Source organism: Chiloscyllium punctatum, chromosome 9 (assembly GCF_047496795.1).
Source record: "Chiloscyllium punctatum isolate Juve2018m chromosome 9, sChiPun1.3, whole genome shotgun sequence".
Taxonomy (NCBI): Eukaryota; Metazoa; Chordata; class Chondrichthyes; order Orectolobiformes; family Hemiscylliidae; genus Chiloscyllium; species Chiloscyllium punctatum.
The window spans coordinates 107,156,921-107,229,009 of record NC_092747.1 but is presented as its reverse complement, the minus strand read 5'-3'; the positions used below and the strand labels follow the sequence as shown (position 1 = coordinate 107,229,009).

Here is a 72,089-nt window from a genome sequence, read left to right as displayed (position 1 = left end):
CCATTACAATGGTTGCTGGATCTTTGATCGCTGAATTTTAAATATTGTTTTAACAACATTCTGGATAAACCAAAAATTTGGAAATTAATTCAGTTTTAGAATCCTGAGGTGAGACTGAGTTAATGGAGAATGCTTCTTTACCTGGAATCAGAAAAGATAAAGGGTAAGCTAAGCATAATCAGTGTTCTTAGGATAAGCACAGGTCTTTCAAAAAGATTTCCGTTAGCATGCCTATATTATGAATTCCTATTATATAAGAAAGACTTGCACTTAGATGATATTTTTCAAGCCCTCAGGCCAACGTGCTTTAAAGCCAATGAAATAGCCATTAAGCTGAATTGTAGTCACTGCTGCAATTTAAGAAATGTGGCTGTGAATGGAAGCTCCCACAAAAATAACGCAAGAATGATCAAATAATCTGTTTCTTTTTGGTGATGTTAATTGTAGGATTATGTACTCACCATGTATATTTCAATGGTCCTGCTGCCTTAGTCAATCGACTCCTGCAAAGCTGTGAGGAGCAATTTCAGTTTTCTATGTGGAACCCCGCAGGATTTAATGGAATACTGATCCTTCTCCACGCTGATTGATGGCATCCTGATCAATCCTGCAATTCATGAGTCTGTCAGAATTCGATACGATGTTGGTTTTAAAACTTTCCCAATTTTAGTTTTAGAGGTAATGGAGAACGTGCCAAATTTGTCTCTCATTTGATTTTGTAGATTTCCCTGCTGGAGAACTGGTTTAAAATTTTCCCCAAAATGATTAGGTGTATTGGCCATGCTAAATTGTCCAGAGTGTTCAGGGATGTACAGGTTAGGTGCATTAGCCAGGGGTAAATATGTTGTAGGAGAATGGCCCATGCTGGCCTATTACCCAGCCTTGACCTCTTCATTTCAAACTGTCGCCGTGACATTGACTGCCTCAACCTGTCCAAACCCTTCACTGACTCCAACCTCCCACCTTCACAACACGCAGCGCTCCACATTCTCTGCTCCAACCCCAATTTCACCATCAAACCTGAAGACAAGAGGGGCGCAGTAGTAGTGTGGCGCACTGACCTCTATACCGCTGAAGCCAGTGCCAATTCGCAGACACCTCCTCCTACTACCCCATTGATCATGATCCCACCTCCCATCACCAAACCATCATCTCCCAGACCATCCACAACCTCATCACCTCTGGGGATCTCCCACCCACAGCCTCCAACCTCATTGTCCATGAACACAGCATTGCCCAATTCTATTTCCTGCCGAAGATACACAAACATGACTGCCCCAGTCGGCCTATTGTCTCAGCCTACACCCGTCCCACCGAAGTCATCTCTTCCTACCTTGACACTGTCCTGTCCCCCTTAGTCCAGGAACTCCCCATCTATATTTGTGACACCACCCTTCACCTTTACCAAGATTTTTGTTTCCCTGGCCCCCAATGCCTCATCTTCACCATGGACATCCAGTCCCTGTACACACCGATCCACCACAACAAAGGTCTCCAAGCCCTCTGTTTCTTCCTCTCACGCTGTCCCAATCTGTGCCCTTCCACTGACACTCTCATCCATCTGGCTGAACTGCCCTCACCCTCACAACTTCTCCTTCCAATCCTCCCATTTCTTCCAAACCAAAGGGGTAGATGTGGGCAGCCACATGGGACCCAGCTATGCCTGCCCCTTTGTCAGATAGGTGGAACAGTCTATCTTCCACAGTTGCACTGGCACCTGTTCCTCCGCTACATCAATGACTGTATTAACGCCACCCCATGCTCTCACGAGGAGTTTGAACAGTTCATCAACTTTCCCAACACCTCCCAACCCAACCTCCAATCCACTTGGACCAACCATCTCGGACACCTCCCTGCCCTTCCTGGACCTCTCCATCACCGTCTCCGGTAATCATTAACCACACATCTAATACAAGTCCACCAACTCCCACAGCTACCTAGACTACACCTCCTCCATCCTACCTCCTGTAGAAATGCCATCCTTTATTCCCAATTTCTCTGCCTCCCCCCCCATCTGTTCCCAGGATGACCAATTCTACCTCAGAAAGTTCCAGATGTCCTTCTACTTCCATGATCACAACTTCCCTTCCCACATGGTTGACGAGGCTGTTCAGTGCATCTCCTCCACTTCACACACCACTGCCTTTGAAACCCACTCTCCCAATACAACAAGGACAGAATCACCGCCCCCCCCCCCCAGTCCTCACCTTCCACCCCATCAACTTCCCCATACAATGCATCATCCTCCACCACTTCCGCCACCTCCAGACGGACCCCACCACCAAAGATATACTTTGGTGCGGCCGCACTTGGAGTATTGTGTACAGTTCTGGTCACCGCATTATAAGAAGGATGTGGAAGCTTTGGAAAAGTGCAGAGGTGATTTACTAGGATGTTTCCTGATATGGAGGGAAGGTCTTACGAAGAAAGGCTGAGGGACTTGAGTTTGTTTTCGTTAGAGAGAAGAAGGTTGAGAGGTGACTTACTAGAGTCATATAAGATAATCAGAGGGTTAGATAGGATGGACAGGGAGAGCCTTTTTCCAAGTATGGTGACAGCGAGCACGAGGGGGCATAGCTTTAAATTAAAGGGGATAGATATAGGACAGATGTCAGAGGTAGTTTCTTTATTCAGAGAGTAGTAAGGGTATGGAATGCTTTGCCTGCAATGGTAGTAGATTCACCAACTTTAAGTACATTTAAGTCGTCATTGGACATGCATATGGACGCACATGGAATTGTGTAAGTTAGACGGGCTTCAGATTGGTATAACAGGTCGGCACAACATCGAGGGCCAAAGGGCCTGTACTGCGCTGTAATGCTCTATGTTCTATGTTTTATATGTTCCCTCCAAGCATTCTGGAGAGACCATTCCCTCCATGACTCCCTTGTTTGGTCCATGGCCCCACTAGCCCACACCCCATTCCTGGCACCTTTCCTTGCCACCAGAGGAAGTGCAAAACCTGCACCCACACCACTCCCCTCACCTCCGTCCAAGGCCCCAAGTGATCCTTCCATATCTGTCAAAAATTTACCTGTACCTCTATTAATGTCATCTCCTGCATCCGTTGCACCCAGTGTGGTTTCCTCGACATCAGAGAGACAGGACGCCTTCTTGTGGATTATTTCAGAGAACATCTCTGGGACTCCTGCACCCACCAACCCCACCGCCCTGTAGCTGAATACTTCAACTCCCCCGCCCACTCCGTCAAGGACATGCAGGTCATGGGCCTCCTCCACCACCACACCGTTACCACCCGATACCTGGAGGAAGAATGTCTCGTATTTCGTCTTTGGACGCTACAACCATACGGGATAAATGTGGACTTCAACAGCTTCCTCATTTCCCCTCCTCACACATTATTCAAGTCCCAAGCCACCAGCTCAGCACCACCCTCCGGACCTGTACATCACTCCCCCTTCTGATCTATCACCTTCTCCCTCACCTTCATCCATCTATCGCTTTCTCAGCTATCCATCCCACCTTCCCCCTCCTATTTATCTCTCAGTTTCAGCCCACAAGCCTCATTCCTGATGAAGGGCTTATGCCTGAAACGCTGGTTCTCCTGCTCCTCAGATGCTGCCTGACCTGCTGTGCTTTCCCAGCACCACACTCTCGACTAGAAGAATGGGTCAGCGTGGGTTACTTTTTGAAGGGTAGGTGTGGACTTCTTAGGCTGAAGGGCCTGTTTCCACACTGTAGGGATTCTATTAAAAAAATTCTATAAAAAGTATGAAGAATAATTTCTGAACTTGGTATGTTTTGAAATGGATGTATTGTTAAAGTGTTGCATTCACATAAGACAAGGATTACAGTTTGCAAATAAGTCATAAAAAGCATTGAACTGATAACTTTTCAAAGTATTGCATACACTGTAATGAAATCTTGTTTGGCATCATGACAGGGTGTGCTTATGTGATAAATAAATTAACTTAACCTGTTTCGAGCACAAGTTACCTTAACATATGAATCTAATTGTAGAGATCCAAATATTTACATTTAATAATTATAACAATTCTCCATATACTAAAAAAGAAATGTGGTGACAGGAAGTGATGTCATTTATTGGTCAATCATGTGTTCATTTCACAATTTTTCAGTTTCAAAGCACTGTTTTGTAAATCCACATTAACCAGATTAGACAATGTAATAGCAAAAATCAATGCACAGGATTAGAAATATAGTATTTTCCCAGATGACCACTACTCTAGCCTCTTGTTAATTTTTGCATCAACAAATAATGTTGGACTGGGTAAGGGTTTTTTCATGTAGTTCACTGCCATCAATCCATCTTTTATTTTCCTTTGTGTAGGGCCTATCTAGTAGCTGGTGGTAGAAGATACATCACAACAGAATGTCTACCGAAGAGGAACTATTTACAGCTAGCAAAAAGGTCATTGCATTATAGCAATAACTACAATTAAATTTGGCCACCCTCAGCTCCTTGTTGATCAAAACTTTATCTAATTCAACCTGGAATACATTCAATGATTCAGCTTCAACTACTGTCTGAGGAAGAGAATTCCACAGACTAGTAACTCCCTGACAGAAAAAGATCTCCATTTGAATGGAAAACACTTAATGACGGTTGTAGAGTCATACAACACAGAAAGAGACCTTTTGGTCCAACTTGTCCATGCTGACCAAGTTTCCCAAACTAAACTAGTCCCACTTGCCTACTTTTGGTCCATATCTCTCTAAACCTTTGCTATGCATGTACCTGTCTTTTAAATGTTGTAACTGTACCTGCATCTACTACTTCCCCTAGCAGATCATTCGACATATGAACCACTCTCTGTGAGGAAAGGTTTCCCCTCAGGACCCTTTTAAATCTTTCTCCTCTCATCTTCACAATATGCCCCATAGTTTTGAAGTACCCCACCCTCAGGAAACGACCTTTGAAGTTCACCTTATCTCTGCCCTGCATGATTTTATAAACCTCTTTAAGGCCACCCAGAAACCTCCTACACTCATGAAAAAAGTCTCAGCCTAACGACCATTTCCTCATAGCTCAAACCCTCCAGACCCAGCACTTTCCTGGTAAATAATTTTTAACAATACCCCCAAGCTCTTCCCTCAAGGGGAGGTATCCTCTCAGCAGCTACCATATCAAGCACCCTCAGGATCATATACATTTCCGTGAGATCCCATCTCATTCTTCTAAACTTCAGGCTCAATCTGCTTGACTTTTTTTTTAACCTAAGACAAACCCTTTATCCTGGAGTGAGTCTTGTGAACCTTCTCTGAGCTGCTTTCAATACAATACATTTACCAATATATATTGATTTTTTTTAAAAACTGTATAAATTTCACACCTTTCAGTTAGCCAAAACAAAGTCAATGAACAAATTTGGAGAGCTTTACCTGTGTTTAAACGATTAATTTCCTTTTAATAACATTTTGAATATTGGAAAGTAAAGCATATTGCCAATTTTTTTCCATCTAACTTTCTTTGAGACATTCCGTGACAAGTAGTTGCCAGAATTTACATTCAGACTGACTTTACTTCATGATCTGAGGCCAAATGCTTTCTCTGTAATGCCTTTGTTATTCTTTATTGTTAGTGTTGCCCATTTTGCCTGAGTTTGTGCAAGGTTATGAACCATTGAACATTTATGCTCCACCTCTTGTTCACCCTGTAAACATGGCTCCCTGCTGTCTAAATTTCTTTTTTATCTAAATCTCTTTTGTGTCTGTGTCACAAATCCATCTACCTTACTGAAGAGACTTTGTCCTTTCCAAAAAAAAAATTAAGAATTCCAGGAGCAGCAATTACTGTTTTGTATGCTGTTGCATTGTTTTGGAACTTTGGGAAAAAACCACAACAGCAGTTTTAAAAGGGAGAAGAGCAGACAAAGGAAGCACATGGTGAGGTCAGTGCAGGAGAGAGAGAGAGAGAGAGAGAGATCCTGCACAGTTACTGCCTTTGCTGTTTGAATTCGTGTATCGCTGGACATTGGAGTGCATCTGGGAAAATTAACAAACAATGAAATTCACAACTAATCTTGGAGGAACTGTTGGGCGAAGTTCACAGCACAGAATCAGATAAGTTAATTGTTGTTTTAAGTCTGTCCAAGAGAATATAGTGGATTCTTTCATGATTATGTGTTTTTGGAGATAAAGCTCTTGATTAAACTTAAAATATAAGCCATAGGTATTAATTTAACCTGGGGCAGTGTTTGTAGAGGAATAAGACAGTGTTATTTTCTGGGTCTGTAGATTGTGAAGGAGCAAAAATGGCCTTTGCAGTGATATGTACTTCTTGTCAGATGTGGGAGTTTAAAGAGAGTTTAAGGGTTACTGCAGATTATATCTGCCATAAATGCTGTTGGATGCAAATCTGATCAGATCGAGTGGATCGGTTGGAGAGACAGATAGAAGCGATGAGGAATTTGCAACAGCAACAGTATATGATGGATGGCAGATATAGGAACGGGGGAAAGTCTCAGTTACAGTCACATAGATGGGTTAATTCCAGGAAGGGTAAGACAGATAGGCAGCTAGTGCAGGAGTCTTTTGTGGATATACCCATTTCAAACAGGTATGCTATTTTGGAAAATGTAGTGGGGTGATGGACTCTCAGGGGAACGTAGCACGAACAGCCAAGTTTCTGGTATTGAGACGGGCTCTAATGCAATGAGGGGTACGTCAGCTTCCAAGAGATCAATTGTGTTAGAGGATTCTGTAGTCAGAGATACAGACAGATGTCTCTGTGGCCAGCAGAGAAAAAGAAGAAGGTTGTGTTGTTTCCCTGGTGCCAGGATCAAGGATGTCTCAGAGAGGGTGCAGAATGTTCTCGCGGGGGAGAGGGGCCAGCAGGAGGTCATTGTCCACACTGGAACCAATGACATTGGAAGGGAAAAGGTTGAGACTCTGAAGGGAGATTACAGAGAGAAATTTAAAAAGGAGGTCCTCAAGGGTAGTAATATCTGGATTACACCAGTGCTACGAGCTAATGAGGGCAGGAATAGGAGGATAGAGCAGATGAATGCATGACTGAGGAGCTGGTGTATGGGAGAAGGATTCACATTTTTGGATCATTGGAATCTCTTTTGGGGTAGAAGTGATCTGTACAAGAAGGACGGATTGCACCTAAATTGGAAGGGGACTAATATACTGGCAGGGAAATTTGCTCGACCTGCTTGGGAGGATTTAAACTAGTAAGGTGGGGAGGGGGGTGGGGGTGGGACCCAGGGAGATAGTGAGGAAAGAGATCGATCTGAGATGGGTACAGCTGTGAACAGAAGTCAGGGCAGGCAGAGACAAGGTAGGACTAATAAATTGAACTGCATTTATTTCAATGCAAGGGGCCTAACAGGGAAGGCAGATGAACTCAGGGCACGGTTAGGAACATGGGACTGGGATATCATAGCAATTACAGAAACATGGCTCAGGGATGAGCAGGACTGGCTTAATGTTCCAGGATACAAATGCTACAGGAAGGATAGAAAGGGAGGCAAGAGAGGAGGGGGAGTGGCATTTTTGATAAGGGATAACATTACAGCTGTGCTGAGGGAGGATATTCCCGGAAATACATCCAGGGAAGTTATTTGAGTGGAACTGAGAAATAAGAAAGGGATGATCACTTTATTGGGATTGTATTATAGATCCCCCAATAGTCAGAGGGAAATTGAGAAACAAACTTGTACGGAGATCTCAGCTATCTGTAAGAATAATAGGGTAGTTATGGTAGGGGATTTTAACTTTCCAAACATCGACTGGGACTGCCATAGTGTTAAAGGTTTAGATGGAGAGGAATTTCTTAAGTGTGTACAAGACAATTTTCTGATTCAGTATGTGGATGTACCAACTAGAGAAGGTGCAAAACTTGACCTACTCTTGGGAAATAAGACAGGGCAGGTGACTGAGGTGTCAGTGGGAGAGCACTTTGGGCAATGACCATAATTCTATTCGTTTTAAAATAGTAATGGAAAAGGATAGACCAGATCTAAAAGTTGAAGTTCTAAATTGGAGAAAGGACAATTTTGATGGTAGTAGGCAAGAACTTTCGAAAGCTGATTGGAGGTAGATGTTTGCAGGTAAAGGGATGTCTGGAAAATGGGAAGCCTTCAGAAATGAGATAACAAGAATCCAGAGAAAGTATATTCCTGTCAGGGTGAAAGGGAAGGCTGGTAGGTATAGGGAATGCTGGATGATGAAAGATATTGAGGGTTTTGTTAAGAAAAAGAAGGAAGCATATGTCAGGTATAGACAGGAGAGATCGAGTGAACCCTTAGAAGAGTATAAAGGCAGTAGGAGTTTACTTAAGAGGCAAATCAGAAGGGCAAAAAGGGGACATGAGATAGTGTCGGCAAATACAATTAAGGAAAATCCAAAGCGTTTTTACAAATATATTAAGGACAAAAGGGTAACTAGGGAGAGAATAGGGCCTCTCAAAGATCAGCAAGGCAGCCTTTATGTGGAGCCACAGAAAATGGGGGAGATACTAAATGAATATTTTGCATAAGTATTTACTGTGGAAAGCGATATGGATGATACAGACTGTAAGGAAATAGATGGTGACATCTTGCAAAATGTCCAGATTACAGAGGAGGAAATGCTGGATGTCTTGAAATTGTTAAAGTTGGATAAATCCCCAGGACCTGATCAGGTGTAACCGAGAACTCTGTGGGAAGCTGGAGAAGTGATTGCTGGCCCTTTGCTGAGATATTTGTATCATCGATAGTCACAGGTGGGTGCCAGAAGACTGGAGGTTGGCAAACATGGCGCCACTGTTTAAGAAGGGCAGTAAAGGCAAGCCAAGGAACTATAGACCAGTGAGCCTGACCTCAGTGGTGGGCAAGTTGTTGGAGGGAATCATGAGGGACAGGATGTACATGTATTTGGAAAGGCAAGGACTGATTAGGGATAGTCAACATAGCTTTGTGCGTGGGAAATCATGTCTCACAAACTTGATTGAGTTTTTTGAAGAAGTAACAAAGAAGATTGATGAGGGCAGAGCAGTAGATGTGATCTCTATGGACTTCAGTAAGGCGTTCGACAAGGTTCCCCATGGGATACTGATTAACAAGGTTAGATCTCACGGAATGCAGGGAGAACTAGCCTCTTGGATACAGAACTGGTTCAAAGGTAGAAGACAGAGGTTGGTAGTGGAGGGTTGTCTTTCAGACTGGAGGCCTGTGACCAGTGGAGTGCCACAACGATCAGTGCTGGGTCTTCTACTTTTTGTCATTTACATAAATGATTTGGATGCGAGTATAAGAGGTACAGTTAGTAAGTTTGCAGATGACACCAAAATTGGAGGTATAGTGGACAGCAAAGAGGGTTACCTCAGATTACAACAGGATCTGGACCAGATGGGCCAATGGGTTGAGAAGTGGCAGATGGAGTTTAATTCAGATAAATGCGAGGTGCAGCATTTTGGGAAAGCAAATCTTAGCAGGTCTTATACACTTAATGGTAAGGTCCTAGGGAGTGTTGCTGAACAAAGGGACCTTGGAGTGCAGGTTCATAGTTCCTTGAAAGTGGAGTCGCAGGTAGATAGTATAGTGAAGAAGGCGTTTGGTATGCTTTCCTTTATTGGTCAGAGTATTAAGTACAGGAGTTGGGAGGTCATGTTACGGCTGTACAGGACATTGGTTAGGCCACTGTTGGAATATTGCTTGCAAATGTGGTTTCCCTCCTCTTGGAAAGATGTTGTGAAACTTGAAAGGGTTCAGAAAAGAATTACAAGAATGTTGCCAGGGTTGGAGGATCTGAGCTACAGAGAGAGGCTGAACAGGCTGGAGCTGTTTTCCTTGGAGCATCGGAGGCTGAGGGGTGACCTTATAGAGGTTTACAAAATTATGAGGGGCATGGATAGATAAATAGACAAAGACTTTTCCCTGTGGTTGGGGAGTCCAGAACTAAAGGGCATAGGTTTAGGGTGAAAGGGGAAAGATATAAAAGAGAACTAAGGGGCAACTTTTTCATGCAGAGGGTATTGCATATATAGAATGAGCTGTCAGAGGATGTGGTGGAGGCTGGTATAATTGCAACATTTAAGAGGCACTTGAATGGGTGTATGATTAGGAAGGGTTTGGAGGGATATGGGCCGGGTGCTGGCAGGTGGGACTAGATTGGATTGGGATATCTGGTCGGCATGGACGGGTTGGACCGAAGGGTCTGTTTCCATGCTGTACATGTCTATGACTCTATGACAAACACAAGAATGCCAAAATTTAAATAATCACAACTTACTTCATAAAAGAAAAGGTTGCTAATTGGTTGGCAACATATACTAGAATATGATTGTTTTTAAGCAAAGTTCTGAGTCTGAACTTTTAGTAAGAGCTTTATTTCTGTTAACCACATACTATAAAATTCACATTCCACTGATTGCCATTATCGCCTGAAGTCCAACAATTCTAATAATTGTGGACAGCATGATGACTCAGTAGTTAGCACTATTGCCTCACAGCACCAGGTACCCATGTTTGATGCCAGCCTTGGCAGACTGACTGTGTGGAGTTTGCACACTATTTCCATGTCAGTGTGGGTTTCTATCTGGGTGCTCTGGTTTCCTCCCACCAAACATGAGCAGGTTAGATGAGTTGGCCATTGTAAGTATGCGGTTACAGGAATAGGATAGGGGGGCTAGGGCTGGGTTGGATGTTCTTCAGTGGGTTAGTGCAGACTCAATGGGCTGAATGGTCTCTTTCTGCACTATAATTCTAACAACCAATTCACACCCAATTAATTCTTAAATAATATCTGCATTGTATGCTGATTCCATTTGGTTTTTGACCATATTAAGTGATAGATATTTTCTAAGTAACCTGTCTCTCTGGAGAAGGTGGGACTTAAACCTGGGCTTCCTGAACTATCGGCTCCTCAACTCCCCAAACAATTCAAAAATACTTCTGTTTGCAGAGAGTGGGTCCCTCATTTGCTTGTAGATCATGTCTAGCGAGTGGAAATAGGTTACGTGATGAGCTCGACTGATTATTATTATTGGTCACTAGTGTAGTGAATGTGACCCAATCATGGAATAATATCTAACAGCAGACATTTTGTTTTGGTTTTTGCAAGTGTGGGTGTCTCAGCCCTTCCCTCTGTCTGCTTTGAACAGCCAATGGAACATACTGATTGATTCAAAATTGTGACAGCCAGTTTATTGACATTATACTGGCCCTAACATTTCTATGTGATATGTTCAATTGTGTGATAGATAGAACATCTTTTTGGACCAATGCAGCCTTCAATTAAGCCTTCACTGCATGGTAGCAGTGAGAACTATCTTACTTAATGTGTTGTTCAAATGTTTGAAACAAATTTTTTCCCGGATAATTTATGGTTGGTTCTATACTTTTCAGGTCGTAAAGGGGCAACATTTAGAGTCGCAGAGTTAGAAAATACCAGAGTTAGGAAACAGACCAGTTGGTCTTACCAGTCCGTGCCAGTCAGATAACCTAAACTGATCCAGTCCCGTTTGCCAGCATTTGGCCCATATCCCTCTGAAACCATCCCATTCACATACTCATCCAGATGCCTTTTTAAAAGTTGTAATTGTAACTTCTTCCACCACCGCCTCTGACAGCTCATTCCATACACACCCCACGCTCTATGTGAAAATGTCGCCCTTCAGGTCTCTTTTAAAACTTTCCTCCCTCACCTTAAACTTATGGCCTCTCACCGATTTGTGAGTTTGCATGGTACAGAGCAAATAGTGATCTGCTCAACGTAATGATTAATCAAAAATAGCTTTCATTGCTGCATTGAGATTGCAACTAGGTGGGCTCTATTTACAAGTTTGCCAATAAAAGCATTCTGAGTTATACATATTCCAAAATATATATTGACCAATGAAGATTAGGCTTACAGTAGACAGTACTGGAGAAACAATTTGAGGAATTACGCAGAAAGTAAGTATGCAATCTCATCTCCATTTATGTTTCTTTCGTCATTCATAGAGCCATAAAGATGTGCAGTATGGTAACAGATCCAACCTGTCCATGCCGACCAGATATCCCAACCCAATCTAGTCCCACCTGCCAAAACCTGGCCCATATTCCTCCAAACTCTTCCTATTCATATACCCATACAAATGCCTCTTAAATGTTGCAATTGTACCAGCCTCCACCACATCATTTGGCAGCTCATTCCATACACGTACCACCATCTGCGTGAAAAAGTTGCCCCTTAGTTCTCTTTTATATCTTTCCCCTTTCACCCTAAACCTATGCCCTTTAGGTCTGGACTCCTTGACCCCAGGGAAAAAGACTTTGTCTATTTATCCTATCCATGCACCTCATAATTTTATAAGCCTCTATAAGGTCACCCCTCAGCCTCCGACGCTCCAGGGAAAACAGCCCCAGCCTGTTCAGCCTCTCCCTATAGCTCAAACCCTCCAACCCTGGCAACATCCTTGTAAATCTTTTCTGAACCCTTCCAAGTTTCACAACATCTTTCAGATAAGAAGGAGACCAGAATTGTGCACAATATTCCAACTGTGGCCTAACCAATGTCCTGTACAGCCACACCATGACATCCCAACTCCTGTACTCAATGCTCTGACCAATAGAAGAAAGCATACTAAACGCCTTCTTCACTATCCTATTTACCTGCGACTCCACTTTCAAGGAGCTATGAACTTGCACTCCATGATCTCTTTGTTCAGCAACACTCTCTAGGACCTTACCATTAGTGTATAAGACCTGCTAAGATTTGCTTTCCTAAAATGCAGCACTTCGCATTTGTCTGAATTAAACTCCATCTGCCACTTCTTGGCCCATTGGCCCATCTGGTCAAGATCCTGTTGTAATCTGAGGTAACCCTCTTCGCTGTCCACTACACCTCCAGTTTTGGTATCATCTACAAACTTATACTATAGCTCTTATGCTCATTCACATTTTTTGCATCACAGTCTTGTCTCTCATGCATTTTTTTTTATTTTTTAATTTAGGAATAGCTGGAGAACACTCACTGCTGTGATCATGACTGTATCCTAACTTCATTTGTTTGTCTTGTCTCGATATTCCATATCTTTGCTGTCAAAAATTCAGAATCTCAGTGCAACCTTCTGCAAGATTACACAGAGTCTGAATATAAAAATGTGCCAGAGCCTTCAATTTAACATACAATGGTAATTTTTGTCCTGTTGATACAATTCGAATTAGCTAAGAATGTGAAGCTATTCCAGGAACTAACAACAGGGATCATTGTGAATGTTACCTGATTCCCAAAAACCAATTAGAATGCACAATGCAGGAGAACAAATAAATGCTGGTCTTGCCAGTGACACTCAGATCACATTAACAAATAAAAGAAATTGTCAGGAGTGAATAGTTTTTTTTCAGGTAAATACAAAGGATTATTGTGAAAAATTCCCATTACGATACTTTTTTTGTTCTGAGAACACAATGTACCTTTTAGCTGTGCATTCTGTAATAAGGAATCACTGCAAACAATGCAAGTACCAATCTGAAATAACTGCATATTTTATTCGAGTGCACAAAGCTTAAATACATCTCAAACAGTTCATGACAATTAACAATATATAGAGATACACCACTGAGCTAAAGATGTCTGAGTCATGATATTACAGTCGCAAAAATTACTTAAAACTTATTGTTTGCCTGAGAATTATAATTCTTAGTGGCAACTTATCAAAAAAACAATGTATAAATTTGTTAGTTTCCCACAGATAATATTTGATAATGATTTGCGTTTTATCCCAATATAATCAGCCAGCAGATCAGAACGCCTGCCCTTTTGTTTTTAAATGTCACAAACTCACTTCATTCAGCCAGGTCCTGATTTGGAACAGAGTTTTGTGCAGAGGTTGAAGTCTGTCATTTTCAGCAACAAAATGGTAGCCAATGCCATTACAGCACTTTTTGACTCTCCTGTGGTGTAGAATCTGGTAACTCATACCTCAGTTTCCATTGAATTAACAACAAAAGCCACCTGACACTTTAGTGATGTGGTGGAAATTCAGGCTGTGCTCATAAAATCCATGTCTGGTGACACTCAGAATGAGACCATCATCAATATAATTGCAGGCACCCATGATCAAAGAGGCAGTCTTCCAATTTGGATTGGTAAGACTCCACCTTGAAAGCACAAACCCTATTGTCCTCTCTCAGGCCAGAATCATTCACATTTCTGCCATTGCCATTCCACCTTCTGGTTTGCCCCTCATTCAGTGTTTAGACTATGGCTGCCAATGTGGCATAGTCTGAAGCTAGCCTACAGTATTGGGATATGACCATCAGGACAGGCATGAAGGGAAAGCAAGGGTAAACAGTTCTGTTATGTACATATTGTTAGAAGTGTTGGCATACAGAGTTTAGATTAGATTAGATTAGATTCCTTACAGTGTGGAAACTGGCCCTTCAGCCCATCAAGTCCATCACGTCCACACCGACTCTCTGAAGAATAACCCACCCACACCCATTTTCCTCTGACTAATGCACTTAACAGTGTGTTGCAAAAAAATGGTTTAAATGGGTGACTTTTATGTGAGGATTTTGGCCAAGAGGACGCTGTAATGCAGTAACATCCGTAGAAAATGGTATCAGAGCAGCTAAATTATAGATTCTGGAATTGTGGAGCGATGTGACGTGGAGAGAACATTAGCGTGAAAGCACCGTCAAAGCTTTCACTCACAGACAGACCATTCTCAGGTTGAAGAGTCATGGTTGACTAGCATTGAATGAATGCATGGTGGCTGCTACCAGGGTCGCAGGAAATCAGTTTGAGCGTCATTTGGATACAATTGCATGCAAAGAAAGAGGAATAAGCCTTGCACTTATGCAACATCTCCCTAACAAAATATGGGACCTGCGGTTGTGAGGGCAAAGGGTAGCTGATGCATTGGGGTGCCACCAACTGCAAGTTCATCTCAAAGCCGCACACCGTCCTGACATGGAACAATATTGCCAGCTTTTCATGTGGTGAGGATAAAGTCCTAGAACTCATTTCCTAAGGTATTATAGGAACTACAGTGGCTCCAGAACGTGGATCACCCTACTATCTCAATGGTGAGGAGAGATGGGCAATAAATGCTGACCAAGCCAGCGATGTCCATATCTGTTGAATGAATAAAATAAAATCACATGTCCACTTATGCATATGTGTACACACGTTTGTACATGTAAACATGCAAAAATATAACACAACTTAGGACTGTGTGAGAAAGCGAATGAGCGAATGTGTTTCTTTTAAGGGTAGCACAGTGGCTCTGTGCAGCCTCACAACGCCAGGTACCCAGGTTCAATTCCAGCCTCAGGTGACTGTCTGAGTGGGGTTTGCACATTCTCCCTGTGTCTAGGGCAGGTTCTTCCAAGTGCTCCGGTTTCCACCCACAGTCCAAAGATTTGCAGGTTAGGTGGATTGGCCACGGGAAATGTAGGCTTATAAGGATAGGGTAGGAGGGTTAGTTTGAGTGGAATGCTCTTTGGAGAGTCGGTTGGACTCAATGGGCCAAATGGTCTGCTTCCAAACTGTAGGGATTCTGTGTTGAGAACTTAAAATGGTGAAACACAGCAAAAAATAAATCTTTTGCAAATAGATCAAGGCTTTCAGTAAATTGTAATGAATTCATATTGGTTAGCAGATTTCCAGTGCAGGCAGGAAAAGCAGAAATGTTCCTAAGAAAATTCTAGCCTTGTGTTTGCATTATAGTAGCTCTTTGGCTTGGCAGCAGTGCAAATTTGGGGAGTGAAATCCTGATGTCCAAGGAATGAAGTTGAATACACCCCTCACGAGATGGTGCTTGAACAGATATTTCCCTGCAAGCACCAGAAATGAAGGAAAGAACCAAACCAGTTCATCCTAGATTGACTTACAACAATTGAACAATGCCAATACATTTAAGGAACTTGGAACATCATGCAGCAAAGTCTAAGGAAAGAATTAGTCAGTCAGTTAGATGTAGTTCTTAGGGTGAAAGGGATCAAAGGGTATGGGAGATAATGGAACTAGGTTCCTGAGGCGGATGACCAATAAAACCAAATTGAATGATGGTGCAGGCTCAAAGGACTATGTGGACTACCCCTGCTCCTATTTCCTATGTTTTAGGTAAATATTCAGTTAAGAAGGGACCACACTTGAGTGACTTTGAATCTTTTTCCATTAAAAAGTCTCTGGAAGTACTTTCCACTTCAATTCATGCGACTAATTCCCATGTTTCCTCATGTCCCCATGTCAATGTATGTCCCCTAAAACAACCTGTGTTGCTTGCTGTTTCCTCCTATGCCATACTATTTCCCTAACCCCACTCTCATTGCTCTTTACAGCCTCTGTGTAAACTCAGTGTCAACTCATACTAACTCACGTCTACTACCCACTACCTATTGTCACAATTCACCATAAAACTGTCATAATATCCATGATGAGTAGATTTAAGCACCCATGCAGATAAAATAAAGCTATGGTGAATATAGTTCTAAGTGTCTAATAAGGGCTTCATAATTAAAAAAAGCACTGTCCTCTACGAAAGGGCCTATTTCCTATATTTGAATTCCTTTGACCAAATTATGGCTAATAGCAACATATATTTTATTGAAATGCTAAATCCCCTATGGCAACAAGCCTTTTACTTCCTTGTCCCACATCAAAGACTCTATATTCACTTTACCTGTCAATAAAATGTGAAATGGAAGATACTCTAATATGATAATAGAAAGTGGAGAAACATTAATGAAGCAGTAAACCAGAAATGTAAGTCTTTAGGCCTATGTTAACAGACAGAGTAAAACAGCTAGCAATATTTTTTGAAGCCGTTCTGAAGAAGGGTCATTGGACACAAAACATTAATGATACTTTCTCTCCACAGATGCTGCCAGACCTACTGAGGTTTTCCATTAATTTCTGTTTTTGTTTCTGATTTCCAGCCTCTGTAGACCTTTGATTTTTTTGAAGCAACTTTTTCTGTTGCACACTCCAAAATTTTTTTTTTCCATAATTTAAGTGTAGTATTTTTAAATGCCTTGCTATTTAGCTCCCTTTAATAGCTCTGTCTGATTTTTCTTCCTTGACACTTTCACGGTCTATCGGTACATGTGACAACAACAAGTTAAATCAATCATTTTTAACAGTTCCTCTTCTCAGTTCCTTATACAGGTGCTTTGGGCCGTTTCCATGGTTGATTTTTATAGGTCCACTGTTAGTTTTAATGAGCTTGACAGTGATTAATTGAAATACCTTTCATGCACATGTATGCTGACTTTTAACAATTCCTTCACGTCCCAAAAGGGAGTTGAAGTACACCAAAGAGCAGGTTACCTTTCTCAAAGTTATCCTGGATCAGACCCAAGAGATTGATGTCCGAACTGCACAAAGTGCAGTCCAGCTCTCACCACTCCTGACTTAAGCTTTCTTGAGGCAATTGGTCAATTAGCCACCTCCATGAATTGTACATGCACAAATCCTGACCTGACCCTGATCTCATCCCCCCAGAACTGGTAGGGGCCATGAAGGGCAATTGGGAGGAAAAATTGGGAGAAATAATTAAATTGTTTTGCGTTCGCCTGCGGCTTTCCATTGTGGCAAAAAATCCAGGCCTGAAAGTTCAATTCAAATGTCTTGCAGAGTAATGTCAAGGCCTTACAATGAGTCACTTGGGCATATTTCTTCACCAGTTAGTCAAATGCAATCACTATCTTGTTATTCTAAGCAGAGCTACTGTTTGATAATCTCAATGGAACCTTTTTTATTCTGGTATGCTAACCATTTTTATACAAGATATGTGATGTCAGATGAACTGAGGGAAGGTATTCTTTTCATTTGCTTCATAATTGTGAAATTCCTCAGATTATACACAGGAACTTGAAATCGTTGTGCAACCTGATTTTTAGATTTCGATCAATTTTGTTTTGGAAAATGGGCAGCCTTGTGTGTCTTTATTCCAACAAAACATACTGAATAGCAACAAAGCAGGTAAATCAAGCTAATGCTCTTGGAGACAACATTAAAAATTAGAGATAAAAGCTGGTTATGAAAATATCATAAAAAACCATCCCTACTTGATCTGGTCTACAGAATATGCCAGATCCACAATAATATGGTTCACTCTTAATTACCCTCTGAATTTGGTCAGCAAACCATTCAAACAAGGGAATCAAATGCTAGCTTTGCTATTGAAGAGCTGAATATGTGTTGCTGGGAAAGCGCAGCAGGTCAGACAGCATCCAAGGAACAGGAGAATCGACGTTTCGGGCATCAGCCATTCCGAAAAGAACCTTTTTTCACAACTCTCTGCCTTCTGTCAGACAGCCAATCCTCAATCCATGCCAGTAGCTCACCATGAACACCATGGGCCCTCACCTTACTCAGCAGCCTCCCATGAGACACCTTATCAAAGGCCTTTTGGAAGTCTAGATAGATAGCATCCACTGGATTTCCCTTGTCTAACCTACTTGTTACTCCTTCAAAGAATTCTAACAGGTTTGTCAGGCACAACCTCCTCTTACTAAATCCATGCTGACTTGTTTTAATCCGACCCTGGACTTTCAAGAATTTAGAAATCTCATTCTTAAGATGGATTCTAGAATTTTACCAACAACTGAGTTTAGGCTAATCGACCTATAATTTTCCATCTTTTGTCTTGATCCTTTCTTGAACAAGGGGGTTACAATAGCGATTTTCCAATCATCTGGGACTTTCCCTGACTCCAGTGACTTTTGAAAGATCACAACCAACACACCCGCTATTTCCTCAGCCACCTCTATCAGAACTCTTTGGTATAGCCCTCCGAGCCAGGAGATTTATTAATTTTTCGACTTTTTAGCTTTTCTAGCACTTTCTCTTTTGTAATGGCTACCATACTCAACTCTGCCCCTTGACTCTCCTTAATTGTTGGGCTATTACTCATGTCTTCCACTGTGAAGACTGACACAAAGTACTTATTATGTTCTTCAGCTACTTTCTTATCTTCCAGCACTAGCCTTCCTACATCAAATTGGAACGGCCCAATTTTACTTTTGCCTCTCATTTGTTTCTTATGTATCGAAAGAAACTTTTACTATCATTTCTAATATTACTGACTAGTTTATCTTCATATTTGATCCTCGCCTTCCTTATTTCTCTCTTTGTTATCCTCTGTTTGTTTTTGTAGATTTCCCAATCTTCTGATTTCCCAGCGGTCTTGGTCATTTTATAGGCTCTCTCTTTTTCTTTGATACATTTCCTGACTTCCTTTGTCAGCCATGGCTGTCTAATCTGAGCCCCTCCCACCCACCGATAATCTCTTTTTCATTGAGATGAACCTCTGTACTGTGTCCTCAATTACGCCCAGAAACTCCTGCCATTGTTGCTCTATTGTCTTCCCTGGTAGGCTCTGCTTCCAGTCAACTTTTGTCAGTTCCTCTCTCATACCCCTGTAATTATCATGATTTAATTGTAACACCATCACATCCGATTTTGCCTTCTCCCTTTCAAACTGCAGACTGAACTCTACCATATTATGATCGCTGCCTCCTAAGTGTTCCCTTACTTTAAGATTTTCCTATAAAGTCTGGCGCATTGTATAGCACCAAGTCCAGAAGAACCTTCTCTCTTGTGGGCTCCATCACCAGCTGATTCAAAAAGCCATCCTGTAAGCATTCCCTTTCTTTGGATCCACTGGCAACATTATTCATCCAATCCAACTGCATATTGAAGTCACCGTGACCATGCCTTTCTGACATGCCCTAACTATTTCCAGGTACACCTTGTACTCATACATCTATACACATCCATTCCTGCCAGTTTAAGAAACAATGGTCCTTCTGTTCCTGCTGGCATGGCCTCACCAATCACATTGTCGATCTGATTCTTAATTTCAGCTTGGGCCCACCTTGCCCATCTAATTCCCCTGCAACAGATCCAGTTACGATTCCTTTTTAGTTGGATTGAGTACGTACTGATCAAAGAATTTCTCTTGTCCACACGGCAGAAGTTGCTGTACTTCTTTGGCCTTGATTCTAATATTATCCCAATGTTATAATGTGATTTCTCAACTTTCCAAAATAAATGATTGCTGCAGTTATATTGCAGCTTGCGACTAGCAATCATGTATCTTTGATTTTTACTCACTGTTACTGGAGAGGAAACATTTTTATCATGTATTCATCAATGTTGAAAATACTTTCAGTATAATTGGAGAAAACAAGCTGTTTTGTTGAGTTTCCATGGTAACATTCACCATTATAAAATTTCCTTCAAAAATAAAATTTGTATTTTAGTGAGTTGATGCATTGGCTGAGTGAATCATAACGATTATCTGCAGGTGAAAATGGAACTGGAAAAGTAAGGTCTATTTTGGATTAGGCAATCAATCTCCTTATTCTGGTGTCTTAGTTTTTTTTCCGATTCTACAGATGAAGTGACAGAGACCGCAGAGGTGTTATTGCTAAATCACGTGCTACCTCGCTAATAAAGTATGTGTTAATGAGCATGAAAAACAACTTTACATTGTGTGTATCCCATGGTAGTTAAGATTAGATTAGATTAGATTCCCTACAGTGTGGAAACTGGCCCTTCGGCCCAACAAGTCCACACTGACCCTCCAAAGAGTAACCCACCCAGACCCATTTCCCTCTGACTAATGTATCTAACACTATGGGCAATTTAGCATGGCCAATTCATCTGACCTGCACATCATTGGACTGTGGGAGGAAACTGGAGCACCTGGAGGAAACACACGCAGACACAAGGAGAATGTGCAAACTCCACACAGACAGTTGCCCAAGGCCAAGATTGAACCTGGGTCCCTAGTGCTGTGAGGCAGCAGTGCTAACCACTGAGTCACCATGCTGCCCTGGGATATCAGAAATGCACTCATTTTCTTTTTATTTTTTATAATAAGTTTATGATTTCAACATGGGAATACTAATTTTCCCAATCCACCAGCAGCAGGAAAGCTGTCCTGCTTCCATTAGACATGGTAGTCCTATGTTACGTCACTAGCCTTATGCACTATAAAGGTCTGAACTAATTATCTAACAGCAGATTTCAAATCCCGCCCTTTGCAGTCAATGAATTTTTATATTGTAATTGAAGGATGAATTCACCCAGCAGTTTGAGTGTTTAGTGTCTTTGTTCATTGTCTTTCCTGGTGTCTCTTCATGTTAGATGCTAAACAAAATCTTGTAGTTCTGCTTGCTGAGCTGGAACATTCACTTCCAGAGGTTTCATCATCTCACTCGGTAACATCTTCAGTGGGCCTCAGGCGAAGCACTGCTGAAAATTCCTGCTTTCTATTATATGTTTGGGTTTCTTTGGGTTGGTGATGTCATTTCCTGTGGTGAAGTCACTTCCTGTTCCTTTACTCAGGGGTTGGTTAAATGGGGTCTAACTCGGTGTGTTTGTTGATAGAGTTCCAGAGGCAGAGCATTTATGTATATAGTCAATTCAAGATTGATCACAAACTGTTAATACACTCTTCATATATTAATTTTAGGCCATGCTTCTAGGAATTCTCGTGCATGTCTTTGATTCGCTTGTCTTAGGATGGATGAGTTGTCCTAGTCAAAGTGGTGTCCTTCCTCATGTGTATGTGAGGATACTAGTGACAGTGGGTCATGTCTTTTTGTGGCTAGTTGGTGTTCATGTATCCTGGATACAAACACATTGAGTTAGACCCCATCTACCACTGCCTGAGAAAAGGAACAGGAAGTGACTTCACCACAGGAAATAACACCACCACAGGAAATGACATCATTAACCAAAGAAACCCAAACTATAAATAGAAAGCAAGAATTTTCAGCAGTGCTTCGCCTGAGGCCCACTGAAGATGTTTCCTAATAGGGTGACGAAACATCTGGAAATAAACTTTCCAGCTCAGCGAGCAAACCTACATCCAGAACCTGAACCTGAGCTACAAATCTTCTCAAAACTCCCTAAAATCTTGATTGCAGAGATTACTTATGAAGTTCATGTTGGATAGGTGGGTAACAGGGTAGCTCCTTAGAATTGTTGAACAGAGAGCTGTCTGGTAGTGGCAGTTACCTGTCATTAATCAGCTGAAAATAGCTGGCTCAATTGGTAATAATTGCTATAGCAGGAAGCTGAACTAGCTAGTGACTCATCAGTGATTATGTAAGAGACAGTCTTCTCCTATCATTAATGGCAAAGAGGTCATACACAGAAGATCTGTATTAACAATTTAATTTAAAATAATAATTTGCATGTCAATGGACTGAATGATACTTTGGAGCAGGAAAATTGACATTTCGGGCAAAAGCCCTTCATCAGGAAAGGGCTTATGCCCGGTACGTCGATTCTCCTGCTCCTCGGATGCTGCCTGACCTGCTGTGCTTTTCCAGCACCACACTCTTGACTCTAATCTTCAGCATCTGCAGTCCTCACTTTTGCCTGAATGATACTTTGAATAATTAATAATTGTATTGTAAAGAATTAATTCACCAATACAACTACAAGAAGAGAATGATGATGTTCTTTATATTTTGAGGATATTAACGGCCCTTCTAACTCTTACTTGTTGAACATTCCTCAAACAGGTTGTATTTATTTTTCAATGAAAAATAATTTTGACTTAATTAAACAAGTGAGGAACTAAATTATGCTCTTTTTAATTTTGCTTAGTTGTTCAACAGTTTCTGTAAGAAAAGTACACAGCTAGGTTAAAAGTACTGTTGCTGGTTGAGTTGTTTTATGACTCAACCTAACGTAATTTTAGGCTAATGCTCAAAGACAGCTATGTTTTAAAACGTTTAATTTTGTAACCAAGTATGTAAGATGCCAATGAGTATAAACTTATATGTATATATCTAAATATATAACTTTGGAATTAGGTTCTGGACTGAGTTTTGCAATCTTTGATCTTCATTGATGCATCATTTGAGATGTTAGTTAATCACGAGGAGGTGACACTAAATATTCTAGACAGATACATTAGTTGTTCGGTATTGTCACCTTATCTTGGTAATGATTTATGGATTCTTAAATTTATTGCGAAAATCTGTTAAAAAAAAACATGCTTTTATAAAATTATTGGTGTGTTAAAGAATGAATGAAGTGGCAGAGAAGATCAAGACACCAAATTAACTATTATTTCTTAAAAAAAGTCATAAATGAGGCAGAGCATTTATGTATTTAGTCAATTCAAGATTGATCACAAACTGTTAATACACTCTTCATATATTAATAAGCCAATTAGAGATCAGGATCATTCTGAGTTATTGCCAATGAGGGGGAAATAAGGAATTATGCATTCAGAGATCTTGGGTTTAAAAAGAAAGCTGCAAAGCTTAAACTTTTTTGTCATAGAGGACGGGTACCTATATTGCATTCAATTCCGGTTGCCAAATTACAGGAAGGATGTGGAGGCTTTGCAGAGGTTGCAGAAGAGGTTTACCAGGATGCTGCCTGGATTTGAAGATATGAGCTTTCAGGAGATGCTAGAAAAAGCTTGGGTTGTTTTCCATGGAGAGGTGGAGGCTGAGAGGAGACTTGATAGAAGTCTATAAAATAATGAGATACAAAGAGAGGGTTGATAGTCAGAATTTTTTTTCCCAGAGTTGAAATTTCGAACACGGGGGGCACGAGAGGGAATAGGTCAACAGAAATGTGAAGGGCAGGTTTTCTACTCAGAGCATGGTAGGAACGTGGAACACGCAGCCAGAGTGGTGGTGGAGGCAGATATATTACATGGGCATTTAAGAGACTTTTAGATTAGCACATGGGCATGTAAGCAATGGAAGGTTGTGGACAAAGGGCAGGCAGAAAGGATGAGTTTAATTTGGTGTCATGTTTGGCGCAACATTGAGAGCCGAAGGGCCCATTACTGTGCTGTACAGTTCTTTGTTCTGTATTCTACATATGAATGTATGTCACTTCTAGCATATATAAATCAGCTCTGTGCACCAATCAACCCCACCACCCCGTGGACAAACATTTCAAATCCCCCTCCCACTTTGTCAAGGACATGCAGGTCCTGGGCCTCCTCCATGCTACTCCCTCACGACTCGATGCCTGGAGGAAGAACGCCTCATCTTCCACCTCAGGACCCTTCAACCCCAGGGCATCAATGTGGACTTCACCAGTTTCCTCATTTCCCCTCCCCCCACCTAACCCCAGGTCCAACCTTCCAGCTCGGCACTGTCCTCATGACCTGTCCCTCCTGTCAATCTTCCTTCCCACCTATCCGCTCCACCCTTCTCTCCGACCTATCACCTTTACCCCCACCTCTACTCACCTATTGCACCGTCAGCTACCTTCTCCCCAGCCCCACCCCCTCCCATTTATCTCTCCACCCCTCTCAATCCCAGCCTCATTCCTGATGAAGGGCTTTTGCCCAAAACGTCAATTTTTCCTGCTCCTCGGATGCTGCCTGACCTGCTGTGCTTTTCCAGCACCACTCTAATCTTGACTCTGTTATGAGATAAATTCATTGTCTCAAAGTAGTTATTAATCTAGCTATTAGCATGCTTAGTGTTGTTCAACATGTTCTACCCAATTGCTGAATCATATTGAACAGAAGGTTTGTTTTGGGCTTTCACAGCGCAGTTTGGTTGAATAAACTGCTGTGTTATACATATTACAAACAAATGAAAGTACTTGTTGCCAAAGGGCTTGGCAATATGGTTTACATATCTGAAATTGCACTGATCCTGGAAGTAATAAACAATTGTGTACAGAACATCATCCTAGTTAATGAATTCATAAACACCAATGTATTTTATCATTTTATCAATCAACATCACTATCATTAAGTGATTAAGTTTTTCTTACTTTCAGTTTCTTAAATATTACAAATCTGGCAATTTTCATTGTTTGAACATACCCGATAAAGTTTCTCAACAATAGAGCATAGTAGATGCCTCAAGCTCTTACCATAATATTACGCAGGCAGAGCTGAAATGTTCAGTACTGGAAGGTCAAAGAGTATTTTCCGTTCACATGGATACCAATATGATGCCAGTAGTAGTTTATAATCCTTAATCTGTTACCATAGGAACAGTGGATGCCTGATATACCGAGAAAAAACAGTTTAGAAAGAGCAAATATATCAGGGGATAACAGTTCCTTATTTTAGTTTTCACCTTAATAGTTTGAACAAATTTAAAGTAACATAAGCCAGCTTTATATTACTATTAAAATGCTCTCAAATCAATATTGATGAAATATGTTCAGTGATCATGTGTGTTATTGCTGACTACATCTTTGAAACATGTGAGAAAATTAATCTTTCACGAAACACCTAAGCAGTTCTCTTCCAACTGGTTCCTACCATGCAATATCTCTCCCATCAATTAAAATCAGCAATATGATCCTCTAAAATATAACTTGTTTTTCTTGGAAAAGCCTCCTCACAATGAAGGCAGACATAGATTACAGAATTCATCCAACATCCAGTTCAGACTTCAGTCAATTGGTTCTCATTAATAAGACTAGCTCATTGTCTGTATTGTTTCCTGAGTACCAGTGATCCCTTTGTTCCTTTTGCTTTAGAGACCTGGACAACCTACAAGAGGTACCTCAAAGTTGTGAAGAACTACAAATGCCATTTTAAATTAGGAAATGGAAAGGAGAGAGGAACTCAGGAATATTGTAAACACCAGAAAATCAGTCGATAAACTATTGGAACATGTGAGTCAGCATGTGTCAGAGACCCTAGCGGACTTCATTCTCAGATCTTAAAGGAGCTGGCTAATTAGGTAATTGCTGTATTGGTTTTAATTTTCCAACATTCTCTAAATTGGAGCATGGTCCATTAGATTGGAATATAGCAAATGTAAACCTTACATTCAAAAAAGGATGGAAATATAAAGCACAAAACTCCAGGCTAGTTTGCTTGACATGTATCATAAGAAAAATGTTTGAAGCTATTAGTTGTTATAGCAAAGCACTGAGATAAATTCAAGGTCATTGTGCAGAATCAACATGATTTTATGAAAGGGAAATCACATGTCACCACATTTCTGAAATTCTTTGAGGAAATAACAAATATTTTGGATAAAGGAGAATGTACTTCCTGAGATAAAATGCTACATTAAAGGTTGTAGACAAGCAGGAGGCTGAAAGGACACAGCATCAGGAGGTGAAGGAGTCAACATTTCAGGGATAACCTGAAAACGGGTTATAGCTGAAACATTGACTTCTCAACCTCCTGACGCTGTGTTCTTCCAGCATCCTGCTTGTCTGTTTTGGATTCCAGCATCTGCAGTTTTTGTTTGTCTCAAATGCACTTTAAAGATTTTAACAGAAAATAAGACTTCATGGTATAAGGGATTGTGCATTGGCATTGGTTGAAATTTGGCTGGCTAACAGGAAGCAGAGAGTAGACATAGGTTCACATAGTGTAAAAAGTGCTATGCCACTGTGCTGGTACCTTAATCGTTTGCAATGTATATGAATTATTTGGATGGAAGGAAATTTGTTGATGGCACAAAGTTATATAAGAGAATAAATTATGAAGAGGACATAAAGAGGCTCCAAAAATATTTATGGACTAAGCGAGTGGGTAAAGGTCTGGCAAATAGAGTATAATTTTGGAAAATGTAAAATTGTGTATTTGGTAGGAAGAATAAAAATGAAACATGGTGAGAGATTTGCAGAAATTTGAGATGCATAGTGATCCACGTAGCCTAATGCATAAATTGCAAAAGGCTAATTTGCAGGTACAGTTTATAATTAGGAATGCCAATAGTATGTTATAGTTATTGTAGAGGAGAGTTGAATATAAATGTAGGGAGGATTTATTCTTGTTATGTGACCGTATCTGGAGTATTTTACACAGTATTGGTTACTTTATTCAAAGAATGACATAAATGTTGGAGATAATTTCGAGAATTTTTACTATCCTAATACCTGGAATTAATAAGTTGGCTAATGAGGAAAGATTGAAAAGGCTAGGCTTTTGTTCCTTAGGGTTTTGAACAGTAAGAGCCAAGATTACAGTGGTGCTGGAAAAGCACAGCAGGTTGTGCAGCATCTGAGTAGCAGGAAAATCGATGTTTCGGGCAAAAGTCCTTCATCAGGAATGAGGCTGGGATCCTCAGGGGTGGAGAGATAAATGGGAGTGGCATGAGGCTGGGGAGAAGGTGGCTGAGAGTGCAATATGTGGATGGAGGTGGGGGTAAAGGTGATAGGTCAGAGAGGAGGGTGGCACAGATGGGTGGGAAGGAAGATTGACTGATGGGACAGGTCATGAGGACTGTGCTGAGCTGGAAGGTTGGAACTGGGGTAAGGTGGGGGGAGGAATCATGAGGAAACTGGTGAAGTGAACCAGAGCTGGACTTCACCAGTTTCCTCACTTCCCCTCCCTCCACCTTACCCCAGTTCCAACCTTCCAGCTCAGCACAGTCCTCATGACCTGTCCCACCTTCCTTCCCACCTATCCACTTCACTCTCCTCTCTGGCCTATCACCTTTACCCTCACCTCCATCCATCTACTGCACTTTCAGCTACCTTCTTCGCAGCTCCACCCCCCCCCCCCTCCCATTTATCTCTCCACCCCCAAGGATCCTGGCTTCATTCCTGATGAAGGGCTTTTACCTGAAACGTCAATTTCCCTGCTACTCAGATGCTGCTGTGCTTTTCCAGCACCACTCTAATCTTGACACTAGTCTCCAGCATCTTCAGCAGCCACTTCTACCTTTAGAACAGTATAAGGCAATATTCAAACATATCAGCATAAGGAACCACTCAGAACTTTGAATCTGCTCAACCATTCAATAAGACCATGACTATTCTGATTTTAACCTTACATGTTGAAAGTGGGTGCAGTAACAACACCCTCACCCCACCCCCTATCTAGACACTCACCTCCCACTCACTCACCCCTCATAGTCTGACCTGGATTTTGTACTACTTTCTGCAGAAATACGTGCACTCCTAACCAAGATCACGAGATAAGAGAGTAGCAACACAGAGGCAGCTTTATGCATCAGATGTGAGAAGATCAAGTCAATTATGACTAGACAGCAACAAGGCCCACTCATCTGTATTGGGCAACAAAATATTGAGGCTGTTGACCACTTCACTTAACTCAGTGGCAGCATCACTGGGGTCAATGATGTTGAGATCAATGTCTATACAAGAATTAGAAAAGCAACATTGGTATTCCTGCAACTCCAGTTGGTATGACCGCTCAGCAACATCAACATGGCCAAGATGTTATGATATTTCATGTCCATAGTACACCAACAACAACCTATACCAATGGGACATGGAATATAAGAAAAAGTGCCACTTCAGCTGAACATCTTTCACCAGCATTGCTTGTGTAACATCCTGGGTATCACATGGATATACAGTTTCACCAACAAAGAAATGCCACAAGATATTGGTCAAAAGCACACATGAGATGTTACTACAGAGAGAGACAATTGATACAGGAAAGCCATCTCCTTTGCCTCTCACTCATACACCTCACCACAATGACATTAGAATGAAGATTACCAGGTGGAAACAGAGATGTGATGGTTAAAGATGACCAGATAAAGTTTATTTAAGGAGGACCTTCAAGAGTATGATACCATCTGATCTGGAACAAAAGAGTTTGTAATGGACTGGAGTCAGTGCTAGAGACTTGCTGCGTGTTATTCTACATGGGACCAGAAGAATTAAGTATAAGTAAGTAAGCTTCTCATTTAATTTAAAAATTAATATAAGGACGTTGTAATGCTTTAAGCCTACCAACTATACACTTTCTATGCCATAAACAGTAATTTCTAGAATCTAGATGATCACTTATGCAGAAAGTGTATTGTAGTAGCATTTCACACAGTCACTTTCTTTATAGCTGTTGGTGTGGAAGGATACCTTTAACTCTGTCAAGGGTTCAAACTGACTGAAGTCAATGGAGAGGACCTTCAGGCTGGAATCCAGATATATAACATACAGTTTATGTTGAAATTCACATCCCACTTAATTGTATATCATGTAAATTACGAACAGCTATTCAAAAGCTATAGCAATAATTTCACACATGGATTAATTTGTCACAATTATAACTTTTCATTCTGCCATGCACTTTAAATGAATTGTTAGTATAAGAGAAGAATGAAATCAATATGTGAAGAAGAGTAAAAACTATTACATTGATTTATCACTTTCAAAAGTGCGGTATTTCAGTCAGTTCATGAATTAACAGAGTATTTCCTTTTAAAGAAGCTTTGCCATAAGCATCGGGTATTTTTCTAAATGGAACACGGCAGCTATGTCAAACAAACCACTCAGCTTAGAATTTGACAAGATTAATAATCAAACACCAAATAGAAAGAAAAATGTATTTTTTAATCATATACTTGATGCAATATATACTAAGATACAAAATAAAATGTAGGAATTATGGAAGGGCTCTATAAGTAGAATTACAGAATCCCTACAGTGTGGGAGCAGGCAATTCGGCCCATTGAGTTCACTCTGACTATTCAAAGAATATCCTACTGCTCAATCCCTGTAATCCTCCATTTTCTATGTCTAACCCTCCTAGTTAGCAAGTCCCGAGACACTACGGGCAATTTATCTTGGCCAATTCAGGTAACCTGTACATTTTTGGACTGTGGGAGGAAACCAGAACACCCAGAGGAAACCCACGCAGACACATGGGGAACGTGCAAACTCAACATAGACAGTCGCCCGAGGCTGGAATTGAAGTCAGGGTCCCTGGTGCTGTGAGGCAGCAGTGCTAACCACTGAGCCACTGTGCCACGCCCAAGCATAAATTATTGAACTAAAACGTTGTACACTACAGGGTCATGTCCCTGTCTGAGTTCAAGTCCAACCCCAACACTTGATGACCAAAGAAATTACATAAATATATATAATGTAACTAAGCAGGTTGAGTATTAAACAGCACATCCTTCCAACACACACCAATGGCACGTAGTAAGAGTGGGATTCCTGGTCAGCTATATGATGGAAAGATAGTTGTAATCTCTACCTCATTATCCATAGTTTCAGTATGAAATTTGCCTGAAAAAGTACAAATTATCACAGCAAGTACTCTGTGGCTGACCTAGAACACACCACCACTGCCAAAACTTCCTGCCAGGGATATGTTGAAACTTAACTCATAACACATTTCTCCCTGTGAATATAACTTGGGCTTTAATTGAAATTTAGATGACATTTCTGCTGATATCATGTAGACTGAGCATAAAAATACTTAAATCAGCAACTCTGTATACTTCTTTCTAAAATACCTCACACCTATTGCTTTAATATCAGCATCTTTGATAAAATTAACAGTTGCTGTCCTTCTAAATTGATCTTGAAAAGGTGGTGGTCGTCCTTCTTGAATCTTTGCAGTACTTGATGTAGGTGCACTCATAGTACTGTTCGGAAGGGAATTGAAGGATTTTGATTCAGTGACAGTGAAGAGATAGTGACTTTGTTTTAAGCCAGGATGCTGTGTGGCTTGTATTAAAACTTGCAGGTTTGGTGTTCTGTATCTGCTACCCTTGTCATTCTCGGTGGGAAAAGTCAGAGATTTGGAAGGCATTGCCAAAGAATTTACAGTGATTTGTTGCAGGGCTTCCTATAGATAATACACACAATTTTGTCTTCCAAAATCCACATACAACATCTGTATTCATTTTGTTTTTGTTCCCTACTCTTAGTTCCACATATCTGTCCTCTCCAACTCAATGTTTATCTTCTTGTCCTACCTGTACACTATATATTCCTGTAAAACCATTTCTGACATGACATGTGCTATGTCAAATTGTTTACAGCCACTGCCCAAGTAGAAATTTGAAGAATATTAAGTTCAATACTTTGCAGTTGATAATTTTCACTGCTCCTGAATGAGAAATGATTCTGCAGGTAGTCCTATTGATTTATTTGAAAGTGTAATTTTCCAATGATAAATTACATATGTGATCTGTTTCTATTTGACAGCACTAAAATACTGATACTTCTCAACATCGCCATCTAGGAGGGAGAACAAGCTGTTGCGAAAGCCTGCAGTTCTACAGGCTGTGAGATAAATTGACCTGTTCCAATAAGTTGTCAGTTGATCACGCTGTCAGACAATCGCAACTTGTCAGATGTGTATGAAGCTGACTGTATTTAATGTCCATCTGTAGCATAAAATCGATAGTTAAAACCAATTGTTATTTTCTGGGTGGTCTATAAGAACTTTTACCACTTTGCAAGTAAGTAGATAACTGGAATATTGCCGTGTACCCTAGTTATCAGCTCCATCCTTCTCACTGACGACTGTCCCACCCTAAATCAACCAGTTTTCAAAAACCTGGGCTTATCTTTGACTAAGACCTGAATTTCTAGACCAAATCCACCCCACTTTTATTGTCATAACATTGTGTTATTTTGCCTGAGTCTCAGCTGAAACTTTCACTCATGTCCTTGAGTCATACAGCATAGAAACAGGTCCTTTGGCCCAACTCGTCCATGCTGACCATGTTTCCTAAACTGAACTAGTCCCATTTGCCTGCATTTGGCCCATATCCCTCAAAACCTTTTCCATCCATGGACTTGTACAAATGTCTTTTAAATGTTGTAAATGTACCCACCTCTATCACTTTCTCTGACAGTTCATTCCGCATATGCATCACCCTCTGTGTGAAAATGTTGCCCCTCAGGTCCCTTTTAAATCTTTTCCTTCTCACCTTCAACCTACGGCTTATAGTTTTGGATTCCCCTATGCTGGGGATAGGATCCTAGCTATTTATCTTATTCCACTTGAGACTTGACTATTCCAAAGCACCATGTTCTTGAGTTTCTCTAAATGTCTATTGTCAATGTCTTAAGTGTCATTTACCAATGTGCCCCTGTGCAAATTGACCTACGCTGGATTTATCTTCAACAATACCCCAAATTCAAAACAGTTATTCTTGTTTTCAAGTCCCTCTATACCTTGTAACCCTGTACTCACTGACAGTGCCACCAACCATTGAACTTCCTGCGTTCACCTATTGTGGCCTTTTGAGCATCTCTGAGTTGAATATCTCCACAATTGGTGACTGAGTCTTCAATTGTCAAAGACATAAGTTGGAAATTCCCTCTCTAAACCTTTTAAAATCACCACCTCTTATCCGTTCATTAAAATGTTCCTTTAAAACCTGTTCTTTACCGACCCGATTATTGTTCCATTCTGTTTTATTCTGCTTCTGTGGAATGTCTTGGGATGTTTTATTTCATAAAACATGTTTTGTTTTTGTCGAACTTAGTGGCAAGTGTGACATTCGAAATTCAATTTAGTCAGGTTCAAATCATGAACCCAGTTCTGCACAGTTTTTATATCTGACAGCCTGTTATTTAGCTAGTTGTTGGGACAGGGCTGGAGGGTGAGTGGTGACAGCAAGCAAGCAGGTAGGAACTGGCAGGAAATAGGTTTCATATGAATATTTCTGGGATATGTCATTTTTCTTGCTTTATGAAGTTAGCAGCGGATAAACGTAAGCACTTTGGGAGGCAATGAAGCTTCCACTGTAAGGGAATTAGGAGGTCACATTGTAACTGTACAGAACACATTTAGGCCACTTTAGGAATGCTGCATTTAATTCTGGTCTCCCTGCTGTGGAAAAGATGTTGTGAAACTTGAAAGGATTCAGAAAAGGTTTACAAGAATGTTGCCAGACTTAGAGACTTTGAGTTATAGGGAGAAGTTGAATAGACTGGGGCTATTTTCCTTGGAGCATTGGAGACTGGGGCTGTGACCTTACAGAAGTTTATAAAATTGTGAAGAGCACAGGTAGGGTGAATAGTCAAGGTCTTTTTCCTAGTCTGGAGTAGGCCAAAACTAGAGGGCATAGGTTTAGGTTGAGAGGGAAAAGATTTAAAAGGGACCTGAGGGGCAGAGAATGGTGTGTGTATGGAAAGAGCTGCCAGAGGAGGTGGAGGATGATAATACAATTACAACATTTAAAAGTCATCTGGATGGGCCAATGAATAGGAAATGCTGGCAAATGGGATGGGATTAGTTTAGGATAGGTAGCCGGCATAGATGAGTGGGACTGAAGGGTCTGCTTCCTTTCTCTATGATTCTGTATGACAAACATATTCCATCAGTTGAATTTAATACAGCATTTTAAGAATTGTATGATAATGATGAACAAGAAAAGACCAGTCAGTCCATCAATCCTATCCCACATTACTCGTAAGCTAGAGCATCATGTCCAAACATCTTCTATGTCCCTTTAACCCTCACACGCCTTCCCATCAGCCATAACCACGTCGTTTCCTAGGAGAAGCAAAAAATGTCACCGAAAACTGAGGAAGAAAATGTCCTGTGGAAAATAACTCTCCAATCCCCGAGATGACTGAGGCAGTTTAGGGAATTCCATTGATGTGAATGGATCTCCTTGTTCTCATCAGCTGCCTTTGCTTGGGATGCAAAATTCATGTCAGTAAGACCCGAAAAGAGAGGAAAGCATGTGCAACAAGAATGCTTTTGTAAAAGAACAGTGGGCCATTTTTGCCCATTTGTTTCTTCTGTGCACATATCGTAATTCTTTCAAAGATAACACAGATTTTGTTTTCACAGGCTGGCGTAATATTGAATGGAAGGAAGGGAATGACAACAACAAGCAGATGGCTCTTTGTTTTGCCTTCTGCAAATTATCTTCAGTCTCTAGTCTCTGAAGGCTAAGGGAAAAAGAAAATGTAAGTCCATGTTTCCTGGTGATAATAAGGGCACCTTTATTTGGGTCAAGTGGCTTCTTCGTTCTTACTAATGGTAGACTGTTTCCAGATTTTATTGGACACTAACTGCGTCTAAATTATTTGGCAATCTCCAAATGGGAGGTGCATGATTTCCCTGTGGCTCGGATGGCGAGATTGTTTTTACACCCTTTGATGAATTGTTTCCAGAACCACCATTTCCGTTCCTCTCCCAGTGCTTTGTTTCACTAATTTGTTTTCAAATGTAAACAATTGAATTCAGAGCCACTTCTTAGTTCAGTAGTTTTTATCTTAGTGGCAGGAGGGCACAGTGGGATGATGGGTCGTGTGTGTGTGTGTGTTGGGGGGGGGGGTTGGCAGTTGGAGTCAGTGGGTGCTCCTATGGGGAGGGTAGTGGGATCAAATGCAGAACAATGTTGGTTATGTTCCAGTTACAGAAAACTCTGGTTAAATCGCAGCTGGATTATTACATTGTGCTGATATTGGAAAAGTTAAATTGTGAGAAATGTTTTGAAAGAGAAGGTACCTATACAGAAGTCTCTTCTTTCCAGTTTCTCCATTCTTGGTTTCCACAATGGAAATTACAATGGGTAAAGTTGCAAAATTGGCTGCCGAATCATTATCTTCTGTTTTGCAATGCCTGGGAGAGTTAACTTTGTCACCATTCTGTTACTTGATGTTGTCATAATAAATTAATACATCTCTTTTTAATGCTCCTAAATGGAATTAGACTCCAATTAACTTTATAATATTGCACAAACTTATCCACTTTGTAAATAGTAGTCCGTACCAGGAAGATAAATAGTCTTCCATGATTTAAACTGAGGATCCAGCACTATATCTCTTTTAACAATATTTCACAGTGGGACATCTCTGTTCATAGCACGGCCCTATGATTAACTCTTTCTGTATGCCAGTTCAAGTACTGGCATTGTGTCAACTGCAGTTCATTCTGTTCAGCAATATAACAGTCTTCACTATTCATCTGGGCTTTCTTCTTCTTCCAGACCTTTTACTCCCCTTCCTGAACCATATGTAGCTTTATAAGAATATTCGTCACCTACCTTATTTCTTTATCTAAGTTGTAGGAATCTTAATTCACTTATCAGCTCTCCCACTATCCAATTTCATTTTTTATACTCTTGGTGTTCACGTAAATACATCATTCAAATGAAAAATCAAAGAATTGGATTCTGGGAATCTGAAACAAAAGCAGAAATTGCAGGAGAAACTCAAAACATCTAACAACATCTGTGGAGAGAAAGCAGAGTTAACATTTCTGATCCAGTGAGATGGGGAAACTCCGCTTTCTCTCCACAGATGCTGCCAAATCTGCCCAATTTCTCCAGCAATTCCTGTTTTTATTTCAATCCCTCATCTGGCTTCTAAATGGTTAATCACTCGGTTACTTTACTTTCTCTGCAAAACTAAATCTGTTGGTTTATAATCATTTAATTGTGGTAAAAGATAGTGTCAAAAGTAGATGCTGCAACTTTAAGACAGTTATCAGCAAATTTAGTAGGAAATTAAGGAGAAAAATCTTTATAAAGAGAATGAAGAACCTGGAATTCACTGAGGTGAACAGAATAGATGTAGTTAGGGCGAAGCTTGATCACCACATGAGAAAAAAAAGAAGATAAATATATGTTAATAGGGTGCAAAGAAGGGGATATATCAAAGTCAGCATTGATCTGGTGAATAAAGTACGTTCTGTGTTATGAATATGAATCAATTTTAGCCATCTATTCCATGAAATAAAACAGTTACATTTTTTGTCATTGTAACAAAACTAATGAGTAGAATTAATTCAAAGATACAACCTCATGTAAATATTCTGAGTGATATATTAAATGTTGATTTGTTATGGACATATCAATGTTGTACTTTGGCAGATCAAGGACAATTAAAAGTGAAATGATGAATGCCTGGACCTATTAGATAAGAAGTTTCCATAGGGATGTATATTTTGACTTTAACTAGCATCGCCAGCATTGCTCAGTTAATCTGTCTGCACAGCAGAAACATCCCTTCTCTAGACCCTTGTGATCTCCTATCTCCTATTACCCAGCTTTTGCTCTTGCTTTCTGTTACTGGATCCCACTGTCTCACAGTTATTATTGTTCCATTTGACACTTGCTAATCTTTTGAGAGCTGCAAATGCTAAAGCTGAGGCTTTATAGATCAAACCCAGAATATGCTACAATGCCTCCCCCTCAGCTTTAAGGATGAAATAATATGTACCCATTACTGCAATCAAGAAATATGTTTCAGTCATAAAAATGATAATTGCTATTTCCCATTTGACACCTTGTAATAATTATGCTGTACTGGAATTAATCCCAACCACAGCTAATGGATAGTTTTTTTTCAAATAGGCAATCACAAGAAATGGTTTGTTTTTGTGAAGCGATTTTTGTATTAGACTTGACTTTGCAGTTTTAGTCATTCCAATTTATATATATCTCGCTCTTAGCCACTGCAAACAGGTTTGTTTTTTACTTTCGATGTATTATAATTCAAGCATATTTTTAGTCAATAAAACAAAAAAAAACATTTTGTAGACTAGAGGAAGTGAATGCTTCTAAAGGGTCCCTGCTGTGTAAATAAATACCTAGACCTTCTGCTAACAAAATACAAACATTTATAATGCATAAATATTCATGCAGTTGAGTTTTTCCTGGTGTGTATCCTTGTATAATTGTATATATTTTTCTGCAACTAAACTTATCATAAAGCTGCACAGTACACTCTTATAACAGAGCTGAGAATATAGTTTGCGAAAATTTTGGTCACGTGAAAAACTATAATGTTTAATCATGTATTCTTATGTTATAATTTTAAACATATCCACTAAAATGCAGTCTAATCGTCATTGCTATAACGTTTAATCATGTATTCTTAGGTTTTAATTTTAAAGATAGTCCTCTAAAATGCAGTCTAATCATCATTGCATGTAGACATTGAATACTTTTGAGAACTGCAAATCCCAAAGCTAAGGCTTTACAGATCAATCCAAGAATGTGCCTTTCTAACAGCTTCAAGCATTAAATAATTTGTACGTATTATTGCAATCAAGAAACATGCTTTTGCTTTACTGTTACTGTTTAATTATATTCCAGTTATAGTTCATGCTTTAGTTTCTACCAGATTTGACTATTTTGCTGCTCTTAGTGCAGTGACTCACATACCAGCCTCTGTACTTCTGAGTTCATCCAAACCTTTGCTGCCTGTGTTCGAGCTCACATCACATCCTATTCATCCATGTACTAATTTCTTGCTGAGCTACACTAGCTCCACATCTGTCCTAACAATGTTAAAACTTCTTGAGTTCAAATATCTTCAGGAACCTGGTTCTGCTCTTTTTCTGGAAACTTTTCCATACCTAAAACCCTCTTAAATCTATGCATTCCTAAAATTTTAGGCCCCAGGACATATAGTACTTTTGGCTGCCTTGTTCCTAATTTCTGGAATTCCTTTCCTAAACCTCTCTGCCACTTTGAATCTCTCTCCTCTCTAAGTCATACCTTAAAATATAATTCTTTGACCAAGTTGGGGTCACCTGTCTTAATATTTCCTTTTTTTTGATGTTTGATAACATTTCTGTGAAGCACCTTGGGATGTTTGACTAAGTTAAAGACTTTACATTCATGCAGGTTGTTGTTGATGCATGGTTGTCATCACAAGCCAGCATAATGTTTATCCTCTGCCATTTCCCCATTGCTGTGAAATAAACATATCACAATGTTAAGTAAAGTCATTTAAAATCAAAGCGTCCTTTCAACAATGTTTTAATTACTGCCAGCTAGCCTCCTGAGTGACAAAGATCTCTTATCAGTGCAGCATCTTACTTTTTTTGTTTTTAGTTATTGCTGTAATTTTTCTTAAGAGTAAAACTTTTAATTTAATGACTGTCCCTCTGCCTCTTTTTATAATGTCTGTTTGGCTTTTACTCTCTTGTTGTATATTTTTGAATCGAAGACGGATTATTTAACTAAATAGTGAGTCCATATGAAAGTCGAGGTTATGCAAAACAAATACCATTCATTTAACAAAAAAGGAACTGCACAGAACTAAATTATCACAATTACATCCAGTAATCTCTCTTCATAATATTCTGTATTTCTATTTTTGTTGCTGAAGTGGACAGCTCACTTTTTTTCTATATTACACTCAATTTCTGCTACTCACTTAACCTATGTGTACCCTTTGCAGATTTGTTGTATCCACCTTATAACCTGCTTTCCTCGTTATCTCTGTAGCACCAGCATTGGATTAGATCCCTTCATCCAAAATATTAATAGTTGAAGTTCCAGCACCTATCCTTTGGTCCTTACCAGTTACAGTTTGCCAACCTGAAAATAATAACCTGACTAATTTCTTCCAGTTCTGCTTCCTGAAATTTATCCTGTCCTCTGACCATGCTAAAATATTTTCCCAATAGCACGAGGTTCTTACTGAGTCATTTTCATTTCGTGTGGCCCCTTGTTGATTGTGTTTTGAAAACAAATACACAAACACCCATTGGTGCCTCTTGTTTGCACCCTGTATGATACTTTCTCATGTAATTCTGAAAAAAAGTTGTCTAACATAATTTCCCTTTCAGAAAATGGTGTTGGCTGTGCGTGGTTGTATTATGATTTTCTAAATTTCCTGCTACTAACAATAATGGATTCTAATATATTCTCAATGTGGTAAACCCAAAACACTTCATAGTTCTAAATTATTAAAATATTAAGACATTATGTATCTTAACACCATGACTGTATGATTATTTTTCATTAAAAAATTGCTGAAAAGTAACTTCCAATGTATTATGTTCATTAATTATCCCTAACTTTCTTGTATGTCAGTAAAATGGCACAGTTTAGTCTATGTAAGTTCTTGAGAATGTTGCAAAGTGTCAAGTAGGATTTATGTCCATTGGTTGACTATGGGTTTGGTTTTAAATTGTGGAATGGAAGTCCTGTCAGTATTCAAGATATGTGGCTGTGCCAGTTCATGGCAACAGAGTCACTTGTCACATTGAATAATTAGAAGTAGAATAGCAAATGCTTCTCTAAGATGTATTGGAGGCCGAAAAAAGTGGCGAAACAGACGTGATTTAAAAAGTGGTTCTAACCCTGTCATGGAATGGACATTGGATTGATTAAAGTTTTTCTAGAGTGATTGGGCCACCTTCAGACCAAGCAGACATAGGTTGACCTGTTGAGTCAAACAGAGTGTAATGTCTCTGACAGCCCATGAGTGTCATGTAAAGTGTCAAGTGCTGTATATGTAATAGTCTCTACCTTCAGATTGAATGGCTACAGATACTACTGGGAGATGGTTCTATGCTAAGACTTTTATTTAAATAGACTGAAGGACATTTAATAAAAGGTAAAGTTATCATTAGACTCATGATCTTGAGCTGAAACATGTGTTGCTGGAAAAGCGCAGCAGGTCAGGCAGCATTCAAGGAGCAGGAGAATCGACGTTTTAGGCGTAAGCCCTTCTTCAGGAATGAGGAGGGAGTGCCAAGCAGGTTAAGATAAAAGGTAGGGAGGAGGGACTTGGGGGAGAGGCGTTGGGAATGCAATCGGTATAAGAAGGTTAAGGTGAGGGTGATAAGGTGAGGGTGAGAGGGGGTGGGGGTGGAGAGGTCAAGAAGAAGATTGCAGGTCAAGAAGGCAATGCTGAGTCCGAGGGTTGGGACTGAGATAAGGTGGGGGGAGGGGAAATGAGGAAGCTGGAGCAATCTGCATTCATCCCTTGTGGCTGGAGGGTTACTAGGCGGAAGATGAGGCGCTCTTCCTCCAGGCGTCGTGTTGCCATGGTCTGGCGATGGAGGAGACCAAGGACCTGCATGTCCTTGGCAGAGTGGGAGGGGGAGTCAAAGTGTTCAGCCACAGGGCAGTTGGGTTGGTTGGTGCGGGTATCCCAGAGGTGTTCTCTGAAACGTTCTATAAGTACGCGGCCTGTCTCCCCAATGTAGAGGAGGCCACATCATGTGCAGCGAATGCAGTGAAGCTCTTGATCTTGACCAAGGACATAAGCTCCCCAAAAGCTCATTGCCATTAAAATTGCATTTGGACAGAACAAAATATTTTTACAATGTAATGAACATAAGCAGAAGAAACCATAACTTCTAAGAACATTTTTCAGCAAATGTTCAAGAGACAAAAAATTTGGAGCTTTGAGATTTAACTCAAGTTGTAGTCCCTTGATTTCTTGTTGGAGTCTCACCTCAAGTTCACCTCCAAACTGCATAGAAATTGGCTTCTGTTAGTTTAATCTCAGTACATCTGCAGTTGCCAGATACTTTTTTCACGTGACAAATTTCCATCTCCAATACCCAGACTCCACTTTCAGTGTGAAAGAGTTTATTGAAATTACACCAATAGAAGGAAGCCTCTAGGGGCCCAGAAGTTTCTTCCTTGAACAAAGGAAACATATAAACTCCTATATATTTGTTGTCAGTCCACCGTCGACTATTACAAACCCATCCTATTACATGTACATCCTATCAGTTTAATCGTGTGACTGCATGGTCAATATTGGACAACTCCAGGTCTTCCCATGATCTCACTATGTTTACCAGATATCCTTATCACCTAACCTTGAACTTATTCAACCACATTCTAGTAATGCTGACTTCGGCATCTCTTAATCAATCCTCCCAGTTAGCAGGAAGGGGCTTCCCCCTACTGCCCAAGGCTGTCTGTCCATAGGAATTAAGTTAAATTCCCATGGTTCTAGTTAACACAAAATGGCTGCCCATGGTTCTTATTTGACATGAAAATAGCTGAAGAAGATTGTTAACTGAAATAGTAATTTACACAGTCATAATTGTGGCCTTCATACTCATCGTAACCAGATAAGATTGTAATGTTTGGAATGAGCCAGACATTTATTTTTATTATTATTTGCATTCAGAACTGCAGTAACCTGACAGGTGTATATAATATGTAGTGACAATTACCCTAAAGGGTTTTAATTATTGTAGATTTTTCTTCTAATTTTAATAAATAACAAACTTTAAGCCAGCTGGTAAAAGGGACCTTTACCAAGGCTATTCAAGGTATCAAGACAGTTTTTGATTCTGCAGGAATTCAATTAAATCCCTTGATGTAGAATACATTAAAGCTGCTGTTACGTACATATATGAATATACAGGTGTGCATATATGTGATTGCAGTCACTGAAAGGGTCTGATCTAATGTAAGTCTAGCTTTTCCACTTCTATCCTATTTTATAGAACAAACTTTAAATTAGCTTGCACAAAAGCCTTCTATCAGTGTTTCCCTTATCAAAAATTTCTCAGTGTAAACAATGACTACATTTTGCTTCTTTTTAATAAGACCCTATTGAGAGATTTCCCGAAGGCATTTCATTATCTTTGGAATAACCCTTCAGAGGCCAGCGTTCCATTACCAATCATCCCTTATTTACAAATGAATAGCCTTTGACAATAGCACTGCCTCTCACTGAGTCAGGCATCCAGGGATCAATGTCCCTGACAGTCATTCTTTTATATAAGCCAGAGTTCTCTGATTGGACCAGCTTAACAGCCCCAATCAGGGAACTCATATTCTATGATGTCCAGCTGGCTCATTCCAAACATTACAATCTTATCTGGTTACGATGAGTATGAAGGCCACAATTATGACTGTGTAAATTACTATTTCAGTTAACAATCTTCTTCAGCTATTTTCACGTCAAATAAGAACCATGGGCAGCCATTTTGTGTTAACTAGAACCATGGGAAGCTGTAACACTTATAAGTGTTCCCATAACCGTGGGAAGAATTATAGTGTCAATAATGAGGTAAATATTTAATTCTAGGTAGGAATGTAAAGTGGCTATTAAACTGTCAGAATGACAATTTCCTTATTTAGATTTATTCCTCACAGTTTTAAATTCGTTTTTGCCTTAATAATCCCTACTTTGGTCAGGGCCAGCAAGGATAAAGGTCCTTCAAATGAACCTATTGCCACTGTTACCAGCAATTTTTGTTGTTGTCTTTCTAGGATCTGTTTGTTTTCTTTCCTAATAGACCTACTGGCCATTATTCCCCAAGTCAGAACCAATGTTAGTTGTACTCTTATAACATGAGGTATTATCCTGATATAGGAGAGTGTTTTAACATTCATCTTTTTGTTTTAACATTTCTGTTCCTGAAATTTCTGTTTTATGTCCTCTTCAAGATGCATAGTTTCTTTTGGTTTTCATGCAGAGGGTGGTGCGTGTATGGAATGAGCTGCCAGAAGAAGTGTTGGAGGCTGATACAATTATAACATTTAAAAGGCATCTGGATGGGTATTTGAATAGGAACGGTTTAGAGGGATGTGGGCCGAGTGCTGACAAATGGGACTAGCTTAATTTAGGATATCTGGTTGGCATCGACGGGTTGGACTGAAGGGTCTGTTTCTGTGCCAATATCGAAATTAAACTCCATCTGCCACTCCTCATCCACTTGACCCATTGATCAACATCCCACTGTAATATGAGGTAACCTTTTTTGCTGTCCAAGACATCTACAATTTTGGTGTTATCTGCAAATTTACTAACTACATTTCCGATGTCACATCCAAATCAGTTATATAAATGATGAAAAGCAGTAGACCCAGCACCGAGCCTTGTGGCACTCCACTGGTCACAGGCCTCCAGTCTGAAAATCAACCATCCACTACCACCATCTATCTTCTACCTTCAAGCCAGTTCTGCATCCAAATGGCTAGTTCTTCCTGTATTCCATGAGATCTAACCTTGTTAACCATTCTCCCAGGAGGAACCTTGTTAAATGTCTAATGATCACATCTACTGCTCTGCCCTCATCAATCCACTTTGTTACAAAAAACTTAATCAAGTTCAGGAGACATGACCTCCCATGCACAAAGCCATGTTGACTATCCCGAATCAGTCCTTGCCTTTCCAAATACATGTAAATCCTGTCCCTCACGATTCCCTCCAACACCATGCCACCACCGATGTCAGGCTCACCGGTCTATACTTCCCTGGCCTTTCCTTAGCACCTTTCTGAAATAGTGGCACCACATTAGCCACCCTCCAGTCTTCCAGCACTTCAACTTTGACTACTGATGATACAAATATCTCAGCAGGCAGCCCATCAATCACTTCCCTCGCTTCCCACAAAGTTCTAGGGTACACCTGATCAGGGCCTGGGGATTTATCCACTTTCATGCATTTCAAAATCTGTCAAAATTAGCCTTCCTCCAATTTAGAATTTCAACTTTCAGGTCTCGTCTATCCTTTCCCATCATTCTTTTAAAACTAACAGAATTATGGTCGCTGGCCTCAAAATGCTCCTCAACTGACACCTCAGTCACCTGCCCTGCCTTATTTCCCAAAAGTAGGTCAAGCTTTGCACCTTCTCTTGTAGGTACATCCACATTCTCACTCAAAAACTTTTCTTGTACACACTTAACAAATTTTTCTCCATCTAAACCCTGAGTACTATGGCAGTCCCAGTCTATGTTTGGAAAATATAATCCCCTACTATAATCACTCTATTATTCTTACAGATAACTGAGATCTCTTTACTAATCTGTTTCTAAATTTCCTGCTGACTCTTAGGGAGTCTATAATACAATCACAATAAGGTGATCATCCTTTTCTTATTAGTATAGGAGCTGGGAGATCATGTTGCAGCTGTACAAGACATTGGTTAGGCCACTTTTGGTATATTGCGTGCAAGTCTGGTCTCCTTCCTATCGGAAGGATGTTGTGAAACTTGAAAAGTTCAGAAAAGATTTACAAGGATGTTGCCAAGGTTGGAGGATTTGAACTATAGGGAGAGGCTGAGTAGGCTGGGGCTGTTTTTCCTGGAGCGTCGGAGACTGAGGGGTGACCTTATTGAGATTTGTAAAATCATGAAGGGCATAGATGGGATAAACAGACAAGGTCTTTTCTCTGGGGTGGGGAAGTCCAGAACTAGGAGGAATAGGCTCAGGGTGAGAGAGGAAAGATTTAAAAGGACCTAAGGGGCAATATTTTCATGCAGAGGATGGTGTGTGTATGGAGAAAGTGGTGGAGCCTGGCACAATCACACCATTTAAAAGGCATCTAAATGGGTGTATGAATAGGAAGGATTTAGAGGTATATGGGCCAAGTGCTGGGAAATGGGCCTAGATTAGGTTGGGATATCTGGTCAGCAATGGATGAGATGGACTGAAGGGTCTGTTATCATGCTGTACATCTCTATGACTCTACGGTTTAACTTGACTGTCTGACCTATCCAATGTCTAGTTCTCTCCCAATTACTCATTTAAATGTGGGATAAGGACTGCTTCTACTTCCTCATAGTCCATGAGGTAGTTGAGGTAGTTGTTGGGCATGTTGAATATCTGGACAACTTTGTGTGTTTGTTGTACGATATGCATCAAACAAACCTGGCCTATAGTAACTGGCATTCTGGATTAGTGGTGCTGGAAGAGCACAGCAGTTCAGGCAGCATCCGAGGAGCAGTAAAATTGACATTTCGGGCAAAAGCCCTTCATCAGGAATAAAAGCTTTGTCAAAGAATTATAACACTAGATGTAAGCTTTACATTAGAGCTGATCTTACAGACTTCATAGCAATTGGCAGAAATTAACATTCTCTCTGATCTTCCATAATCAGATTTGTAAGGAATATAAACTGCACAACAGAATATAGTAACTGGCAGGCAAGGGAGTGAAACCAAAACTGAGGAGTGTGATGATGTCGTGTAAGCTTCAAAGTTTGTATGATATTCTTTTGGTCAATGCACTGTACTGTCCCTCCCTCTTCCCTTTATACTGATTAGGTGAAGTGTTTATTGGGGGTGGGTGTTGAACGTATGAATGATTTCCAGAACACATACTTTATTGTGGCTGAATTATATTTGTCTCGGTCTCTCTGTCCTTAGTTAGTTTACCAGCTGCAATGCTATTTATCAAGTCAGATCCCTTCCCCCTTTTGGATTTGGTTGAGATTGTCTTATCTGGTCTACTTTCCATAACCTACCTGCACACACAATTGTCCTTCTCGAACCTTTTTGGTATCACCTTGTTCCCTGACAATCAGATACTTGCTTGTTTTAACATGGTTTTCCATCACCACCCTATTTGATTGTGGTTCCATTGCCATCCATCTCAAACCAGTCTGATGCCTTTTGGTTTCCTGAGCTTCGGCTATGAGGTCTTTCATAGGTTCTCTGAGCTCTTTTCCATCTATCCGTTTAGGCAATCCATCAAATATCCACTGCCTGGTTTTCATTTCTCCTCCTTTTGATCTATACCTCCTAATTTACTTTTGGGAATCCTCATGTCTCAGTCCTAACTTAATTGGCAAAGTTCCCATTAAATGAGACACTTGCCTATCACTCATAACTTTTTAACTTCTGTTGTGCAGTTTATATTCCTTACAAATCTGATTATGGAAGATCAGAGAGAATGTTAATTTCTACCAATTGCTATGAAGTCTGTAAGATCAGCTCTAATGTAAAGCTTACATCTAGTGTTATAATTCTTTGACAAAGCTGACAAGCTTGGGAGCAGCTTCTCTCTCACTCAACTTTAGAAGGTCAAATAAACACAGTCTCTCTCAGTCTTACAGCTGAAATTATAACTTTTTCTATTTACATGCTCTAAATTAGTTTAAAACAGAAATTTAGTTTTCAAATGGACTTTACTGTCTTCAGATACCTTTCATTGAAGTCTTCCTGACTAAATAATATAACACACATATCAAAATTCCATTGGTAAGGAAGCAAATTAATCATTTTTACAACTATGAATAGTTAATAATAATAGCTTTATGAAAAATGATTTAGCTTTACACATTAAGGAAAACGTATCCAAGCATTCATTTGGAAAGCTTGAGTACATGACATCAGGAAGTTCAGGAAACTAAGATAAGTCTTCAGTTTTATAACAGGGTATCCTTTCTTTCAGATGCGATGCCCTACAGTGTGGAAACAGGCCTTCGGCCCAACCAGTCCACACCGACCCTCTGAAGAGTAACCCACCCAGATCCTCTGACTAATGCACCTAACACTATGAGCAATTTAGCATGGCCAATTCACCTAACCTGCACATCTTTGGACTGTGGGAGGAAACCGGACCACCCAGAGGAAACCCACGCAGACACTGGGAGAACATGCAAACTCCACACAGACAGATGCCCGAGGCTGGAATCGAACCTAAGACCCTGATGCTGTGAGGCAGCAGTGCTAACCACTGAGCTACCATGCTACAGTATCATACTTTAGCATAATGTCCAATTGTAGCAAGCTGTCCAGGTGCATAACAGCCTGATATGGCAAATGCTCTGCCCAGGACCATAAGAAACTATAGGAGATAGTGGACACAGCCCAGACCATCACAAAAAAAACAACCTTCCATTCACGGACTCCATTTACTTGGCTCGCTGCCGCGGAAAGACTGTCAACTTTATTAAGGACCCATCGCAGCCCAGTAATGATCCCTTACAACTCGTTCCATCAGGCAGAAGATACAGAAGCTTGAACACATGCACCAGCAGGTTCAGGATCAGCTTCTTCCAGGTTGTTATTAGACTGATGAATGGAATCTCTAACCTCAAATAATGCTGACCTTGCTAATGTTGCTCTCACCTAGTGCATGCCCTGTGCAGTGTAACTTATATGCTTCTGTCTAAGTCTTTCTGATCTGTATACCCTTGTTAACAATGATCTGCCTGTATTACTTGTAAACAAAGTTTTCACCCTACTTCAGTCCATGTGACCATAAATAAGTCAAATAAAATCTAATCAAGTCATGTTTGCTGATTAGTTTAAAAAACTTCTGAAAATTGACATTTCAGAAGGAAAAGTCACTATTATGGCTCAACAGATGAGAATTAAGCTGCCGCATATCTTTTGAGGTTTGATAGATTTGATATAATTGGCATTGAGATTGGAGAGGTATTAGTAGTCTTAGAAACTTGAAAGTGGATAAATCCCAGGCCCCAGATGAGCTATATATCAGGTTGCTGTGGGAGACACAGGGAGAGACTGCAGAGATTCTGGTCACAGGAGGGGCAGAGGACTGGAACACAGCTAAAATTGTACCATAATGAAAGACTGGTTAAGATAAACCAGAAAACTTGAGAAATGTTAAGAATCCATTCCTCAGGGTAACTTAAGACACAAGAAGGAAAACATTATTCCCACATTCGTAACAGATCAAGGGTAAACAAACAGAACTGCTATGAATTCAAGTGGTAAATTTATTGACCTGAGTCGTGTTTAATTGTTTAAACTGTTAATTGGGTACAGTTAGTTGCTGTTGTCTTTGCACAACTTGAGAACCATCTGTTCCGAAGAAGGCTCATTGGACTCAAAGTATTAACTTTGCTTTCTCTTGGTAGATGTTGCCAGATCTGCTGAGCTTTCCAGCAATTTGTGTTTCTGTTTCTGAATTCCAGCATCCATAGCTATTTTTTTTGAGAGTCGTTTTGTGTTATTGAATTATAAAAATATGCATGTTTTGGAAACAAAGTTTGAATTGTTATTTATTTTCCAAGTGGGCAACTGGTGCAATGATACTGATCCAAAATGTGTCATACTACTTGAAACTGAGCATAAATAATAGATTTTATACATTTTTTAAAACCATGCCAATAGTTTTGAGTATGCCTGGTCCCTTCACAAGATCTCAATCATTCTGTCTCAGCACAGCATGATGAACTAATAGAGTAAGAATGACATAAGTTCTATTTGATCATAATCCAAGATGATTTGGAAGGGAAACATATACTTTAGAAAGGCATGCAGCAAAACTGTAGTAATCAGAAAGTAGTGCTAAAGGGAGTTGGACTATGCAGAGCCCCAGTACCGTGAAACAGAGATGCTTTAAAGCTTGCATCTTTCATGAACTCTCTGTTCTGAAGCATCAAAAGCTTAAATGTGTATCTCAAATTAATATCCATGTCATTAACTGAATTATGATATATGAAAAACTGAACTATGGAGTAAGTTTTCAACATAATCATGTGCAAAAGATACGTTTACACACATTCATACAGCCATTTTCTGAATGGAGCCAAATGTTCACAACTTGGACACAAGTGGCATTTTAAAGTTTGCCATAAACAAACATGTTTAAAATTGCATTAAAATAAATCTTTGCTTTTTTTCGCAATATTTTTGTTGCTCAATGATTTAACTTCAAAATTAACTTATGAGCGAAAGTTCTTAAAATCATTTTTTCTGATCTTTCAGTTGTAAACAAGAGAGCAAATGATCATCACAAACCAAAAACAGAAGTTGCTGGAAAAGCTCAGCATGTCTGGCAGCATATGAGAATGGAAATCGGAGTTAACATTTAGGGTCTGGTGACCCTTGTTGTGAGGAAGAGTCACCGAACCCGTAACGTTGAGTCTGATTTCTCTTAAAGATGCTGCCAGCCCAGTTAAGCTTTTCCAACAACTTCGGCTTTGGTTTCTGATTTACAGCACCTGCAGTTCTTTCAGTTTTTATTGAACAAATGACCATGGTCAAGTTAGGCTGTAAAGTAGTCAACTGGATTTGAATAGAAACTGCCTCTGTTTACCTTATTTTATATATTTGTCTACAATTTATGAAAGAGTACTGGTCATTTTCAAAATTTATTAATAATTGACTGCTCTATTCATTTAAACAAGGCATCTAAAAACTGCAAATGTAGCTAAGCATGTTTTGCAGAATATCATTAAAAATAGCCAGAGGTCAAATGTACTTTCAGCATTTCACATTAACAATTACATTTCACAAAACAATTCCCAATATTTATTAAAGAGTGACTTTTACAATTTAACTATAAATGACCATCCAGTGAACCTAGCAAGCTCTGACAGTGTTCAGTCTAGCATTCAGTTATTGATTGTTGAAGTGTTGAAGGCTGTTTTTTGTTGAGTTGACTGGGTCTAACAAGTCCCCTATTGGCTTCAAACAATTGGCTTTAGGATTTAATGCTGAAATAGCGTGTGGGGAAGCTGTTCATCTTTAATTGGTGGCAGGTAAGGAATGGAAATCAGATTCTGAAAATTTTAATCTGATTCAGTCTGATAATTTGTTGTAGGAGTGAAAATAACAAGATTTGACAGACTTACTCTTTTTAAAATATGATGTTACAAGTTGCAGCTTGTGCAAACCGAACATTTGGCATCTGTGAGAATGGATAAGCAACTGTGGATCTCCTTAACAAACTGCATTGAAGGTTTATGAAATTTACAGCATAAGGATTATGACTGTGTAGAGTAGATGAATTCAAAATAAACACTCAAAATACAAAAGGAGAAATTAAGAGGGAAAGATTAGGTTGAGGAAAAGCTTTAAAATAATTACTAATTGTACTTTTTTTATTTTTAAACAGAATACTTAAATTAAATGAGACTCCACACTTGTAATGGTTAGTGTTTAATGCCAGGAATATGGAATAAGTAATTAAAATATCGCAGGGTTAAAAGGACACTTAGATTTCATGATTTCTTGTTGAGAGTTTGAATTGCATCCACTGGAGAAGTATAGCAAATTTTCACCACTCAGTGCATTTCAGTGATGGGGTAGACAGTGAGATGCCTTATTTATAGAACCCACATGTAGTGGGATATCTCAACCAACAACCTTGGGATATCCGTGTTTAATTATGCGTCTTCCTTTGTGTGAAATTGCTTCTGTGCATTATAAGTATTATTTGGACAGCAAATTTAGACTGAGGTTTCACTAGCACTTTGATCAATAATGATTGGGCAGCTTATGTACATTGGGTAAATCCCTGAGCCTGAGATCACACTGCATTGGGGAACATTTGAGCTTTAGAGTAGTGAATACTGCAAGGATGGATAGCGATTGAGGTTAGTGCTCCAGCATGGCTTCTTTATTGTGATTTCAGTCGTGTTAACATTTTTGACAGATTCAGAAAGAGTAGAGAACTAGGTTTTATTTGTCATCCTTCTGCTTCCTGCTCATGTTACATCAGTTCAACCCTTTCTACTGTTTCATCTGTTCACTTTGGTTGGAGATGAGGAATTCTATTCTCTCTTTAAGAGAATAGAATCAGTTCAAGCTTTCTAAGGTCTGAGTAATTATTCCTGACCAAATACAATCCTACTTATTGTTAACATGTAATCATCCTTCTTGTTAACTAAAAACAGTGTCTACTCTGCAGATACTCTAAGGTGGTGTATCTGCTATTTCTATTCTCCCCCAACAATATAATTTATTCAGAAAAGTTGTTTAAAAATGCAAATACATTTCAAGTTGAATCTTACAGATTCTGCAAGAATATTCAACCTGTTCCATTAGAATATGTTCAAACTCAATATAATTGAAGTAGACATGATATATATATATATATATATATATATATTATATATAAAATATCACTAGATAGGCCCAAGACAATGGAGAATTGGTTGCAGAGAGCCACCTCAAACAACCCTTACCCAGTACTATATACGGCTAGAGGTGGCACATACCATATGTATTGAGAGGGTGCAGAAAACATTTGCATTGATCCTGGTAGGACTGGAGGGTTTGAGTTATAGGAAGATGCTTAATTAGGCTGGACCTTGATTCCCTGGAGTGTTAGAAGGGTGACCTTACAGAGGTTGATAAAATTATGAGAGTCTTGGATAAGGTGAATAGCCAAAGTCTTTTTTCCTAGGCTGGGGAAATCCCGATAAAAGGGCATAGGTTTAAGGTGGGAGGGGAAAGGTTTGAAGGGTAATTTTTTCATGCAGAGAGTGGTACCTGTATACAATGAGCTGCCAGAGGATGTGGTGAAGGTGCGTACAAATACAACATTTAAAAGTTGCCTCGATGGGTATATGAATAAAAAGGTTTTCGAGGGATCTGGGCAAAATGCTAGCAAGTGGAACTAGGTCAGTTTGGGATGTCTTATCAGCACAGCTGAGTTGTACTAAAGGCTGTTTCCATGTTCTATGGCTCTATGACCTGCAAGTCTAACATCGATAGGAGAGTGAACTATTGGATATAATTCTAAAAGACAGAATGAATCTCCACTTGGAGAGACGTGGATTAACTACAGACAGTCAGCATAGCTTTACAAGTGGGAGACCATGTCTAAAAACATTTATTGAATTTTTCCAGAAGGTGATTAAGTGTGTAGATCAGGATAGTGCTAATGAAGTCTACATGAACTTCAGTAAACCCTTTGATAAGGCCTCACATGGGAGACTGGTTAAAAAGCTAAAAGCCCATGGGAAATAAGATCAAAAATTGGCTTAGTGGCATGAAACGGGGTAATGGTCAAAGATTATTTTTGGAACTGGAGGCTTCTGTCCAGTGGTGTACCACAATGTTCAGTGCTGGGTCCCTTACTGTTTTTTTGTATATTAATTATCTAGACATCAATGTAAGCCTACATTTGGAGGTAACACAAAATTGATGATGTCATTTCTAGTGATGAGGAATGATATAAACAGGCTGGTCAGATGGGCTGAACAGTGCCAAGTGAAATTTAATCCATAAAACTGTGAGGTGATGCATTTTGGAAGGACTAACAAGGGAAAGGAATGCATTCTGATTAGTAGGAATTTAGAAGATTGATGGGATCTTGGTATGTGTGCCCATGCATCCTTGAAGGCAGCAGGACACATACGTAAGGTGGTTAAGGGGCATATGGGATGCTTGCCTTTGTTAGTTAAGGCATTGAACATGAGAGTAAATTGGTTATGATGAAGCTGTATTGATTCTTAGTTACAGTTGGAGTATGGTTCTCATTGCTGCACTACAAGGAGATGTGACTGCACTAGGGAGGTGCAGAGGAGATTCACAATATAGTTAGGGCTGGAGAGACTCATCATTAAAGAGACTCTGGATAAGTTGGGTTGTTTTCCTTAGAGCAGAGAAGGCTGAGAGAGGATGTGACACAATGTATGAAGTGTACAGACAGTGTAGAAAGGAAAAACATTCCCCTTAGTAGGGGTATCAATAACAACAGGCCACATTTATAAGGTAAGAAACAAAGGCTTTAAAGGGAATTTAAGGGAATAAAAACACCCAGAGTGTGACGGGAATCTAGAACTCACTGCCTGAAATACTGGAACAGGCAGGAACACTCAAAATATTTAAGAACTATTTAGATGAACACCTGAAATCCAACAGCATACAAGGCTATGTGCTACATGCTGGAATATGGGTTTAAATTAGATAGATATTTGATGACCAGTGTGGATATGATGGGCTGAAGAGCCGCTTTCCATGCTGTAAAACCTCTATGACCCTCTGTGACTCCATGATGAAGAGCCATAGTCCAGCATTACTGCCCTTGAAAACATCTGACCTTTTAGCAACTCTCTCTACAGTTCAAAGAATTTAGAAGTCATTGCTCAGCAACAACTAATAGTTTTCAAATGCACTTTACAACTGACCTATATTACTATAACACTATAGTATTGCTGCTGCTCATCTCAAATCTACTTTCAATCCAAAGGACAGACACTATTTCCATATTTCTTGATTAAAATAAGAGGATAAATGACTAATGTCATAAACAAAATGGAAGTTTACCATAACTCTTGCAATGATCATTGAGATAGACAACAACCAAAAGAATTATGCAATTTAATATGACCAGGTACTTATGACTTGTGCCCTTTAAATACTACATCGGCAGTTATAAGTCTGATACACACATCCAGTCCTGCATATTGTAAAACTCTTAATGTTGATTCTGTGGTAGCACTCTTAACTTTGGGCATTAATGTTCTGCATTAAAATTCCAATGCAGTACCGAGGGTCAATTACACTACTGGATGTGCCATTTATTGAATTAGATGCAAAACTGAAGCCACATCTGTTCTCTCTGGTGAGTCTAAAAGAGTCCATGGCACAATTTCAAAGAGGTTCAGGTAGTACTTCCCAGAATCCTGATAATGTTCACCCTGATCATTCTTTTTTAGTCAAGACACCCCCACTCTGGCTCACACAGCTACTCAAAGATAAAGATTCACATTATTTTTTTCAGAACCGAAGAAGACTTTATTCTTTTTCAATACAATTCCATTGTGAAATACGAGTAAATGAAACCTCACTTTCTGTTATTAATGAAATATGTTTGGCCTCAATTTTCCAAACATGGCTCAAAAGTTTGAAAACAATCACAACATCGACATTTTATTATCCAGATTATTGTACTTTTGACCACATGAGTACAGTGATTTTATATGTGACATGGAGGAAGGTGTGATTTAGCATGTGTCTAAGGCACTGTCATGGCTCTCTATAGAATTAATTTTTAACTATGGATATTGCTCATTGAAACTAAAAGTGACAATGATTAATTTTGTGAGCTGAACTCTAGCATTATTACGAAAGAAAAACACTAGTTGAACATGGAGAAACAGCATGTGAAATAGCACAAATTAATGCAGCCAGCTCAGTCTTACAAGTCAGAAGTGTGATCCCAGTATTAATGAAAGACAACAGGCCCAGAATGCCTTGCATCCCAATATGCAACGACATCCAGAAGTTCAAAACATTACTAAACCCGATAGTTCAGATTAAATTCCATTGTTTAGAAATTTTCAAAAGATGCAACCAACCACAAAAATTAAAAAGGCACAATGAGATTCCTTTAGACTAATGCTGAGAGATTTAAGGAATGTTTATCCTCTTTGTCTTTTTCCAAAGTTGTTCATGCTTACATTTTCCTCATGCCATTACAGACAGCATTTCATAGCAATCTGCATGGTCAGACCCTGTATCAACATTTGCTCAACTTGAGTAAAATGCTGCAAATGGTGGAAGCGAAAAATCAGGCAACATCTGTGGCAGGAGAAATGGTGGAAATGTTTCTGGTTGATCTCATTTGGTAGCTGGTCAAGATGTAACAGCTTTTAAGTCAGGCTTCCTGTGAAGGAAAGTACAGATGTGTTGATCTGCATTAGGTTGGAGGCAGGAGAGTTTAAATGCCAAGAGGAATGTTGATGTAAGAAAAAAGGTAGTGGTGGAACAGGGTAGACAAGTTGCCTGCATGGAATATGGGAAGAGCAGAATCAATACCCATAGGTAATACAAAGGCCAAATACTGCAGGTGCTGAAAATTCTGGGGAAATTCAGCAGTTCTAGCAACATCTGTAGAGAGACAAAAACAGCATTAATATTTTCAGTCCAAGATGACTGGATTTCATACTTTTGGCAGAAACAGAGAAGAGGCAAGGCTGGTGTGGATGCCCAAAGCAAAATACATAATCTATTGACTAGATTCCCTACAGTATGGAAACAGGCCCTTCGGCCCAACAAATCCACACCAACCCTCTGAAGAGTAACCCACCCAGACCAGTCCCCTTACCCCTGCCTAATACACTTATCACTATGGACAATTCAGCATGGCCAATTCACCAGACTTGCACATCTTTGGATTATGGGAGGAAGCCAGAGCACCCAGAGGAAATTCACACAGTTGGGGGGGAAAATGTGCAAACTCCACACAGACTGAAACAGGAATTGAACCTGGGTCCCTGATGCTATGAGGCTACACTATTTAACAAAAAGAGAAACATTTATGACCTGAAATTGGACTCAAAGTTGGTTCTTCAAGGCTAGCTGAAAAATGATGTTGTTCCAGTGTCTACTGTCCAATCCTGCACAAATAATTATAGAGGAAGCTCGATTAACCGGCATTCGTTAACATGAATATTGGATTATCCAGAAAGATCACATGGTCCCGATGCTTGGCTAAACTATGTTATCCGGAATTTGATTAGCTGAACGAAATACTCCCTGCCTGTGTCCTTCGGATAATCGAGGTTCCTCTGTTTACCGACCACGTGAAGACAATCAGGGGCAATGCTGCTGGCTGAGAATTTTCCTCTGAACCAGAACACTGTGGCAAACTGTTTTAGGATGAAATTGGTGACTGTCAGTTGAGATATGCTAACACAGATACTGGCTTACTGTTGTGTGCAGTAATGCCATATCAAAGACACCTGTGTCCATTGGTTCACTCTATCATTTTGATTTCATAACATTTCAACTGAAACTTTTATTATGCTACTTCCTCAGAGTATGATCCACAATCTATATATTGGTACTTTGGCAACCTAAAAATAAATCAAGACATTGGAGACACCTCACAAACAGTACCATTTTCTTTAAAGTTAATATTATTATAATAAATGTTGTTAACACTATTCAAACCAATAAACCAAACATCTTTTTTCACTTTAGTAATACATGAATCCTAAAGGCATAATTGCACACACACCCTATTCACTATGTAAACATCCCCGGGGTCATTGCATGGCTGAAAATGATACTGTCCTGCTGTTATAAAATAATTATTATAAATATGTTGTTTAATTCATTCATGGGATCAGGGCACTACTGCTGGGCCAACATTTATTATGCATCTTTCATCACCCAGCAGGTAGTTAAAAGCCAACTACACTGCTGCAGGTCTGGAGTCACATATAGGTCAGCTTTCCTTCCCTAAAAGGTATTAATAAACAAGCTGGGTTTTTTACAACAATGCTCATTAATATACTCTTAATTTTAGATTTTTGTTGTTATGGAGTTCAAGTTTCACCAGCTGTTGTGGTGGGATTCAAACCCAGATCTCCAGAACATTACCTGGGTCTTGGGATTAACAGTCCACCAGTAATATCACTAGGCCATCAGCTCCCTGACTATAAACTACCTATTCATTGTCTGACAAAGTTGACTTCTCTTTTAAAGCTTTAATTTTCCTCCCTGGAACCAGAGCCTTGTTTATCAAATCATTGATAGTAAGGAGAATATTTGAACCATTGTGCCTTCTACTTTCACTGTTGGACTTCAGTCGAAAATCTACATTGCAAATTGCAGAAAAATATAATTCCGACTTGTAAAGCATTTCCAGTGAAAGTTTGCATGCACTGTTTGGTTAAGAAATAAAATGACAGCCTTGGATCTCAGAATGAAATCAGAATTTCATTGGTCAATATGATGATTTTAGACAATTATGAACAATTATTTGATTATGTCAAAATAATTTGCTACATTTTGCTACAGGTCTCATGGCCCAAACGTGAAATCAGCACCACAGCATTGGTCATGTATTTCAATAAACCACAATGACAACCTAATGAAAGGACATTAGACTATTGTAGAATTCATCCATACAGAATTATCTTTCTGATCCCCGTTCACTTAACTGTTGTTTCAATTATAAAGTTTTCCTCACTCTGTCCAACCTGTCCAGCAGATCATTCCACGAGTAGCTTACACTTTCAATGGAGAAACAACTCCTGATAAATAACTTAATTTCACATTTCCAGACGTAAATTAATCATACTCAGTGAGATGCCCAGTTCGATTTTCCATGCGATATTAAAATAGAGCTTGTCCCTTCTCTCAGCTGGACAGTAAAAGTTCCACAGCAAGAATTTAAAAAAAGCATGGAAGTTCTCCTACGCTCTGACAATTAGCTTTCCCTCAGCTAATATTGTGATTAGCTGTCTATCATCATTATCACTGCTTGTGATACCTTGCTGTGCAAAAACTGGCAGTTACATGTCCTATATACAATACTGAGTACAATTCAAAGCTACATTTCAAAACTATTTAATTAGCTATAACATGCTTTGGTGCACACTGAAGTCATGAAAGATGCTTTATAAATGCAAATCTTTTCTAAGTTCTAATAGATTTTGAAGGTAAATTGTAGACCATGACAGCAGATTGCCAGTTCCTTACTTTATCATCTCAACTACAAGAATTTTCTGAAGAAGGACATTTCCAGAATGACTACTCTTACCTTTACCTCTCTGACTGTTTCACATTGTTTCCAAAATTTTCTGATTTTCAGCATTCTTGCTCTTTTCCATTTTATAGCTCTGAAATACTTGATTTTTTTTTGTAATGAAGTTATTGTTTCTTTCTTTTCCTATTTCCAAAATAAAGTTAATGCAGCTTGAAAATTTAGATTTACCTCTCTGGCCTGCTCTGAACATCAGGTTCACATTTTTTATACTCTTGTCCTTCAGGTATGCTACTTGATTTATAGAACTCCTAATCACCTACAATTAAACACTCAACAACTTCCTGGACAATTCAAAGACTTTGCCTCAGTACTGCTTGGCTATGATTATAGGAGCTAAATATTTGTAACTGAACATGGCTTGAAATGATTATTGAGAAGTAATTAAATGATATAAGATTTCAATTTTCTGTTCAATCATTATCCTGCTCTTCCCTGAACCAGGGTGTGGTTTGTCATCTATGTAGGGAGTGGTGTTGGTGTTTGAAAGAGAAATATAACAGAGCAAGGTCAAATGTGATTTCCCTGTATTTGCTGCAGTGAGATGGTATGTTATGTTATGTTTTAAGTTGAGCTTTTCATGATCCAAAGAAGTCACAGATCCCAAGCAATGAACCTCCAGATATATCATTGGAGTCAGGCTTCACAATAATTCCAAAAATGTCATGCTATATTGGGTGCTTTGAAAATGTCAAGTTATTGTTCTGACTTTGTGATGAGGATCAAGGGAATTGCTCTATTTTTCGAACATGAGAATAAATTCATCAGCAGTTGACCGTGTGTTAGGTCCTCTTCCCTCTGGAAGAAAAAGCAGGTCAGCTCCTATAGGAGCCATAAAGGTACACTCGAAATAGATCCTTCCTCTCAAATGAGAACTTTCGGTCTTAGTACAATGAGCATGGATTATCGTTTACGCGATTTTAATGGAGTACATCCGTAAAGTTAAATATTAGCACTTCGAGAACCTAATCAATACCTCCGGGAATAAACTAGCCCAAGAGAAAAAGTTGTAAATAAACTGAAAGCCTAAATCCAAATAGCAAGGGCAAAAGCAGTTCTCCAGAGATAAATGACGGGCTTGCATCTCTGTAAATGGAATAGAAATATATTTCAACTGTTAAGAGTGGATGTATTAAATTCAAATGTATCTCACGACATCATGAGTGTAAGACAACAAGGATACTGACGTTGATCTCTCTGACTGAGAGAAAAGCCGTAATTGCTAATGGTAAGGATAGACAGACAAATATATAACTACCAGAATATTCTAACAGTTGCTAGTGTGAAAACAGGGAGTAGGAAAAACATGGAATGCCAGATGATGAAGAGGAAAGGAATGGGGTGCATAATATTAAAATGATTTCCTTAGTTAATCTCTTTTGAAGAATCATTGACTTTTTAATATCAGTTTTGATGAAAGTAAAAAGGGTCCTTATTTGTGTTTTAAACAAAGTACTTCATTAATCAACAGTATTAATAATAAAGAAAGCAGGCAGGACTGTTACAATGATTACTTGGAAGGCTGACTGGCTGCATACACTGGTGTATGGTAAAGGAACAAGGTTAAAAAAACAACAGCATCTTTACAGACTGAGGGCATGTTTGCAAATTGATTCAGCATTAGAGAGAAGAGAGAGATAGAGAGAAAATAGAAAAATACTGAGAGTTTGGTTTCCCAGCAGTCACAGTATAAAACACAGTGGTTTAACTCTCCAAAAACATAACAAACCTGTCAGTTAATGGGGAAAGCATATACCATCTTACAAGAAGAAGACATCTGTTAGGTTAGGTAGATTGGATGTACTAAATTGCCTGTAGTGTCCAGGGATGTGCAAATTAGGTGGATTAGCCTTGGGAAATGCGGGGTTATGAAGGGTCGAGGGCTGGGTTAATGCAAAGGATTAATGCAGATTTGGTGGGCTGAATGACCTATTTCTGCACAGTAGAGACTCTGTGATCTGAAGCAGTCCCCTTAGACATTAATGTGATCAACCCTTCGGGTAGGGTGTCATACAACTATTTATTACGTAAGCTGCATTTTTTAATTCATACATAGGATGACAGTGTCACTGGCTTAGCCAGCATTTTTTGCCCATCTCTAGTTGCCCAAAGGGCAGTTAGGAGTCAACCACATTGTTATGGGTCTGGAGTCACAAGTACACCAGATCAGGTAAAGATGATCATTTCTTTCCCTAGAGGACATGAGTGAACCAGATGGGTTTTCCATCAACTGACAATGGTTTCATGACCATGATTAGACTCTTAATTCCAGATTTTTTTGATTGAACCTAGATCCTCAGGTTCAATGACCTGGGCCTCTGGAATTATAGTTTCCCGATAATACCACTAGGCCATTGCCTCCCCCAGTTATTGATCAAATGGCGATGTAATTGAGCGCCATTCTCTTTCTGAATACATCACCTTGTATTTGTGATTGAACTTTCCCAGATTTGGATCTTAAAGCAACAGACGTTTGGGTGACATCCTACAATATGCATATTTTGAATGATTGATGAGTGCAGGAACTCTTACCTTGGAAGCCATTTATGGTACGGCTAACTTAGCAACAATAAAAGCTGTAACTCAGCAACCAACCCTTTGGCTCAACCAGGCCCTTTCAACATTCACCCTCCACCATCTAGATTACATTTATCCTAACTGTTGTTATATCTGTTTGTTTACCTTTTCTAATCTATCCAAAAATAATGTTGACATTAGTTTGGCAAATAATTAGCTTGGTAGTGAATTCACAACCTCAAAACCCAATGTATAAAGAAGTTTCTAGAACTGTCTTCTTCAAATTATTTAGATTTAATACTGCATCTAGAATGTTATATTGCCTGACAGATATATGATGGATGAAGTAGTCAATAAACTGTCATTATATAAGTTAAGAAATGGAGATTTCAGAAAACAGTCTGAGATTTGAACTGCACTTGAAACAAGAAAACTCTGCAAAAAAGTGCATGTTGCACTGCCCCAATAATACAAGAAAAAGAAGTCCATTTGTGTCATAATTTTCCTGGCCTTCAGGACATAAAGCGTTTCATAGACAAATATGTATTTTTGAAGTGCAGCCATACTTGAAAAGTTGAAAGCATAGCAGCCAATTCACATCAAGCAAAGAAATAATGACCAGACAATTTGTCTTAGTGATGTTGATTGAAGATCAAGGACCTTTGAGTGTTACTGCTATGCTTGTTTATTGTTAACAGGTTTATTTGCATGAGTTTTCACCGAGTCAGGAAATAATGGTATGTCGGATATTGTCATGATATTTTAGGTCTGTTCTTCCAAATACTAAATATCATATTCAACATTAAACACCTAAATAAGGATCTATTAATCAATCTTTTAATCTAACACCATTATAATATAAAATTAATCAGGTTGTTACTGCAGATCAAATGATTTACCTATTTTATGAACTACAGGACTGGGATATTTAATTAATTATCCAGGCAATTTGGGGAAGAGAGAGATAGAGCATTGACAAAATAATATAGAATGTCAGCCAGAGATGAAGGTAGAGTGACAGTCAGTACTCTCAGTAAGGTAAAGACATAACTACATCAATTGTTTCTTCCTTAAATTTACTTCACATTAGATCAATCACATTATGAGAAATGCTGTATTAGAGAACAAGATTTAACTTGCATTCCTCATTTGAAAATGAATTAAAATACCCTTGGTACATAGTGGAACAATGGGTGCCACAATTTTTGCCATCATGCATTTAAGATTGGATAAAAGTGATAATGGCAACTCACATTCATTTCTCAGAACAAAATGAATTGAACTGTATTCAACTAACAGCACATTGCTCAGCCTACATATTCCTCTCTGCAGTTTAAGCTTCCACAAGCCTCCTCCTACTCTATTTTATCTCACTGAGTTTGTGATCTAAACCTTATACATTAGACCAGGCAACATTAGCTCTGCACGTGTTACTGGTTTTATTTACCATGCTTAAAAGTCTGCTTCAAATGATTGATTAGGGATAGACAACATGGCTTTCTGAATGGGAAATCATCTCTGATTAACTTAATTGAGTTTTTGGAACAAGTAAGAAAGAGGATTGATGAGGGCAGAGCAGTGGATGTGATCTATATGGGCTTCCATAAGGCGTTCGAAAGGTTCCGCATAGTGGATTGGTTAGCAAGGTTAGATCATTTGGAATACGGGAGAGCTAACTATTTGGATACAGAACTGACTCAAAGGTTAAAGACAGATGGTAGCGGTGCAGTGTAGCTTTTCAAATTGGAGGCGTCTGACCAGCAATGTGCCACAAGGATTGGTGCTGGGTTCACAGCTTTTTGACATTTATATCAATGATTTGGATGAGAACATAGGAGACATGATTCATAAGTGTGCAGATGACATCAAAATTGAAGTAAAATGGACAGCGAAGAAGGTTACCTCAAAGTACAACAGGATCTCGATCAGATATACCCATGGGCTGAGGAGTGGTAAATGGAGCTTCATTAAAATAAATGTGAGGTGCTGCATTTTGGAAAGGAAAATCAGGATAGGACTTATACACTTAGTGGTAAGATCCTAGGGAGTGTTGCTGAACAAAGAGACCTTGGAGTGCAGGTTCATAGTTCCTTGAAAATGGAGTCACAGGTAGATGGGAAAAGTGAAGAAAGCATTTGGTACCCGTGCCTTTATTAGTCAGTGCATTGAGTATTGAAGTTGGGACAACACATTGTGACTGTACAGGGCATTGGTTAGATGACTTTTGGAATATTGTATGCAATTCTGATCTCCCTATTAAAGCAAGGATGTTGTGAAACTTGAAAGGGTTTGGAACGGATTTACAAGGATATTGCCATTATTCGAGGGTTTAAACTATAGGGAGTGGCTGAATAAGCTGGGACTACTTTCCTCACAGCGTCGGAGGCTGAGGTGACATTGTGGAGGTTTATATATCATGAGGGACATGGATAGGATAAATAGAAAAGTCCTTTCCCCTAGGTGGGGGAGTCCAAAACTAGAAGGGATAATTTAAGATAAGGGAGAAAGGTTTAAAAGAGACCTAAGGGGCAATGTTTTCACATAGAGGGTGGTGCATGTATGGAATGAGCTGCCAGAGGAAGTGGTGGAGGCTGGTATAATTACAACATTTGAAATGCATCTGGATGGGTATATGAATAGGAAGGGTTTGGAGGGAAAAGGTGCAAATGATGGCATTTATTGAGGATATCTGATTGGTATGGACTAGTTGGACTGATGGGTCTGTTCTGTGCTGTACATCTCTATGGCTGTATGTCTCTATACTTTCAATAGTTTATTTACTTTTCTCTGGAGAACACTCCTCATCTTAACCAAGTGAGCACAGTGAGCATCAATAGTAAGCAGACTTAAAACTATACAAAGAACAATTGAACAATCCATTCAGCACATCCATCTTATCCTTTCTTCCTCAAGTGCTTATTAGTTTGTCCTTAAATGTGATTTGCTTTAAACAGTCCATGTAGTAACAAATTTCTCTGAGTAAAGAATTTTTTTTTCCCCTGAGGCCTCCATTGTATTTAATAGTGACCATCTTATAGTTAAACTCAGAATGTGGGCTGACACTCCCAATAGCGTGTTATGAGAGTGTCGTAAATGTCATCTTTCAAATGAGACATTAAACTGATGTTTTGCTGACCATTGCAAGTGAATATAAATGTTCCCATGGTGCTATTTTGAAGAACGGTAAGATGCTTCTTCCAATAAATATATATCCCATGCTCAAGCAAAATAAAAGGTCTGGTAATTGTCACATTGCTATTTGTGGGAGTTTGCTGTGCACAAACTGCTGCATCTCCAACATTATAATGGTGAATACACTTTAAATATTCTTTTTGGCTTTAAAGTACTTTAGGACATCCTCAGAACTTGAAATTCGCTGGAGGCAATTCCTTCCTTGGTTCCCTTTCCTTCCTTCCTTTCCATTTTTGCTTTGTTTTTCTTCCTTCAGCCCTCTGGGAAGGAATCTGGATTCTGATTGCACATAATTATGTGGACATGGCATATAATTAACCATTTGGAGACATACGAATCTGGAGAAATGTTATAGCACTTTAGATTGCTATGACAATGTTTTGTGCATTGGTAATAATTCAATACATTACGAGATTAACATTTGTTGTCTGATGCAGTACTTTCAATAAGAAATCCTCTTGAAATTAATTTCAGTTCAATCAGCTTTGTAAACAGTTTCTTGAAAATGAATTGTATTCCTTTTAGATCTGCAATAACACTTCCCGACAAATAACCTGCAAGTAAAGTCATATCGGATAGTAAGCAGTTTATTCGCAAAGTATATTTGCTTCAGCCTCAAGCTATTATTGTTCACTCTGATTCAGACGCATTATCTTGGTATTCATTCTCACTTCAAGGACACAGTATGTAGTGTCAATGGGACACAATTCACCATTGTTGCAAATGATAATTGGCATCATTACTCTTTTGCTATGTTTGAGAAACAGATGATTTCAACTGCAATTTTCTATCTGATTTCACTTGCCACATTCCTATAATCTGACAGGAATATGTCTTGTGTCAGCAATGGCGATATGAAGACTTGTACCCAGCTGTTCATCATTGATTTGCATGCTGCAAAATGTCAGTGGATGCAGATGTGCAGAGAAACACTTCCTTTACTTTCTTGTTACAAATTGTGTTTTGTCATTTATGACATGTAATGAAGACGAATAACTGAACTGAAAATAATACCCTTGCATAAATTAGATAAGGGAAAGTTATTAGTCTTGTCCCCTTGGTATTGTATTTTTCAGATCTACAACTTGAATTGCAATTGCAGACATGTAATTGTGTTTGTCTTTTCAGCAGGAACAATACCATAATATTAATTGCTGAGTATTGTTCAAAGCTCTCCATGTATTCTTACAGACCAAAAAAAATCAAGTGAGCTAATTGGGTCTCTTGGTAATGATTGAATATGCTGAATAGTTGAGAATTACTTCTTATTAATCATTGAAGCATTGCAACCTTTGGTTTGTTTGATTGTTGGAATACACCATGTGGCTTTTTTTAATTATCATACCAACTGTAATGTGTCTAATTCCTCTACAGTCCTAATTAGGAATGAATGCAGAAGTTATATGAAAGTGACTAGTGTGGTAAACAATGTAGCGTTAGTTTCTATGGGGATTTTAACTGCTTTATTTAACTGTGTTGAATCTTCACTTGAATGGAATAAAGCATGTTCTTAGATACGATTCTGACACTTCAATATTATTTTTCCTTATCGATGAGACTGTTAGACAATAAGTTCATGGCTTTCATTTTCTGGGAAATAAATATGAAATTTATTGGCAAATTTGAAAAAAAAAATAAGGCTCTAGCTTACTGTACTTGACGTGATCTCTTGGTCACTTCAGTCCTTCTGTTATAGCTTGTTTGCTGTCTTATTGGCCACCATTTAAGAGAGAAGGTGTGGAAAAGTTCAAAAACTAACTCCCAATATTCTTTATCAATTATTCTCTATTTCTCATTCTCACCTGTCTATTCCAAAAACTATTCTAGTCATAACCTAATTCATGCTCATTATTTCTCTCTGTGTTATGTGATGGAACCCCTGATGTAAACAAGAACAACCAAAAGGGGCCAGTTATACAGATATCAGATGTCCCACTCTTGGCTGCATCACCATTAAAAGCACTGAACTCCCTTTCTGTTCTCGGGCTCATAGTTACACGGAAAATCAAATGGAAGAAACTGAAGGAGGAAAACTGATAAATTCTGGTCCACTAGAGTGCATTAGCAATTTGAAGAGAAATACACATTCAGGATAAGCTAGAAAGAAGGAAAAAGGAATAAATAGACATTTTGATGGAATGAAATAAAGTATAACTGGATAAGGCTTGTGTGGAATCAGAGAGTGGCATAAACTGGTTGGACCAAATGGCTTGTTTTGGTGTAATTTATTCTGTAATGTTTTATGGTAATTATATCGAGTATTTCTATATGTTTGTGAGGTAAGGAGGTTAAAATGACTGTAAAATGTGTTCGTTATGAGAAATAAATTAGATTTGAGAAATAAGGTAAGTCAGGTTGATTTATAAAAGAGTGGTTGACTTTTCAGCTCAATGGACAATTCCGATATCATACTAAGACGCAAAGTAACAAGCAGACACCTGCAGATAAGAATAAGCATTAGTTATTTTTAATCATTATAAGCAATCAAATGTTCCAAAAACTATTCTAGTCATAACCTAATTCATGATGACAATTAAAGCAGCAGAACATATAAAGATCTTTCGCAGTGTTCCCTCCAGCAAGTGGAAATTCTAACTTTTAATTTAATCATTAGTGCAAAGACCTATCCTCAAAATGCTAATTAGCAAATTGTTTTACATTTCTTTTCAGGAAATAAACAATTCCAATAGTGCAGAACACCTGCATAAGTTTATTTGGAATTTCATAATGATCATCTTTATTTTCAAATCCTTCTGTGAATTATAATTTTGGGTTCCTCCCTTCCTTCCCTGATGTACAGCTATTTCTGTGATGTTGCGTGTATCCATTGGAATGAAGACTGATGCAAAATACCCACTCAAATCTCTGTCATCTCCTTCTTTTATCTTAATAATTCCCTAGATTCACTTGCTCTAGACTGTTATGAAGATGTGGGTGTACTGTACCTTTAACAGAGTTAAAAGCTAACAAAAACAACCTGACAACACCAAGTGTTCTGAAAAAAGATACAATGTAACATGTGTTCCAGCTACTGGGGTAGCTAGGGTAGCTGGTTCCTGGAAACGACAAAACAGATTTGAATTAGGCCAATCAATTTAAATTATACCCTGCAAAATACCAAACTCCAATCCAGTTTGAATTTAGTATATTGAAAATCTTAAAGCCAATGATTTGGGTGTATAAGACCAGGGAAAATTTAACAGTTGAGAGGAGAACTGCCAAGCTACCAGCTTGTAAAGACTGTCTGAAAAAATAGCTCTCTTAAAAGGTACTTTTATCGATCAGTAATCTGTGAAACAGAATCCCCAAGAAGAAGAAAAGATGACCGGAATACAGAGAAAACTGAAAGTGGTCTGGTTTTAAGAGAAGAAGCTTTATTTTGTAAGTCGTAATTGGGAATTTTATTGGACTAGTACTACAGAAGGGAAGGCAAAAGATAGGTTAGAGAGGAGTTGTAAATAGTTGTTAGTTAATTATTCTCTGTTATACTTTAAATATTTTACTTTAAATATTTCTTGGCCTCTTGAATTTTTACAGATTACTGCACGGGATAAATCTTTTATGTGTTGTTTGTTTACTCTAAGCAGGAGAGTTGACCCTGTGTGGTAACAATAAGAACATTGGCTCTGTTATCCCTTTATTAAAATATATATAGGAAATTTTACTATTTTGTATATCTCACCAGCTTTATTTCATACACTAATTGCTTTCCATCCTTATGAATCTTTAAATCAATATTTGCTTTATTTGTACCAAAGATCATAGTTAATTGGTTTATATATGCTAATAAACCAATCATGACTTATGCTGCTACCTCATTCACATAATGGAAATTGGTTTGGTAGTTTTCAAGGTCACCCCTGTAACCGAGGTGACTCGTTTTGTTTTTCTCCCTCCTTGCAGTCGCATTATGCATTATCTGCAATTATCAATGAGGAGATATGAAGAGCCACAGGTAACTCATAAGTAATTTATTGCGACAAAGAAGATTGAAACACAACAAAGTGCTTGACACTGAAAAAAAAAGCTCTCAGTGGAAATCAACTTAATAAGCTTCACTTACTTGGTGTATGCATATTGAAGTTGTAAATGTGATTTATGAGATATAATTGTACACATTTGAGGGTTTGATCGGTGTATTTTGTGTACCTACACTTTAGATAATTCTGTTATTTCACATAATGCTCTGATTTGCCATTTCATCTCTTAGAAGTGCTAGTACCTTCATAAATGTAGACCTATAACATACTCAAAACAATCTAAGGATCATCATGATCATACAAAGACATGGCATCAATGGTTAGTCATGTAAAATGATTGCTTGCTTTTGGTTTAAAAGCTTTTTGCACAATGACAAATGATCTTTTAAAGAAGTGTTCTGATTACATGCCGACGATCGTGGTTCTGGTTTCAAGCAATTGCTGAGTGCTGACATACAATCAAAATGTAAAGCGTGTTGAATTATTTGAAATGGTGTTAAGTGATAGGGCTAGAACAACAATAAACAGGCAAAGAGAAATCCATACATTTGATTAGCAGCACAAACAGAATTTCAAAATTAAATTTTTCATGATATTGACCACACGAACAATGTAAAGGGGCAGCATTAAAATTGCAGCTTGAAGTTTATTCCTCCCATTAGGTGCACTTACGAAATGAACTAAAAAAAAAGCATTGCTCCAGCATTCAAAATGCATTTGCATTGGCCAAGGGTGAAAGTGGCCCATCCCCTTGTCCACACATTTTCCTAACTATTTGCTTTTCTATTATAATTGGCACTCAAAGCAAATGAGGTCTTGCTTTACTTCCCTATATTGTTTCAATCAATCAATAGTGCACAATAAGGCAATTTTTGTGGCATAGTAACAAGCTCAGACATTTGGATTTAGCCAGGAATAAAATTGAAGGGCTCTTGTGGTGTAATTCTTACCTTTAGTTCAAAAGGTCTTGGTTCAATTTGCATTATACCAGAATTTGTCATAATATGCCTGAACTGGGTGATATAAAAATACCTAAAATTGAAAGATTGTAGTTTTCAGGGTAGAATTTCTAAAAAAAACCTACTGTTATATCCCTGAAAGCGCAAGCATATTATCTCTGTTAATTTCTGTTAATTTCACAAATCATATATGAAATAAAATTATATATAGAAACATCACATGGCGCTATGGATCTATTTTACACAAAATAATTTCCTTTATGCAGAGCTTTTATCTTAATCATGCCATAAGCCATTTATTAAGAGTCCTGATGCTAACCATTGCTTTCTCAATGCGTGACATGACATTGCTCCATCAATTTTAAAGATCTTCTGATTAACTTGTCTTTCAAGCAGCATGTCTGAATATGCAGTGTGCTGTGCTGTGCTGTTGTGCAGTGACTTTGATCCATAATCTGACCTTTATCTAAATACTCCTTTCTTCACATCTTATTTTTAGTGTTCTTCCAAGGCGATGGTGTTCGATCGATTTGAATATCTCACTGTGTTAAAGTCAAGGCATAAGAGGTATCCAATGAGGCAGGGAAAAACTATTGTTTCTGTTTTTGTTTTAGATTTTGATACTGTTCTTTGCATTTTAGTATTTACCATGCAGTAAGTCCTAGCTTAAGGTTATAGTTGCATGCCTGAAAATTTTGATTTTCCCATTAAAGTCATATAAAAGCTGTGTCATAGAGTCATAGAGTTATACAGCATGGAAACAGACCCTTTGGACCAACCCGTCCGTGCCGACCAGATATCCCAACCCAATCTAGTCCCACCTGCCAGCACCCTGTCCATATCTCTTCAAACCCTTCCTATTCATATACCTATCCAAATGCCTCTTAAATGTTGCAGTTGTACCAGCCTCTACCACTTCCTTTAGTAGCTCATTCCATACATGTACCACCCTCTGTGTGAAAAAGTTGCCCCGTAGGTCTGTTTTATATCATTCCCCTGTCACTCTAGACCTATGTCCTCTAGTTCTGGACTCCCCGACCCCAGGGAAAAGACTTTGCCTATTTACCCTATCCATGCCCCTCATAATTTTGTAAACCTCTATAAGGACACCCCCAGGAAAAACAGGCCCAGCCTGTTCAGCCTCTCTCTATAGCTCAAATCCTCCAACCCTTGTATACAAGGCAATATCCTTGTAAATCTTTTCTGATCCCTTTCAAGTTTCACAACATCTTTCCGACAGGAAGGAGATCAGAATCGCACGTAATATTCCAACAGTGGCCTAACCAATGTCCTGTACAGCCTTCATAATTTTTTTAAAATCAGAAAATATGCATAGGCTCAACTCTTCCAGTCTATGTTGAAACCCTTCCTTCCAATCCTGATCAGCCAAAATAGAGTCATATATATCTTCCTCTAATTTTTTAAGTTGCCTTCTGATGGATGATGCTTTAAGATTCACCAAGCAAAGGGATTCTCGTAAACAGCAGCAGAGGGAATCTTCACAGAAATCAGAAACATAAACAGATATTGCTGGAAAAGCTCAGCAGCTCTGGCAGCAGCAGCGGAGAGAAATCAGAGTTAAAATTTTGGGTCGAGTGACCCTTTCTCAGAACTGATGGTAGTGAGGAAAATGTCGGTTTATATGCAGATGGTAAGGTAAGGAGGGTATAAGCAATAAACCAACAGGTGAGAATAGAACCCCAAGAGAGAAAAGAACAGTTGGACAGACAAAGGAGTGGGTAATGATCTGACTAAGATGGTGAATAGTTATTAATGGGGACTGTTATTGGTTAACAATAATTGTGTTTTATAGCAGACTGTGGTAACAAGTCCTGGTGTGTGGGGGTTGGGGTAAGGACATCGGAGAGCTCAAACCTGAAAGCTATTGAACTCAATATTGAGACGAGAGGGATGCAGGGTTCCCCAAGTGGAAAATGAGGTGGTGTTCTGAGCTTGTGCTGAGCTTGTGCTGAGCTTCGCTGGAGCACTGCAGCAAGCCTGAGACAGAGCCATTGGCCAGGGGACAGAGTGGTGTGTTGAAGTGGCATACAGCTGGAAGCTCAGGGTCTTTTTTGTGGGCAGAACGTAGGTGTTCTGCAAAGTGGTCACCCAGTCTAGGCTTCATTTCTGCAATTGTGAGCAGCGAAGGCAGTAGACTAGATTGCGTGAAGTGCAGGTAAAGCTCCCTTGGATTCAAAAAAGTTATGTTTCCTTTTCTTACGGCTTTAATTGACCTTTTCCAGTAATCAAATAGTTTAAATGTTCCAAAACTCTTTTGAAGAAGTACTGAGTAAAAATAAGTTAGTTAAGGGGGTAGAGTGAGTGAGGTAAATGAAAAGGGGTGGGGTGGCAGGTAAGGAATGTATTGGAATCTTGGGTGGGTAAAGTGGGGAGGGAGGCAGGTAGATAAGTGGGTGGGGTTTCAAGAAGGTAGGCTGGCTGAATAGCAAGTGCACATGGGTGGGGTTATTGTTTGGGGATTGAAGGTGCACAGCTAGCAGGGATCATGGGAAATCAGGTTGGGTCAGAACAGGTATGGGGTAGTTTGGGAGTCAGGAACAGCGATGAGGTCTGAACAGGTCCAGTCATGGTTGAGGGGAGCAAAGTTGTAATCGGAGAGTTCCTGGGGAGACGGGGGTTGGTGGGGGGGGGGGGGGGGGGGGCGGTGGTGGGAGACGGGGGGGTGGGGAGGGGTGGGTGGGGAATTAAGATCAGTCTAGGAGGGAAGGGGGAATCCAGGATCTCCACGTTCAAATCATATCTGGACCTAGGACCTTCATTAAACATGAACATATTTTCTGACAAATGAGCACGGGTCCCAACAGTGCAGAAGTGTTGAGCTGGGGTTGTTATTATTGAAATCTTCATTGTAGTCACGTCTCTGGTGACATGGAGCTCCTCTCTTATATCAAGGCCTCAGCAGAGGGAATTGACAAGCAGCAGAGTTTCAGTGTGAAGTTATGTCTCGGAGTACCAGAGATCACAAGTTGTAGGGTTTGCGGCAAAATGGTCTGGATTTGGTTATGTGGCCTGGCTTTATATTGGCATGAAGAACAAAAATATGAATTTTGTGAGTCAAAACAAGAATACTTGGCCTATTAACTGAATGATATGAAACAAAACAATGTAAAACAAAGTAATATTAATTGGACTTGGCCATATATTTTTCTTTGTTTTTAAATGGCATAACACTTTCTCAGAAAAATTTATGCCAATAATTTTCAAGTGAAAATATCCTTTGTATTTGTCACTGTGCTGCACTATTCCAACCTGCTCCCCTTAGTTTATCCTTGGCATGCAATGTCTTCAAGTCCATTTCTCTCCACCATTGGTCCATTTGCAACTAACATTCTTTGTCTGATCTTAACTAATGTCTCAAATGAGCAACTCTGGCAGCACAGAATCATAGAACCTCTACAGTGTGGAAACAGGCCATTTGGCCAACAAGTCCACACTGACCCTCTGAAGTGTATCCCACCTGGACCCATTCCCCTACCCTATTACTCGACATTTCCCCTGACTACTGCACCTAGCCCACACATCCCTGAACACTATAGGCAATTTACCATGGCCAATTTACCTAACCTGCACTTCTTTGTGACTGTGGGAGGAAACCGAGCACCTGGAATAAACCCATGCAGACATGGGGAAAACGTGCAAACTCCACACAGACAATTGCCCAAGGCTGGAATCAAACCTGGGTCCCTGACTCTGTGAGGCAGCAGTGCTAACCACTGAGCCACCATGCCAACCTGTCCACTTTCAATTTGGCAAATCTCCACTGGCATGGCATGGTGGCTCAGTGGTTAGCATTGCTGCCTCACAGTGCCAGGGACCTGGGTTTGATTCCCACCTCAGGCCACTGTCTGTGTGGAGTTTGCACATTCGCCCTATGTCTGTGTAGGTTTCCTCTGGCTGCTCCAGTTTCCTCCCACAGTCTAAAAGATGGGCAGGTCAGGTGAATTGGCAATGCAAAATTGCTCATAGTGCTAGGTTTATTCGTTAGGGATTGGGTCTGGATGGGGTCTATCCTCTTGCCGCAAACCCATCAACTTGTGATCTCTGGTACTCCAAGACATAACTTCACACTGAAACTCTGCTGCTTGTCAATTCCCTCTGCTGAGGCCTTGATGTAAGAGAGGAGCTCCATGTCACCGGAGACGTGACTACAATGAAGACTTCAATAATAACAACCCCAGCTCAACACTTCTGCACTGTTGGGACCCGTGCTCATTTGTCAGAAACTATGTTCACGTTTAATGAAGGTCTAGGTCCAGATTTGATTTGAACGTGGAGATCCTGGATTCCCCCTTCCCTCCCAGACTGATCTTAATTTCCCCCCCCACACCTCCCCCCCCCCCACCATCTCCCCCCCCCCCCCCACCCCCCGTCTCCCCAGGAACTCTCTGATTACTACTTTTCTCCCCTCAACCATGACTGGACCTGTTCAGACCTCATTGCTGTTCCTGACTCCCGAACTACCCCATACCTGTTCTGACCCGACCTGATTTCCTGTGATCCCTGCTAGCTGTGCACCTTCAATCCAAACAATAACCCCACCCATGTGCACTTGCTATTCAGCCATCCTACCTTCTTGAAACCCCACCCACTTATCTACCTGCCTCCCTCCCCACTTTTGGAGGGTTGGTGTGTGCTGCTTGGCCTATTTACACACTGCAGGGAATCTAATCTTTGCCCTTTTCGTTGTTTATCTGAATGATGCCCCTTGTTGACAGTGCTTATAGAGATGGAGTAGGCTTCAACGTACATATTGCAAGACTTTTAGCTGCACCTGCGCACCACTTCCTTGAATGATTACTCCTGTCCTGCTGTTGGGTGGATGAGCTAAGAATTGCCCAAACTGGACATTAGCCACACTGTTTGGCTACCATTAAACCTGTGTGTTCCCCCCACCAATTCCAATGTCCTCATATGCTGCTAACTCAGTCCTAAATCACTCAGTACACATCATCAGGGCTGATCTTTTCAAACCTGAGTTGGGTCGAAATTCTGTTCAATGTTATCATAGCTCACTTCTGCCACTGTCAAACCTCCACTGCTGATGAAATCCTTTTGTACACTTCTGATAACTTGAGATGAATAATTTTCAAGGCATCCCTTGCTAAGTTTCCAAATCCAACCTCCAATCATCCAATTTAATTTAAAGTCCTTCAATT

The 72,089-nt window shown here is 39.5% G+C and overlaps 1 long non-coding RNA gene across 1 annotated transcript; it reads left to right on the top strand.

Moving 5' to 3' along the window:
• Positions 1–21,738: 21,738 nt before the first annotated feature.
• LOC140481576 (uncharacterized) lies at positions 21,739–47,093 on the top strand. Its single transcript, XR_011961560.1, has 4 exons — positions 21,739–25,604; positions 27,770–28,524; positions 33,404–33,522; positions 45,453–47,093. It is a non-coding gene; the product is annotated as an uncharacterized lncRNA (long non-coding RNA).
• Positions 47,094–72,089: the final 24,996 nt, after the last annotated feature.